Source organism: the organism of the source record quoted next, unplaced genomic scaffold (assembly GCF_019419815.1).
Source record: "Pyrus x bretschneideri cultivar Hongxiangsu unplaced genomic scaffold, Pyrus_bretschneideri_v1 Contig9, whole genome shotgun sequence".
Classification (NCBI taxonomy): Eukaryota; Viridiplantae; Streptophyta; class Magnoliopsida; order Rosales; family Rosaceae; genus Pyrus; species Pyrus x bretschneideri.
The window spans coordinates 1,639,994-1,707,738 of record NW_025999831.1 but is presented as its reverse complement, the minus strand read 5'-3'; the positions used below and the strand labels follow the sequence as shown (position 1 = coordinate 1,707,738).

General features: G+C 37.0%; 11 protein-coding genes, 1 non-coding gene and 1 pseudogene across 21 annotated transcripts in view; 7 read left to right on the top strand and 6 right to left on the bottom strand.

The window, feature by feature from the left end:
* LOC103966424 (kinesin-like protein KIN-5C) overlaps positions 1–2,685 on the bottom strand; it is a 6,634-nt gene extending 3,949 nt beyond the window's left edge. The window contains exons 1-9 of the mRNA XM_009379590.3: positions 2,441–2,685; positions 2,166–2,295; positions 1,889–2,047; positions 1,448–1,797; positions 1,231–1,369; positions 1,048–1,145; positions 806–962; positions 332–401; positions 171–247 (exon numbers count right to left, since the gene is read on the bottom strand). Coding sequence (XP_009377865.1) covers positions 171–247; positions 332–401; positions 806–962; positions 1,048–1,145; positions 1,231–1,369; positions 1,448–1,797; positions 1,889–2,047; positions 2,166–2,295; positions 2,441–2,499 — 1,239 coding nt within the window. The 5' untranslated portion in view covers positions 2,500–2,685. The remainder of the gene's footprint in view (positions 1–170; positions 248–331; positions 402–805; positions 963–1,047; positions 1,146–1,230; positions 1,370–1,447; positions 1,798–1,888; positions 2,048–2,165; positions 2,296–2,440) is intronic.
* A 7,133-nt stretch (positions 2,686–9,818) lies between these two features.
* LOC103956457 lies at positions 9,819–11,318 on the top strand. 4 transcript variants are annotated; one of them, XM_048576565.1, is made up of 2 exons: positions 9,819–10,751; positions 11,011–11,318. In XM_048576565.1, the coding sequence occupies exons 1-2, from the start codon at positions 10,003–10,005 to the stop codon at positions 11,051–11,053; spliced, it is 792 nt and encodes a 263-aa protein (XP_048432522.1). In that variant the 5' UTR covers positions 9,819–10,002; the 3' UTR covers positions 11,054–11,318. The 4 variants fall into 4 exon arrangements, with proteins under 4 accessions (XP_048432522.1, XP_048432521.1, XP_048432520.1 ...); XM_048576564.1 differs by having other exon boundaries at positions 10,966–11,318; XM_048576563.1 differs by having other exon boundaries at positions 10,933–11,318.
* Positions 11,319–15,351: 4,033 nt separating this feature from the next.
* LOC103966417 (auxin-responsive protein SAUR15) lies at positions 15,352–16,495 on the bottom strand. The gene has a single exon (XM_009379582.3). The coding sequence runs from the start codon at positions 16,048–16,050 to the stop codon at positions 15,664–15,666; it is 387 nt and encodes a 128-aa protein (XP_009377857.1). The 5' UTR covers positions 16,051–16,495; the 3' UTR covers positions 15,352–15,663.
* Positions 16,496–29,234: 12,739 nt separating this feature from the next.
* On the top strand, positions 29,235–29,306 carry TRNAP-CGG. Its single transcript has one exon. It is a non-coding gene; the product is annotated as a tRNA-Pro (tRNA).
* A 99-nt stretch (positions 29,307–29,405) lies between these two features.
* Positions 29,406–31,064, top strand: LOC103956456 (probable small nuclear ribonucleoprotein G). Of its 2 annotated transcripts, XM_048576384.1 has the most exons (5): positions 29,406–29,543; positions 29,699–29,721; positions 30,452–30,573; positions 30,685–30,772; positions 30,926–31,064. In XM_048576384.1, exons 1-4 carry the CDS (start codon positions 29,509–29,511, stop codon positions 30,745–30,747), a joined length of 243 nt encoding a protein of 80 aa, XP_048432341.1. In that variant the 5' UTR covers positions 29,406–29,508; the 3' UTR covers positions 30,748–30,772; positions 30,926–31,064. The 2 variants fall into 2 exon arrangements, with proteins under 2 accessions (XP_048432341.1, XP_018505213.1); XM_018649697.2 differs by lacking the exon at positions 30,926–31,064 and having other exon boundaries at positions 30,685–30,924.
* A 2,881-nt stretch (positions 31,065–33,945) lies between these two features.
* On the top strand, positions 33,946–38,067 carry LOC103956454 (rho GTPase-activating protein 5). Its single transcript, XM_009368450.3, has 5 exons — positions 33,946–34,951; positions 35,942–36,062; positions 36,207–36,326; positions 36,492–36,722; positions 37,240–38,067. Exons 1-5 carry the CDS (start codon positions 34,506–34,508, stop codon positions 37,870–37,872), a joined length of 1,551 nt encoding a protein of 516 aa, XP_009366725.2. The 5' UTR covers positions 33,946–34,505; the 3' UTR covers positions 37,873–38,067.
* Positions 38,068–39,251: 1,184 nt separating this feature from the next.
* Positions 39,252–41,508, top strand: LOC103966420 (4'-phosphopantetheinyl transferase-like). 4 transcript variants are annotated; one of them, XM_018652189.2, is made up of 9 exons: positions 39,252–39,501; positions 39,622–39,705; positions 39,808–39,985; positions 40,092–40,154; positions 40,304–40,426; positions 40,525–40,680; positions 40,767–40,886; positions 41,034–41,160; positions 41,268–41,508. In XM_018652189.2, exons 2-9 carry the CDS (start codon positions 39,641–39,643, stop codon positions 41,369–41,371), a joined length of 936 nt encoding a protein of 311 aa, XP_018507705.1. In that variant the 5' UTR covers positions 39,252–39,501; positions 39,622–39,640; the 3' UTR covers positions 41,372–41,508. The 4 variants fall into 4 exon arrangements, with proteins under 4 accessions (XP_018507705.1, XP_048432423.1, XP_048432422.1 ...); XM_048576466.1 differs by having other exon boundaries at positions 39,585–39,705; positions 40,304–40,405; XM_048576465.1 differs by having other exon boundaries at positions 39,253–39,501; positions 39,593–39,705.
* LOC103956453 (putative pentatricopeptide repeat-containing protein At3g11460, mitochondrial) lies at positions 41,298–43,643 on the bottom strand. The gene has a single exon (XM_009368448.3). The coding sequence runs from the start codon at positions 43,501–43,503 to the stop codon at positions 41,683–41,685; it is 1,821 nt and encodes a 606-aa protein (XP_009366723.2). The 5' UTR covers positions 43,504–43,643; the 3' UTR covers positions 41,298–41,682.
* A 19-nt stretch (positions 43,644–43,662) lies between these two features.
* LOC103966414 (signal recognition particle 54 kDa protein, chloroplastic) lies at positions 43,663–48,549 on the top strand. Its single transcript, XM_009379580.3, has 14 exons — positions 43,663–43,910; positions 44,040–44,175; positions 44,772–44,941; positions 45,180–45,332; positions 45,456–45,533; positions 45,646–45,771; positions 45,891–45,993; positions 46,495–46,595; positions 46,964–47,101; positions 47,183–47,326; positions 47,496–47,571; positions 47,681–47,766; positions 47,915–48,040; positions 48,223–48,549. The coding sequence occupies exons 1-14, from the start codon at positions 43,725–43,727 to the stop codon at positions 48,325–48,327; spliced, it is 1,728 nt and encodes a 575-aa protein (XP_009377855.1). The 5' UTR covers positions 43,663–43,724; the 3' UTR covers positions 48,328–48,549.
* Positions 48,550–49,576: 1,027 nt separating this feature from the next.
* Positions 49,577–50,998, top strand: LOC108868631 (A-kinase anchor protein 13-like). Its single transcript, XM_018652192.2, has 2 exons — positions 49,577–49,802; positions 50,561–50,998. Exons 1-2 carry the CDS (start codon positions 49,686–49,688, stop codon positions 50,729–50,731), a joined length of 288 nt encoding a protein of 95 aa, XP_018507708.1. The 5' UTR covers positions 49,577–49,685; the 3' UTR covers positions 50,732–50,998.
* A 559-nt stretch (positions 50,999–51,557) lies between these two features.
* LOC103956450 lies at positions 51,558–52,089 on the bottom strand (annotated as a pseudogene).
* Positions 52,090–63,552: 11,463 nt separating this feature from the next.
* Positions 63,553–66,886, bottom strand: LOC103966431 (FBD-associated F-box protein At1g66310-like). Of its 2 annotated transcripts, XM_018652185.2 has the most exons (3): positions 64,904–66,886; positions 64,301–64,486; positions 63,553–64,136 (listed from the first exon to the last, which is right to left on the bottom strand). In XM_018652185.2, exons 1-3 carry the CDS (start codon positions 65,885–65,887, stop codon positions 63,876–63,878), a joined length of 1,431 nt encoding a protein of 476 aa, XP_018507701.1. In that variant the 5' UTR covers positions 65,888–66,886; the 3' UTR covers positions 63,553–63,875. The 2 variants fall into 2 exon arrangements, with proteins under 2 accessions (XP_018507701.1, XP_048432582.1); XM_048576625.1 differs by lacking the exon at positions 64,301–64,486.
* A 257-nt stretch (positions 66,887–67,143) lies between these two features.
* The window catches only part of LOC103956448 (pentatricopeptide repeat-containing protein At1g08070, chloroplastic-like), a 2,985-nt gene continuing 2,383 nt past the window's right edge, over positions 67,144–67,745 (bottom strand). For both annotated transcript variants that reach the window (XM_048576623.1, XM_048576624.1), the window contains exon 3: positions 67,144–67,745. This exon is cut by the window's right edge. In XM_048576623.1, coding sequence (XP_048432580.1) covers positions 67,531–67,745 — 215 coding nt within the window. In that variant the 3' untranslated portion in view covers positions 67,144–67,530.

Genomic DNA, 67,745 nt, shown 5'->3' with positions numbered 1-67,745 from the left:
AAAGTTAAGTTTCTCAAAGCCAAAAGGTAATGAAGCGCGGCCTTCAAGAAAGCAGCAAACACATTGTATTCATAGAAATGGAATCAGAAGTACAACAATACCTCAAAAAAGCTATCAAACAGACACAGACACAAATAATATCACTAAGAAGCTAAGGGACAATATTATACCTTCCTTTCACTTTCTTCCTGATAGTATCGCTCCTTTGGGATATAAACACCATTCTTCTCACGTGCGGCATACACCTCTGAACCATATCAAAATATTAGAAACAAACACCAAATGAGGTTAGAGAGACAACTTTACTTAACTGGAATGCGAAGTGTCTAACCTGCCTTAAGCCGTTCAATTTCACCATAGAGATCCTTGATAAGAGTTGATTTCATCATTTTTTGATTCACCTACAATTGATTGAAAAAACGTTCATCATCATTTTATGAAACATTTAAAATACAAAAGGCTTCAACACTAACACAGATCACATACAACAATACCATTGTGCAATTAAACACAAAATAATGAAAATTACAAACATAAAATGTGAGGCTTGTAGGCCCGTCAAAACTATAGTCTTCACAGAAGAAGGGCAGATTACTTGTCAAACCAACAGTAATCACTCCTATTTGTAACTATGTACAAATTTACTGAGAAGACGAATTCATTATTGTATTTCTTCCAAAAACAAAAGAACCTATAGTCTTCTATGAGCCAACAACAAACTTCCCTTAGGCCATTGTTGTAGATTTGATGGAAGAAAAAAAAACACATTGTAAGATACTATTGGTATCAAAATAGAATAACAAACCTCAGGCTTATTTTTTATATTTTTCGCCCTGTGTGCATAATCCAGTGTACTCAAAGTTTCCTCAAGACAGTGCACAGCAGGCGAAACTGTAGCTATGATGCAGGTCTTTGTTCTTCCTCCAAGTGAATCCCGAAGTAACCGTGTTAGCTTACTATCCCTGATTTCAAATGACTCTATTATTAGAATTGGGAAGAACAAGGAGTATAGGCATAGAGATAACAGCAAACAAGCACTAAGCAAACCTGTATGGGATATGCCCAAGATGTTCCACCAGAGCATTGATTACTCGCCCTAAAGTCAGTAAACTTTTGTTGATTTCTCCGGCTTCCCTTGCGCGACCCTAATAATTGTGAGAGCGCAAAATTAATTTAAAAGAGCAATTCCTATCACTACAAACAAACTTGAACAGTCAAACTAAATTGCACCTCTCGTGCACCCGAACGGGAGATATTTTCTGAGCCGGCCAAATCAACCAGATTCAACTTTCCACATTTGATCAATTCTTCACCTTCTGGGGTTGCTTCCTTAATGTGTATGGTGATGGAAAAGAGAGAATGTGACCGACTGAAATTGACAAAGTAAAATACCATGAATAAAAGTTGTCACTGAACATGATGCCAGTCAAAGAAGTATTTGCATTACCTTGACTGCTTGTTCAATAAAGTTTCAGCAGTCCGACGTTTAGAAGACCCTCTTTCGAGTAGAGTGAAAATCTCATTCGCGCTCGTCACAATTTCCTCCTCCAAACCTCTTACAAGAACTCCACCTTTCCCATCCTCCATTAGAGGCAACTGCTTTTTCTGTTTATCTTCCAAAGAAGCTCTAGAAAGTTCCTCTGGAGCAAGAAGATCAGTAATCTCTTCGTTGTAAAGCTCTAAGAAAGTGACTTTCACACTGTACTCTGCATTCTGGCCCTCAAGGGTATCAAAAATCTGCTGGACAGCCCTTGGAATAACTCCAGCCCCGGGAGGCAATTCTCCATTAGGTCCAGTCTGTTTAAATATCCCATGACATCAACAGATTTAAATGACAAACACCTGGACAACATCACCACAAACTGATTACGAGACCGAAACACCATACCTTTGCCCTTTTGCATTCACCCTCCATTGTGTATGTCTTACCTGTACCCGTTTGCCCATACGCAAAAATGGTACAGTTGAAGCCTTCCAAAACTTCATGCACTATTGGAATCACAGCTTGCTCATAAAGATCTCTTTGCTCAGCATTAGGACCAAAAACCTACCAATAAAAGCCACAAAAATGAAAATTTTGAGCATATCATACCAATTTCAAAATCTCAAAAACCCGAAATGTATCAAGATTAAAAAAAAACAATACTTGGATTGAAGAAAAAGACCTTATCGAAAGTGAAAACCCTATCGATGTGCTTGCCGGCAATGTTCTGAGACACTGCAACTTCTCTCTGGTACTCATTGCAAGTAATAACCTGCGGGGCATTGCTCCGCAACTCATCCTCACTAAACGGCCTAAATCAACAATTTAATTAACAAATTAACAAAATCGCTAAGCAATTAAGGATTTCAAAAATTAAAAATGTTGCCGCATAACGCAGTAACAATTTTCAAAAACCCTAACCCTAGAGAGAAATGGAGTGCGGGAAATGGTAAATACCTGCAACGGAGAAGGACCTGGACGTTGACGCCCTTCTCTTTCTCGTGGCGGCCGGACATTCTGATGCGGTGGCGAGAAGGGGACGGAGACTCGCACGCACCTATGATGGGATCTCTTGTAGTAGATCGGGATCCCTAAATACTTCTCTCTCTCTCTCTCCCCTATCTCTCTCCCCTCTCTCTCTCTCTCTCTACTGGTCTCAAATGGGAGGAGAGCGGGATGAAAGTGAGATTTGAAATTTCGAGGGGCGGTCTCTCTCTCTAATTATATCTACGGCTCCACTTCAAAGTTCAGAGAATGTAATATCGGACGGTGACGAGTTGTTCGAATTCAATTTGAATTTCGGTCGGGCTGAGTGGACTGTATTACCCTTCCTATTTGCCTCAAATAACGGGTTGACCTGGCCTTTTCTGTTTTGTGGGCTCTGGAGGTGGCGCAGTTTTTCAGGTGGTTTGGGCCGTATGGGTGGTCGACCTTTGACATGGCAGAACATTCCAAGTTTTGCAGGAAGATTAACAACCATGATCTTCTTTTTTTGGTACAAATCTATGTGTGTTTTTTTGTTCTTAGAAAAATCAGTCATCAGAAGTGGCTGAATTGCCTCTGTGAGTCTTTCTGATCCTTGAAACAGTAGACTACCATAGCGAAACCATCAGCTATCCTCCTTTTCAAAAGAAAACAAAAAAAAAAAGCCCTATGTTTGCTTATGAAAAAAATACTTTTTCTTTAACTAAGGAATTGTAGATTTATTTTGAGTTGTACGATTACTTTTTTTATGGAAGCACTCTAGACCAATTGAGATCATAAAATTTGAGTAATTTGTATTTATACAAGCAATATTGCAAGAGAGGTAGTCGTACTTGGCACTTCAAGTGCAAGAAAGAATGTTAATATAACCAAATGAGTTATAAACTTGTTCAAATTTTATTGCTGATGAATTGGATCGTATGGGTTTATCATGCTATTTGAGTTCAATATTTTCAAAGTAAGTTCCTTCAACTCGTCGATGTCTTCTAGTTGCTGATATAGCAGGAGCTTGGCCTCATGACATCCTAATGTATTTTCTTTTTTGAGCCTTAAGCCCCTTTTCTTTTTTTTTCTTTTTTTTTAAGCAAACGATATTATCTACACTATGGAGGTGAAAAAGTGGGCTAAGCCTCACAATGAGCTAGCAATAATATGGTTCAAATTCGCCTTTCCCGAAAATCGAACCTAAAATCTCTCACTTGCAAGTGAAAATGAATACTAAGTGGCTTAAGCCCTTTTGTTAACCAAGAAATAGATAAATAACTCGCTGCTCTAATAAATTTCTTAAGGAGATAAGAGTTGGAGGATATGAACTGCCAAGTTCTGAAATTTCAAACTCGGGATGTGCTATTTCAACCATTATTGATGTCAATACGCGTACACCCTGGATTTTGAAGTATACATGTATCTAATTAAGACCAAACATCAACCCTTTAATTTGACTTTTGAATCATTCAACAAAACTTGTTCCAGATGAGATTTAAATGCAGTATGTGCATATTCAAAAGGGTTCATTTTAGCTCACTACTCTTAAGTAGTGGAGAAATTTTTTATTATGTTGGGAACACGATCTAGTATATTACGTATAATAATACAATTGGTTAGAAACTTGAAAAAATAAAAACAAATCCAACCAATTGTATATGACACTTGGTATACTGGATCGTGTTTCTGACACACTGAAAATTTTTTCTTAGAAGGGACTCCATATGTCATGTAATCACAATTTCAATTCCCAATACACTGATTAACCGACCATTTAGGTTGGAGTCGTCAACTTTCAGGAGGCCACCAAATTTTACTACAGTAGTGGGGTACATGAAGAGCAACTTATAAGAAACAGGATCATCGTAATCGTGACTTCTCAATGCATTTTCATGTAGAAAATAATTTGTATGACCATACATTATTGGACCGGTACATTATGTGACTAAATTTTATCTAGCACTCTTTTAATTATTAACAATCTAAGTGAAAATTGGTTACCACTAGAACAAATATTCATTGAGAAACATTAATTAACTGACACCAAATGAGCCCATCTCATTACTACATTTTGCGCATAGCTCAATCAATAGGAAATATTTTTATTCATCACCCTTAAGTGATGATAATATTCATCATCTTACTTATCATAGTTATATGAATTTGAATTTCAAGATTTATGAATAAACACAAATTTTAAAAGTTAAAGTCATACAATAACAATAAGTAGAGAATGAGCATTACCAACACTTGAAGAAAATTTTCAGTGCGCCAAAAACAACGGCCCGGTACAAATTGTCATAATATGCTAGTTGAATTTTTTTTTTTTTTTATCAATTCTCTAACCATTTGTATTATAATACTTGTGGTACCAAATTGTACTCTTGGCACATTAAAAAAATATATTCCTTATCCTATCAAAATGTTGAAAACTTCAAACCATGGAACTTTGACTCTGCGTCTGGTCACTAAGAGCAACTCCACCCCTATCCACTTTGCGCCAGCACCCAACCCATTTATCCACTTAATTGAACAGTAACAGACTCAATGAACAGTAATAGGCCAAAGCATCTCCACCCCAAAAAAAAATGTGCTGGCACCTAGTCTAAAAATGCGCTGGCACAAACGATCTCCACCCCTACAAAATGCGCTAGCACCCAGTCCATTTAAAATATTAAATAATTTTTTTATAAAATAATAAAAAAAATAGTTTTAATTTCGGATGGGATTTTTAACCAATCTCGTCACGCCACGTGTCATTATCCGAACGTACTATTTTTTTAATAGATTTCCGCTAAGATTTTCAACCAATCCCAACAATCCACGTGTCACTTCCTGTTTACAATAATTTAGGCAAGATTTCAATAAGATTTTTAACCAATCTCGTCACGCCACGTGTCATTATCCGAACGTACTATTTTTTGAATAGATTTCCGCTAAGATTTTCAACCAATCACGTAGTGCCACGTGGCATTGTCCAGAACCTCGTCTTCTTTTTTTTGTCCATATAAACCCTACATCCCTACATCCATCCTCACACTAAACTCAATCCTTTTTTTTAGCTCAGAATTCTTCTTTATCGTTTTCAAATCTTGAGTTCTTACAATGTCTTCTTCAAGGAGAGCATATAAACAGTTGCAAGAGCAGCAGAAAAGGTTGTTGGCACAACAGGAAGAATTGGTCAATCTTGACCAAGGTGGAGGTGGAGATGAGGCCTTCGCAATGGAGGAGGATGAGGATGATCACCATAGAAGGCGGATGGCCTCACATTCCAGCCGTATCATGGAAGCTATGGGTCAGATAGCCAAACCTGGACGTGCGGCAAACATCGATAGAAGAAGGGAAAGACGAGGTAAAGATCTCTTGGAAGATTATTTTATTCCCAACAGCGTTTACCCTGATCATGTTTTTAGACGTCGTTTTAGAATGCAACAAAGTTTGTTCGCTAAAATCATGAGTGATGTTTGCAACCATGATCCATATTTTGTGCAAAAAGATGATGCTTTTCATGTTCTAGGTCTTCTTCCTGAGCAAAAAATTACGGCTGCCTTGCTAATGCTTGCATATGAAGCATCTGCAGATCAAGTGGATGAGATCGCAAGGATGGGAAAAACAACAGTTCTGGGGTCCCTGATGCGGTTTCGCTCTGCAATTGAAGCCCTCTACACCAATGAGTACCTTCGGCAACCCACAACAAGGGACATGCGAAGGCTTCTGAGGAATGGTGAGATGCGAGGCTTCCCTGGCATGATTGGAAGCATCGACTGCATGCACTGGACATGGAAAAACTGTCCAAGTGCATGGCAAGGAGCTTATGGCGACAGAAAAGGAGCCAAAAGCATCATTCTGGAAGCGGTGGCTTCTTTTGATACATGGATTTGGCATGCTTTTTTTGGTGTTCCAGGAGCTCAGAATGACCTAAATGTCCTTGCCCAATCTCCAGTGTTTGACGAACTGCTACAAGGGCGTGGGCCGAGATGCACATATTGGGTTAATGGTAATAAATACGAGGGACCATACTACCTTGCAGATGGTATTTACCCAAGGTGGTCAACATTTGTCAAAACAGTGCCACACCCGCAGAGTGAAAAAGAGAAACACTTCGCAAAGTGTCAAGAAGGGTGTAGGAAGGATGTCGAGCGTTGTTTTGGTATCCTGCAAGCTCGTTGGGCCATTGTCAGGGCTGCAGCTAGAATGTTTGATGTCGAGGCTCTTCAATCCATCATGATGACGTGTATTATTCTCCACAACATGATTGTTGAAGACGAGTATGATTATGATGTCGTCGATGAATACGAGCCGGATTCGATGAACAACTCAAGAACACAAATCTACTATGCTCATGACCGGACCGAAGATCCCGTGCAACACGAGCCGTTGGAACGGGATGGACGTTACAATGAATTGATCGTTCAACGATACACTTCATTGCAATAGCCATACTGGCACATAGCCCGCCAGAATGACTTGATTGAGCATCAGTGGAGCTTGCACGAAGGCGAAGATAATTAAAATAAGGCTTGTGGTTGAAGAATAAAGTGTATTGTTTTTTAAGTAATCTTATTTAGTGTGTTTGCTTTTTTTTTTTAAGTTTAAATGGTGAGGTTATGTAATTTTATTTGGTGTTTTAAGTTTAAATGGTGAGGTTATGTAATTTTAAGTTTAAATGGTGTTTTATGTAATTTTATTTGGTGTTTTAAGTTTACATAAGAAATTAAATAAAGTTCTAAAACTAAATAAGAAATTACATAAGAAATTAAATAAAGTTCTAAAAACAAATAAGAAATTACATAAGAAATTAAATAAAGTTCTAAAACTAAATAAGAAATTACATAAGAAATTAAATAAAGTCTGTGGAGTAAGGATATGTGGTGCTAGGATCTTTGTTGCTAGGATTTCTGTAGCTGGAACCCCCTTGACTTGTTTCGGCATCTCTTGCACGCCTCCTCTGCACGACATCTCTTTTTTCTGATGTCCAAAAATATTTTGAATTCGGAGACAGTCCTACTAAAGACTTGTTCATATTGTCACGATCTGTTTGAGCCATCCTTTCTTCTCTAAGCATCTCATTCTCTCGATGAAGTGCTTCTCTAATCATCTCGTTCTCTCGATTAACTATTTCTCTTTGTCTCTCAGTCGCCTCATCACGAGCCTCAGTAGCTGCAATAATTGCTGCCAGGGCAGCAGCTTTTTCCTCATCTCTAGTCTTTTCCCATGCCATGTTCAGTTCACCTTGACGAGTAAGTTCCTCCATATATTTAGTGTAGTCATTTTTGGAAGAACTACCTTTTTTCTTTGATGCCTTTTTACCTTGAGGTCTGAGGGACTGACGAGTCGGTTGGGTCTCTGGCACTTGTTCAGGCATCCCTTCCGTGTCTTCAAATGTGTTGGCTTCTTGTTCGGCTGTGTCTGCTTCTAGCGAACTGTGTAGACCCATACCGTGCATGACAACTTCTGGACCGGTTGCCACAATTTTGTATCTAGGGCAATCTTTGACAATTTGCCAACATTCCCATTTGTTGAATGATTTGTTATGGTTCTTTGCATTGTAGAATGCTTGTGCTTGTAGTGTCTATAAAAATTACATAAATTTTACATAAGAATTGTGGAATGCATAAAAATTATATAAAAATTACATAAAAATTACATAAGTATTGTGGAATGCATATTACATAAAAATTACATAAGAAATTAAATAAATTAAAATATTGATGTGGGTGGAATGCATATAAATAAATAAAAATATTGTTACCTCATCCGCTAAACTTGTCCCACTACACAAATTACCAGAAGTATGAGAGAATGCGTTTTTCCAACAAGTAAAGGATGCGTTGAGTTTTTTCCAACGACCTTGAAGACCTTGACTAGATCTGGCATCTTTTCCATGTACATCTTTTCCATGTACATCGTTGAACGATTTCATAATTTTACTCCACATTTCTCACTTATTCATCTCATTACCCGTAATCGGGTCATGAGTAGTGCGAACCTAACATTCACACAACGTAACATCTTCACTGAGCTTCCACGAAGTCATTTTTTTCTCTCAAAGTGTACAAAATATTCAAATGTAGAAAGTGTAGAAAGTGTAGAAAATATTGAAATGTGGTGTAAGGTGGAAGATGAGGGTTAGGTATTTATAGAAAAAAAAGTAATTTTTTAAAATTTTTCTGTATTTTTTAAAAAAAATTTGACATTTTTTAATTAATTTTTAATAAATTTTAATGTTGTAATTAATCTGGACCGTTGGATTTGAAAAATAATCAAATCCAACAGCCAACATGATGCCACGTGGCCAACGGTCAAATTTCTGACCGTTGGGCCTTTTTTTTTAAAAAAATTTTTTGGTGAAATAAACGTGGACCGTTGATCTGTGATCGGACGGTCCAATTTTAAATTTAAATTTAAATTTTTTTTACCGTTGGAAATCCAACGGCCTACAAAAACTAGCCGTTGGAAATCCAACGGCTCTGAGGAGGGCCACGTAGACCTCACCTGGATGACTGCAAGTGGACCTGTGCGCTGGCCCCAGCGCCTGCAAAGTCTGTCGGCTACTCGCCTGGGCACCCGCGTGTGTTGCACGCGCCAACAAACAGACCGGCTCCTGGGTCTGTCCATTTTGGGCTGGGCTGTTGACTGGCACGGGCTGGGTGCCAGTCAATTGTGCGGGCTAGAGCTCATCCCTTGCAGGCCGGGCTATTTTCTTCACTGGGTGCCAGTCAAACCCGCTGGGCTGGAGTTGCTCTAACAAGTCGAAGTCCATACTCAATTTCATCATTCCAATCCGTCACCGTGATTGATGCATGCAATCAGCTAACTTTATTTCATTTTAGTGTAATTTTAAAGAGAAGTAATGATATGGAAACTAAATTTGCAGACTATATTTTGAAAATTATAAGATATAAAAATTGATGATTGGTTTATTATTTAAACGTTGATAAACGTGCTTATTTCTATTGGTGACACATCATTTAGTTTGCAAATTTTATCTTTTTAACATTACTCTTTAAAAGGATAATGATAGTGAGATTAAATCTGTAGACTTAATTTGCAAACTAAAGGATGTGTCACATATAGGAATGAGCACGTTTATCAACGTTTAAATAATAATCATATCATTAACTTGTATGTTATTTAGTTTACACAATTTTATCTACAAACTTTGTTTTCCTAGCATACCCAACTTAAAAATAATAATACCACATATACTAGTATCACTTATAATAATAATAAAAATATTATTATTTTGTCACGGACAAAGAAAAGTGGTTGTACGTCGTCATCCCGTGACAAAGCGAAAAATAGGGACTTTCGAAGTTAGTCAAGTTTCTCTATGAAAGAATTCAAAAACTCAGAAAGACAAATGTGGAAAATTTGGGGAAGAATTAGATTATTCACTTGACTCCCCCATCTAAGACGGCAATGACTTGAGTGCTTCCTATATACGACACTCTTACGAAGAAAATGACAATGTCCAAATCTTCCCATGATATTGTATACTTGTAAACCAATTCTTCTAGCTATCCTACTACTTCCCCCCTCTTCAAACCATGTTTCATCTTGATCAGTGTCAAAACAGCCCTAAAAATCACCTCTATCGAACCCACCATGTTCGTAGCAGCGCCAATCGTGATGGCGTAGAAGAAAACGATTTTGATTTTTGGAAACAAGCACATACCGATGAAGACTTTGGCTGTTACTCACCGGTAACATGGGAAACTAAAACGTTGAGATCAAACATGAAAGACGACGAGTCTTCTCCTTTGCTCCCATACAACCATCATTATAGCATTCCTTGTCCAACACCGTCAAGAGAAGCAATAATTCTTCAAAGTAGGAAGGACCTTATGGAAATGATCGAAGACATACCCGAGTCATGTTACGAAATTTCTCTAAAAGATTTTGTCGATGACCAACAAAGTTCGCAGGGAGTTGAAGAAGAAAACGATGTCCAAGAGACGAGTTTCGATTTTCACGTTGAAGCCCAAGTCAGGAAGCAAAAGAGAAAAACGCAGAAAAGCTATAACACGACGCGCCAGATATCAAGGACTTCAAGCATGGAGAGTGAAATTTTCTTGATTAAGGTGTTCTTTCCAACTTTTCTAGGTTCAAAGAAGAAGAAAAAAGCACCTGAGAATCGCTCGATAGTTTCCCCAAGGCCGTCGGCTGGGGGACCTGAGAACCACAATGATTGGTCTAAGATCCGTAAGTTTTTCCTAAATAAAAAGAGTGGCACAAGTTGCAGTAGCGGGAGCAGTAGCGGGAGTACTAGTAGTAGCAGCAACGGCAGCTCAAGAAGGTATCTAATTATTTTTTTTATGAACTTCCATCATTACATTTTATTGTCCATTTGCACACCATGTTTGTTTTTGTCTGTTGATTTCCCTTACCCCATACGATCTAAAAGTAAAAAAATAAGCGGAGGTTGTGCACAACTCGGAGTTCAGTGTTTTATTCATTCAATCTGATCAACAAAATAGGGATTCTGTTACATGCAGGTCTGTGACATGCAGGTCTTCCGGTAGCAATATCTTAACTGGTTGCTGGTTCTTCTGCAGCAAGAAAAGCAAAAGCAAGAGACAAAGGGGATTAGTTATGTGAAGATTAATTATGCTAGCTAGAAAAATCTACTAAGTTCACCTACTAAAGTTTCGTAGTGTTAGAATAATATTGTAAATTTTACAAGAAGTCAAAATCATGTGGCTGAGAAGTGAGTTCAAGTCATTGAATTCTCGAACAATTCAATTAAGATGTATAAATATAAGTTGTGTACTCGTATGATAGTGTGTATTCAAGTTAAAAAAACCAGTTTCATTTTAATTATATTTTATTGCAAGTTATTCAAAGCTATATATCTTCCAACATTCACTTTGAGATTTACATTTTTTTTCGCAAGTAATTTAGAGCTTACACTTATTAATTTTTCGTCTCTTCAGAATATCGGATAAAATTTAAATGATACTTCTTAACTTTTCAAATATAATTTCTTTTGAACTATGTGCACAAGCCTACTCGGATAAAACTTTTGTCACGTCCATTAATGTCAAGTATTTTATCGCCAAATGCGCCGAAGCTGGAAACCTGAGGGACATTTCTGGTATGACATGCACTACACCAAATCTTTTGCACATGAGAGACATCATATCAACACAGCAGCAGAAGGAGGCTACCCACAATATCTAAATGACCCGGTCCCATTCTTGTCAAGTCGTTATTTTGGTAGAAGATTTTTTTATCCAAAAACTAAATTACATTGTCAAATGTTTTGGGCTAAAGAACGATGAGCCATACGTTGTACGCACCATGCCTTACGTGTGTCGTATATATCAAGGCGAAGATCTTGAAAAAGATTGGTGTGGACCAACCCATAAGTTTAGGGTTGTTTTGATATTGTTGTACTTTGAAAAAAGTCTACTTCTGTTATACTGTAAGAATAAGCAGCTGTGAAATAAAGCAGCAGAATGTTTGATAAACTTTTTTGTAAAAGTGCTTTTGAAAAAAAAAAAACAGTATTATAGTGTTTGATAAACTTTTATATAAAACAGATGTGAAAAAAAAAAACCAGTTTTTCAAAGCTGGGTTTTGCAGCTTCTTGTTTTGGCTTTTTTTCACCCAAAATTGTGAAAAAAAAGCTGAAACTGAATGTTTACTAAACACAAAAACAGCTCCCAACTTTTTTTATACTGACTTTTTTCAGAATTATCTCAATATCAAATCACGTCTTAATCATTCACTTCTGTAGGGATGGGCATTTGGGCAAAATATGTGGGTTCGGAACAACCATACCCATTAAATAATACATAACATTTTGTAATTCATTGTGCTAAATGGGTACCCACAACTCAGTGGGTTGGATTTGGTTCACCTATCTAATGAGAGGGGATGGATGCCCATTAACCATGATAATGATGTAGAGTAACATTTACCTGCAAAACGTAGACCCCTCTATGCAACATGGAATGATATGAAAATTCTTTTGAATCGGGATGACTCGGCGTCGTATCATTGTCATGGGATGATACAGTGACAATGTACTTGTGATATTTAAGTTGTTATCTTAAGTTTTGATTGTATAACCTATATAATTTGAGGTGTGCTATTCACACACTCTCAACTACTTTTCTCACACCCTTTTTATTTTTTAATACTTAATTGGTATTCTACAATTTAATCTTTCATACATACCCTTTCTACTTTTTAACCTTTGGAATTTTAGAATACTTTTGTTATTTTATTTTAAACATTTTTTTTTTTTAAAACACACAAGCATATATGCCCATTTGTAACTCTTTAAGTTCCACTGCCTAACCTGAGAGATCCCAAAACAAGTATAAAACGCCTATTATAAAAATAAAAATAAAGTTTCAGCAATATATAAATAAAAATAAAACGATTACCTAATGATACAACATATATCCATAAGTTACATGAATTGTACAAAATACTAGTAAGCAATCCACATACACTTTAATTCCCATAATAGTAGCCTCGTGCCCCAAAAAATATATCAGATATCATTACAAGCTTTCACATCCTGCCTACACTATGTTTGGCCTTTAATCTTGTGTTCAAAAGGAGATGTCGATGTTACCAAAAAGATATGAAACTCATGCACTCCAATACAGGAAAATAAAAACATGTCAACAAAAGGAAGAAAATTACAAACTTGATTAGTATTTTTATGGGGAAAAGTCAACAAAAATATATGTACTTTCATGTATTCTTTGCACATCTGAGCTATTATTAACAAAAAGTTTCTTTGGCAAATCATTATGCTCCTCACACCTATAAATAATGAACATTAAGTTATACGTATATATAAATAATCATGACCATAGTAGACAATCTTAAAAGATAAATATAAAAAAATGACATACCTATCGAGCATGTTTCTGAGCCTTCTCCACTATTTCAAACTTTGAAGGACCATGCTTTGTAGAGCTTGATTCTTTTCTATTTTTAGACCCCATTGGACGACCTTTGTGAGGTTTAACATTAGGCTCAAGAGTAAATGGAAGAGCATTTTATCAGGCTCGTCAAGTGTTGGTTGACTTCCTATATATCACAAACAAACACATTTATATATGTAAAATATATACTTTGGTTTTATCAATTGGCTAGACATTTAAGTATCAAATTTATACCAAAGCATTCTATGCATTATATCAAGTTTACACCAAAACATTGTATGTATCAAACTTAACTCTAACATTTTAGGTATTTACTAGCAGCAGACTCGAAATTTAAGCTGCAAAGCAGCTCTATAAATCGATTTTTGCACATTGAGATTAGGCACCCAATAATTCCATATGGTCATGGAGCCTAGGTAAAACCATTTAAACCTAATACCAATTTACCATTAAGTTAAAGTGTATTGGGGACCAATACAAACAGCATTCTAATAGAAAATTAATTTCCCCAAAACCAACACAAATCAATTTTTAATTTTCTGATCCATGATTTGAAAATCTTCTTTAAACTTTAAAACTACACCAGTATTCATTCATTCGATTGACATTTGAACCACAAATTAGGGAAAGAAAAAAATAGCCCTAAAAAACAAATTGAGATAAAAACCTTACGCAAGAGGAGAACAAAAACCCTAAATTCCAAAATCAATCTTAATAATTTGAGAAAATACTTTAGAAACTTACCATCAAAAGTGTTAAGAGGAGGAATGCATTTTGAAATTTCCTCCATGCCATCCTCCTTGCATGCCTTATCTAATATGTTCTGCAACTCAATTTCCATATGGAGCTCTTCATCTGTTATTATTAGGTCATCCATTGTGGTTTTTCACAAGAAGTAATAAATAAGGGTAATAGATTGGCTTTTCGTGGAAAGTATGAATGGAAGCAAAGAGGACAGGGGAATGGAGGCACAGAGGAAGGGGAGAAGTCTGGGAGTTTATCTTGAGTGTTGGTTTTTTCTAAGTGAAAAAAACAAAAATAAAAAGCAACTTTCAAAAGTAAAAAAATTAGGAAGAGTATATGTGGAAGATTAAATTGTAGGATACCAATTAAGTATTAAAAAATAGTAAGGGTGTGGGAAAAGTAGTTAGGGGTGTGTGAATATCACACCCCTATAATTTAAGTTATGTGTGCAGATAAAAGCGAATGATTTTTTTAACTTCAGTCGATTGCAAGGTATTAAACATGACGGAAACTTATCTCTTCTGAACCTACCATTTTGGGATTGGAATGGAGAAGTTTCTTCATGGGTATTTCATCTTTTACCTTTAAATTGGAAATTTGGTACTATACATTTTACCATTTATTCTATTATTTTCGTTAAAACTCAAAGTTTTCAAACCCTTTTCATTAGTTTTCCCCTTTAACAAAGCAATGTTGCCTTGTCACCAAAGCCGTTGAGGCAAATTGTCTTAGACCATCTCCAAATAAGATGTTAAATCCTAAGTGGAATGTCATGTAATCAAATTTGAAGGTAGGAGCAAGTTCCGACCGATATATCAATCCTATATGGATTAATATATGACAAAAGGTGATGCCATATCATTTTTTTAATTATTTTATTGTGTGGATCTCATTAATGCATCAATTATAGATCTTGAAAATTCATTTTAATTGAATTTTTTTTTAAATAGATCCTACAAATATAATTTATAACAAAAAAATATATTGGTCGGAAAAAAAGAAAATTTGATATTGTTACATTAACTATAAAATTTATATTTGACATTTATTTTTTAACATCTCTATTGGATATGCTCTTGATCGCTGCATTTATCCAATGGAATGACGTGGGAGGAAAATTACGTTTGCCGCGTCAGTTGCCTTGTCCCGTGAAGACCACTATTTGAAGGTCAAATTGCAGAAGCTGAACTAAAAATTTCAATTTAATTGTACTACAAAAGAATATTGGAATCTAGAGAACCAAACTGACCAAAAGTAGCTTCACCTTTTTTGAAGAGCTGAGCAATATTTTAATATGAAATATGAACATGTTCTAGTACATACATGGAATTATAAACCCATAATCACCGAGCTAAACACTTTCGCTAATCAAAAACATCTAAACACAACATTCTACTTGAAGGATCGTAGCTCAATTTGGTTAAGAGTCAAAGCCTTTCTGTCTCGGCCTCACCAGTCACCCAATGCGACTAACGCTTGAGGTCCAGATTTCGATTCATCTCTCTCTCTCTCTCTCTCTCTCTGTTGCTTGCACAAAAAGAAAATATATCTGGTGACTCAGGAAATAAACTCCTCAACAAGTTCACCAAAATCAAACTTACCATTGCTGCATTCCACAGCATTCAAAACCTCTTCAAAAGCTGAGACGCTGCAGGGCACCACAAGGCCATTTCTCTGCTGAAAGCCGTACTCATTGTAAGCCTTCTCCAGCAACATCTTGAAGAGTGGATGAGAAAGGGAGCTTGTTGGCACCACAAATCTCTGGAGCTCCTCCCCTACATACAAGGCCAGAAACCCGATCGGGGTTTTCGACGACGGAGAGCCTCCTTGCTCTGAATCTCTGATCAGCAGACACTCATGGTATGATGGCTCCCTCTCAGCTCCTCCCATAACCTTCACTTTCTTTGCTAGCTTTTTGAAGCTCACCATCCTTTTTCCCAGCATTTTGGTTTGGTTTTTTGAGGTTTAGAGAGAAAAAGAGAGGAGAGGAGAGAGAGAGGTGGGTGGAGATTGAAGGTGGTGGACGTTAAGAAAGGCTAAGGAGGAGGGAGTGGCTTGATGATTTTGGTTAGTGGAGATTGGGAAATGGTGGTGGGTGGGGAGGGGATTTTATTTGAGATTTTTGGAAGTGGGGGGAATGTCTCAGAAAGGGTCTCCTCTGACTTTTTAAATTGTTAATCTATGGCCATAATAATGACTCTCTTTGTCCCCATTTGTTTCTGACTTCTTAACAGTTTAGAGCAATTAATTGATCCAAACATAACAGTTTAGAACAATTAATCTCAAAGCAAGATGTTGTAAAGTTATGGCAAATGTGAGTTAGGTCAGTTAGTCAAAGTAGTGTGCTTGTTCTTTTGTATCCAAGTCTAAATTCCTTCCCCGTTTATTATAGTGTGAAATGTATTCTCCTCTTGGTATGATACGTACACTGAAAATGACCATTACATAACTAATTTCAATGTGGGATGCACTTACATGTTCTTTCTTTGTGTATTAGTAAGTGCATGAAATTTCAACTCAAAATGATACTCATATTTTGCATATTCATTTTCTGGTAAGTAGCATTAGAGGTTTTATCATTATTATCCTTGCGAACATGTTCCTCTAATGACATGTTTACTTTCTTAGAAAGAGAGAAATTATGAATCCGAAAAGAGAAAAAGAATGGAGATGGGATCAACTACTCTACTCTAGTTGACCTAGACTTGTTTTTCCGGTAACAAATTATAGATTTCAATGTAGAACCCACACTTTTTTCAATTATGTATGCATTAATAAACATACGAGAAGCAAAAAAAAAAAATTGAAACGATTCTAATACTTATATTTTAATAAACGCGTGAAGTAAGAATTTCCTTAATTCAACAAAAGTGGGAACATCTAATGAGCCACTTTGGCATTTGACAAAAATTGTTAGAGGGTTTAGCACCACATTTGTTGGTGCACAATGCTTGTTGTATAATTTGGAATTTGAGTCAACCCAAGGGTTCCATAAATGAGACAAAAAGTATTTGATGGTGGTAAAGAGAAAACAAATTGAAGTGTAATTATTGGGCATGTAAAATGTTCAATTCCCATAAACAATGATGGAATGGCACTAACTAAATATACTTTAAAATCCCTAACCACCATGGAATCATTTGTCAGTTTGAACCAAATTGCATGCCAACCACAATTTTTCTTTTTTGGTAAATAATACCAACCACATTTTATCATTACAATTTTTATAGTGCCTTGATCAACTTTATGGGGAACGAGTGGAATCTCAATTCATTAGCTGGAAAGTTAAAAAAACAAATAGTTGGTTTGTTATTATATTTCTATACAAGAATCAACCACCATATATAGTATAGGGCTTGCCTAATCAAACTTGAAAAAAGAACTAAGAACTACCTATGCACCAAACAAACAAACACACTCTTGCATGCCCTCTTTAGTTTTCCATTGGATAAGAAGAGTTTGGCTTCCTTAACATGTCTATTCCTACATAGTTCTCGATCATTAAAGTCGACCCCTTATCGTAAATACAAAGATAAGTGATATATTTAAGTACTTGTTCTCAATCGTCCATTGATAGTTTTCAATGATTATAATCGAATTCTTCTTGTAAATACATAGATAACTTCTCTAAGTCTATTCTTGAGTAGTCCTCAATCATTAGAGACGAACTCTTATCTATTGAATTTTTGTGAGGCTTAGCCCACTCCCCTACTTCTTTAGTGTAAATAATATCGTTTGTTCAAAATCAAAATCCAATACTAATGAACTTTTAAGTGGTCTACAATTCAATCAAATGAAATAATAGACATTAATACTAAGATTGTTCTTTGACCCCTTTATATCAGCCTTATGAATGTGTGCTTTGGAATCTAAATAAGATAATTGAATCCTTGATAAACATGTAATTATAATACCTAACTGGTAGGTTAAGAAAGTGGGATTTGAGATTCTCTTATGGATGGAACCGTAATGCCTTAGCCAATATAAATACTAAGGTCTCTGCAAACTCTAGAAAAACAACATGAACTTCTCATTAAGTAGTTGTATTTGGTTAGATGCTCAGTAGAAGACTTTAGTATTGCTACAGCCTTCATCCTCTCATGTTTGATTTTCATGGCTACCGCTTCAATCATGTTAGCCACTCCTACAAAGAAGTGGTGAATGGAAGTGTTGCTAGAAACTATTGAACTTGACATTGACATTTGTCGTAATGAAGAGAGGGATGCCCTAACTATTACAATTGTCAAATTTGATTGAAACGTGTGAGGAGCAAAGAATAAAGAAAGTCTTAAGTTATAGGCAAACAAAAAATAAGAAAGCATGGCCGGCATTGCCTCTAAGAAAAGGAAGGCGCAGTTGACATGGAAGTTATGGTGCAACTCCACTCACTAGGAGACATGACAAATGGGACATAGGGTGGGCCGGACAATATATGGAACAAGATCCTTTGACTAGGCCTAAGAGTCATACGTCAAGACTTTGAATTGTTTATTTGGGCCATGAGATCCATTTGTACCTAAAATGTGTACTCCATTGACGAATATCAACCAAAGAAATTTAGTAATCCACAAGTGTTTGTGTCGAATAACTGAGAAATTCTTGTGTCTGACAGCAAAATAATATGAACTATTTAACTCACTTACAAAGAAATGAGTTTTAATGTATTTAGGTATAATTTGGACCAATACAAATATGACCTCCGAATACAAGAATTTCTCTAAGTCGTGGAGAGATGCTTGATGCTTGCAGATGATTGGATAAATCACTTTTTCTTAGTCACAAGTGATATAAGAAGATGAATATATCTATGCGGACAACTAGCCTTTCAAAGCTATGGTATTCAATTTTGATTTTTTTGAAAGTCTTAGTTCAATTATCACAATTGACAAATAGTGAATAGAATAAAAGTGCTCGTTCGTGTCAAGATCAATTTTTTATTTTTTATTTATTTTTTGGGTGGGGACAAAAATGTAGGGTAAACACGGTTGTTGATTTGCTTTCACCCCCAGTCTTCTAGTTCAAATAGGCTTATCGGAGACCTAGGCTTGTTGATTTGCTTTCACCCATTTGCATTGATATTGAAAGTAACGGAACAACTGTTGGGTTCAGAATCCTTCATTTGATCCTCAACTCAAAATATTAAGGGAAACTTTGCCTACATAAGTTTATCATATGGAGTTGGTTTCAAGCCCGGATAAAAGAGAAAGATGGTACAACGGCTACGAGGGGGACTGGCCACCCCAATCTCTCTTTTGATCTCGTAAATGGCATATACGTAGAGGATTGGATCGACAGCCGACACGACGACTATGAGATTGAGGGATGGGCAAGATGAGTAGATACAAGGGGCAATACAAGCAAGGACTGAGGCATGGTTATGGGGTTTGTGGAGTGAGAGATTCAGAGCGCAGACTTGCTCCAATGGCAGTTGCTTTGTTGGGTAGTTGAAGACGATAGAAGAGATGAAAATGAAGAAGGCAGAGAAAATGAAAAAAAATGAAGGCGGAGAAAATAAGGGAGAGAAACGTCTAGAGGGAGATTATTAATCTATCTATATATAAAGCCATTTGAAAAGTGAATAGTGATTTTGATGTCACCAAGCTTCAACAAAAATATTTGGACAAAAATGCCCCCAAGACAAAAAACTTCAAAGGCATCCCAAAATAATGTATCAAATAAGGAATTGGCATTTTCGTCATTTAACAGTGCTTTTTTTTTAAAACTAATTTTTTGTTACATTTTTTTTAGTTAGTGCCTTACAATAGGCACAAAAATATTTGGACAAAAATGCCCCTAAGACAAAAAAACTTCAAAGGCATCCCAAAATAATGCATCAAATAAGGTAGGGGCATTTTCGTCAGTTTAATAGTATTTTTTTAATAATTAATTTTTTTGTGGTTTTTTTTTTTTTAAAATTAGTACCTCACAATAGGCCAGCAATAATGTGATTCAATTTCTCCATTTTTAAACACGTTCAAAACATCTTAAGAGGCGTGTTATACCGGTTATAAAGAAGTTTCTTCATTGGTATTTCATCTTTTACTTTTAAGTTGGACATAATTTCTTCAATTTTCCTCCAACATAATTTGTATATACTTCCTCCAACTCCAATCCAATCCCAAGCACCAAACGAGGCTATTATATTTGAAAAGATAATGCTAGAGAGATCAAATTTTGAAATCATATGAGGTAGATGTTGATGATTGAATTATTACTGAAGTGTCGATTAACGTGTTCATTTCCTATTAGTCACACATTATTTAATTTGCAAATTTAATTTAAAATTTGGCCATTGTAACATTGTTTTATTTGAAAACATGTGCAGTGGGGGAAAGTTCCCCACCAAGTCAAACAACTTACTTCGGCATTTAAACGTGGGGCCTTTATATTCAATGTGATAAAAAAATCCGCAGTCAATTATGCATTGGATTCCGTATAACATGAATTATCAATAATATTCTTTTTTCTTCTGCATGACTTGTATTTCATCCCAGCCTTATTAAGAACTGATTTGGTTTGTTCGGTTGGATTGGAATAGATACCTCTCTAATTTCAAGGCATATTGAAGGTAGAAGTGAATGATTTTTCATCAAGAGGAAATTAGAAGATAATTCGACATGAAGAAACTCATCTTTTCTAATCCTACCAGGTTGAAGAGGATTGGAATAGATAAGTCTCATTTATGAGTAATCAATCTTTTACCCTCAAATTGGACATAATTTGCTCATATCTCCCCTCAATATATCTTTCAATTAGAAAGTTATTCATTCCAATTTAGTCTTACATACCAAACGAGGCCCAAGGCCCAAGTGATCTTTGTGCATCTCGAAGGGACAAGGTAAAGTTTTGAGGCACACGTACTTTGATGATTTATGTTATGTTTCGCATTTACTATTCTACTAACCTCATGAAAAATTTGTCACTCTAAGCGATGAGACAACTAAGGAAGCAAAAGGAAATTATTTCCTCAACTCCTTTCTATTTCTTACATTTTTGTTCTTACTTAGCCACATGATTGAATAAATCAATGCACAAAAACAAATGAAGAATGCATGAAGATGAAATGAAAGTGTGAAAATCATTTCCCTTGAGCAAATACCCTGACAACATCACTTTATGATATACATATAAATCATGTTCCAAATAAATTTATAAAAAAAAAAAAAAAAAAAAAAAAGAAGGAACTTTAACGAAAAGCTTCCAGTACTGTTCACTTTAACGAAAAACCACATTTTTACACTTAAAAGTCAATCATGATACTATTTTCTTTACCCTTTATTTTGTCCTTATCGTTAAATCTCAAAGTTTTCAAGCCATTTTCATTAGTTTTCCTTAAAAAAATTGGGGCCTAATTTGCCTTCACCTTTTCAACAAGAGAACTTTAACAAAAAGCTCCAGGTACTGTTCATTTTAACAAAAAACCACATTTTTACACTAAAAAATCAATCCTAGTACTATACATTTTACCATTTATTTTATTATTTTCGTTAAAACTCAAAGTTTTCAAATATTTTTCATTAGTTTTCCCTTTCAACAAAGCAATGTTGCCTTGTCACCAAAGTCGTTGAGGCAAATTGTCTTAGACCATCTCTAAATAAAATGTCAAATCCTAAGTGGAATGTCATGTAATCAAATTTGAAGGTAGGAGCGATATATCAATCCTATACAGATTGACATATGACAAAAGGTGATGCCATATCATTTTTAATTATTTTATTATGTGGATCCCATTAATGCACAAATTATAGATCTTGAAAATTCATTTTAATTGATTTTTTTTTAATAGATCATACAAATATAATTTATAACAAAAAAACATATCGGTTGGAAAAAGAGAAAATTTGATATTGTCACGTTAGTTATAAAATTAACATTTGATATTTATCTTTTAACATCTATATTGAAGATGCTCTTGAACGCTACATTCATCCAATGGAATGACGTGGAAGGAAAATTAGGTTTGCCACTTCAATTGCCTTGTCCCGTGAAGACCACTATTTGAAGGTCAAATTGCAGAAGTTGAACTGAAAATTTCAATTTAATTGTACTACAAAAGAATATTGGAATCTAGAGAACCAAATTGACCAAAAGTAGCTTGACCTTTTTTGAAGAGCTGAGCAATATTTTAATCTGAAATATGAACATGTTCTAGTACATACATGGAATTTTAAACCCATAATCACTAAGCTAAACGCTTTCACTAATCAAAAACATCTAAACACAACATTCTACTTGAAGTGGTGAATGGGAGTGTTGCTAGAAACTATTGAACTTGACATTGACATTTGTCGTAATGAAGAGAGGGATGCCCTAACTATTACAATTGTCAAATTTGATTGAAACGTGTGAGGAGCAAAGAATAAAGAAAGTCTTAAGTTATAGGCAATCAAAAAATAAGAAAGCATGGCTGGCGTTGCCTCTAAGAAAAGAAAGGCGTAGTTGACATGGAAGTTATGGTGCAACTTCACTCACTAGGAGACATGAGAAATGGGACATAGGGTGGGCCGGACAATATATGGAACAAGATCCAAGATCCTTTGACTAGGCCTAAGAGTCATACGTCAAGACTTTAAGTTGTTTGTTTGGGCCATGAGATCCATTTGTACCTAAAATGTGTACTCCATTGACGAATATTTTCTAGAAATTTAAATTCAACCAAAGGAATTTATTAATCCACAAGTGTCTGTATCGAATAATTGAGAAATTTTTGTGTCCAACAGCAAAATAATATGAACTATTTAACTCACAAAGAAATGAGTTTTAATGTATTTAGGTATAATTTGGACTAATACAAATATGACCTCCGAATACAAGAATTTCTCTAAGTCATGGAGAGATGCTTGATGCTTACAGATGATTGGATAAATCACTTTTTCTTAGTCACAAGTGATATAAGAAGATGAATATATCTATGTGGACAACTACGAAACTTTCAAAGCTATGGTATTCAATTTTGACTTTTTTGTAAGTCTTTAAGTTCAATTATCACAATTGACAATTAGTGAATAGAATAAGAGTGCTCGTTCGTGTCAAGATCAATTTTTTTTTTTTTTTGGTGGGGACAAAAATGTAGGGTAAGCGGTTGTTGATTTGCTTTCACCCCAAGTCTTCTAGTTCAAATAGGCTTATCAGAGACCTAGGCTTGTCGATTTGCTTTCACCCATTTGCATTGATATTGAAAGTAATGCAACAATTGTTGTGTTCAGAATCCTTCATTTGATCCTCAACTCAAAATATTAAGGGAAACTTTGCCTACGTAAGTTTATCCAACGAAGTTGGTTTCAAGCCCAGATAAAAGAGAAAGATAGTACATCGGCTACGAGGGGGACTGGCCACCCCACTCTTTTAATTTCGTAAATGGCATACACGTGGGGGATTGGATCGATGACCGACAGGATGACTATGAGATTGAGGGATGGGCAAGAGGAGCAGATACAAAGGGCAATACAAGCAAGGACTGAGGCATGGTTATGGGGTTTGCGGAGCGAGAGATTCGTATGCAAGGTAGTAGTGCAATGGGCAGAGCCATGACGTCAGAGCGCAGACTTCCTCCAATGGCAGTTGGTTTGTTGGGTAGTTGAAAACGATAGAGGAGATGAAAATGAAGAAGGCAGAGAAAATGAAAAAGATGAAGGTGGAGAAAATGAGGGAGGGAAACGTCCAGAGGGAGATTATTAATCTATCTAAATGTAAAGACATTTGAAAAGTGAATAGTGATTTTGATGTGCTTCAACAAAAATATTTGGATAAAAATGCTCCCAAGACAAAAAACTTCAAAAGCATCCCAAAATAATGCATCAAATAAGGAATTGGCATTTTCGTCTTTTAACCGTGCTTTTTTTAATAATTAATTTTTTTGTTACATTTTTTTAAGTTAGTGCCTCACAATATTTGGACAAAAATGCCCCCAAGACAAAAAAACTTCTAAGGCATCTCAAAATAATGCATCAAATAAGGTAGGGGCATTTTCATCATTTTAATAGTATTTTTTTAATAATTCATTTTTTTGTGGTTTTTTTTTAATTAGTACCTCACAATAGGCTAGCAATAATGTGATTCAATTTCTCCATTTTTAAACACGTTCAAAACATTTTAAGAGGCGTGTAATACCGATTATAAAAAAGGTCTTTCGCACTCAGATAATAATGTGTTTAAATTAATTATCAAATGATTATTATTTTTTTTTAACAAACGATATTATTTATACTAAAAAAGAGAGGGTGGGCTTAGCCTCATAATAGGCTAGCAATAATGTGATTCAATCAATTATTTTTTAAATATTATTTTTTATATTCTTAATGTAAATTCTATAGAGATCAATTTTATTATGTGAATTCAGCTACTTAATTGGTTTATGAGGAGTTTCTTCTAGAATGATCTAAAGTTATTCATTTACTTCAAATATTTGACTTTCCTTTTATCAATTTACACATATAAATACATTTAAAACATATAAGTCGCGCGTAGCACATGTGATTCAATCAGTTATTTATTAAATATTATTTTCTCTATTCTTAATGTAATTTTCATAGAGATCGTTTTTATTCAGCTACTTTAATTGGTTTATGCGGGGTTTCTTCTAGCATGATCTAAAATTATTCATTTACTTCAAATATTTGACTTTCATTTTGTTAATTTATGCATATAAATACATTTAAAATATGTAAGTCCCGCATAGCATATGTGATCCAATCAGTTGTTTATTAAATATTATTTTCTCTATTCTTCTAGCATGATCTAAGATTATTCATTTACTTTGTCAATTTATGCATGTAAATACATTTAAAACGTGTAAGTCGACTCTAGCACACCGTGATTCAAAAAATACCTTTTGTACGCACGTGAGCATGTGCATAAAGGCTAGTAAAGTATAAATAACAAATAAAAATTATTATTACTTTACAGCTAACATGATAACAATTTTTAGTCTTTTAACATAGTCATAACATATTTATATAAAAGTTTACCAAACACTCGCAACCTTTTTTATTTTTATTTTATTTTTTTTAAAGCCCTTTTACAAAATCTGTAAAAGTTCCACATGCGACTTGGAACTCTACGCAATTGTTCAACATTGAAGTATTGAAGGCATTATCTGATCTATAAAGAGCTTGTTATGTGCTTCGATCATGACTTTTTGAAGCATATAAACAGCCATGAATTTTTTTTCAGCGAGGCATGCTAAGTGGGCAGCATACTTGCAAGAATTTACATTGGTCTTAAAAGCACAAAGTCAACATGCAAAATCAAGTTGCAGATGCCTCGAGTCGGAGCACAATAAATTAAAAGATGCACTTGGCATGGAGCACAATAAATTATTGGAAGATGAAGCTTCCATAGGATCCTCTGAAGCTTCCTTTTTATTTTTTTGGGCTTGTATACCATAAAAATGTTGAAATGGAAGCCGTGTTTATGCACCCGTAATCGGAATGAAAATAAGGAATCCGATGACGGTTACATATCATTCTTTTGTTTACTAAAAGGAATCAAGAATATTCGGGCCCATATAAAAATGGAATTCAACTCCTATTTTTGGAGGAATTGGATTCCTTGGTGCAATGTGGAATTGAATTCTGGTGCAATCAGGAATTCATGATTTTGACTCATTATACCTCACAAATTTTATAACATATGAAGTTTGCCTAGGGTGTATTTATAGCAGAGAAACGATTAATTGCATATTGATATTGCAACGAAATATGTCTTTTTTTGAAAGGTAAAAAAAAGAGGTTTTAAAGAGGTGAGAAAGAGGGAAAAATTATGGATTATTTTATCAAGAGGTAGAAAGTTTCTATATTTTATAAATATATATTGATATGGAAATTAAAGTTAAAACCTAGCACATAAATTAATTATTTAGAACATAGACGGTTTGGTGATTACAATGGTTTTAATTCCGATTCAGAGGTATTTGGTAAATAATTTTATGGAATCAACATCATTCTTTCTCTAATTTCAGATAGTTTAGTAAACAACTTTCATAAGAATTCAATTCTAATTCCTCTTCAATTCAATTCTTTTCAATCTGAATATGAATTAGTAAACGTGACAGGGTAACAATAAGTTTTCCTTTAAACTAGGTTATGCGTTTTGGTTGGGGAGGGGACTCCTCACGCCGTGTCTATAGTTTGGACACAGATGGAGCATGACTCCATGATGGGTTAGACTTACCCTTTGGTAAACCCTAAACCCAACCAGGAAATGGTTTGAACGTATAAAAGAGAGACAAGAAATAAAAGGCAGGACTTAGGGTTGCAGCGATCAAATTACGAAAGTGAATCAGGACGACAGCGACGGCATCAAAATTGGCAACAGTAATCGTAAAGAGACAGAAACAGAGACAGAGGGACCCGCCGATCTTACTGCAGGTGGGTTTGGCTCGACCAAATTTCAATAGCTCTAGTAGCAGCCCATTGAGGACTTTGTGGTACGTTATTGAAGAGAAACCATGGGCAGAAGAAGTAGACAATGGGTGTTAGACAAATAAGGAATATGGTTGGAGTTCTTGTGTAATTGTATATAATATTATTATTGGAAGAATAAGCTGTCCTACAGCCGTCAAGCCGTCCTACAGCCGTCCTGCCTTGTCCTACCTACACACTAGGACGGCTACCTTGTCCTCTACAGCCGTCCTACCTTGTCCTACCTACACACTAGGACGGCTACCTTGTCCTACCTACACATTTGTATCATGTATATATATCCTTGTAATCTTGTAGAGAAAGATAATGAAAAAATAAGCATTCTCTTCCATTTGCATTCTTTTCCATAAGCATTCTCTTCCATTTGCATTCTCTTCCATTTTTCCACATTCATGTATCAATAACAAATATAATTTTTAGCCTACATACCTTTTTCTACAATGGGGTCAGAAGAATGGCTCTTCCCACATCAACTTCAGGCAGAGGAAGGGAATTTTCACGTGCGTGATACTATCCGACGATCTCCACCTATACTTCGTGGGTGGAGACTTCAAAGAGTTGCTAAAATTTGGTTACTAACGACCCAAATCGGGTGTATTCAGATTTAGGCAGTTAGACTTGGAAGCCCAATGGGAAAAGCAGTGGCGGCGGCAGGACGGTAATGGTTACTATTTGGTTGACCGGATATCGTCACAGCCGCTCGCGACGACGGTTGGTTTTATGTGGCGACAGATGAACACTTTCTGCTCGTCCATCCTCCCACCGGGTGGTACGAGGAGTTGCCTTCCATACCAAAGAGGTTTTTCTCTGCTTTCCCTAGTCTTTTGGTCGTCGCTCAAAACAAGCTTTTTGCCTATGTTGGTCATAACATTCTTTGTTATGAATTTGTTCTAAAAATCTCCATTGGGTGTCGTCTAGGCTCCACCTAAGCGCTAGGTGATTGGTTACCGTATCGATTAATACTTATGTATTTGAAAAGTAAGAAAAGACGCCTAGACCTGTTGAGGCATCTGCCTAGACCGCCTAGGCACCCACCTAGGTTGTGACTCACTTGGGAGAAAATAGATAATTTTCATTTGCATTTTATTTTTTTCAATAAATTGTAAGAAACTTGTTGAATACTTAAATAAACACACATTATATGCTTGTTCCTCATGTATTCATTATGTTTTAATACTTCATAATATATATGTCATTCTATTTATTAGTTTTTAATGAAATTACATATATTTTAAGTATGAACAGACACTTATTTACATGAAATATAGTAGATTTACTTAAATTCATTTAGGTATTAGGCCCCAACCTGCCGCCCGACTAGCACCTAGCGTATTTTAGAACTTGATCCGGAATCTCGCACGTGGGAGGCTGGTGAGGGCGGCCGCAGGATATGTAGTGTGTGGTCCTGGAGCGGCGTGGTCCTTCACAAAGACCGCTACTTTTTTGTAGATTCGAGTTGTAATCCCACAAACGAGGACGAGGACGAGGATGTTCCTGGGATTTATGTTTTTGACATTGAGGGTGGCGAATGGTTGCCAAGCCGAGTTTAGGGGCTTGATGAGAATGATGAGTATGCGATCGGAACCGACGACGGTAACAATCCCAAGCTGGCTTTGGTTTGGCAACCTTCGGTGCCTGGGGCTTCTTTTGGACCAACAGTTCGCTGGTCCAAATTCACAATTCACCCCATTGTTAACACCTATCCCTCTGGTTCTGGGCAACTCTAGGCTTCCGGGCTCAATTGGTGTCAAATGGAGAGCATAAACTTTCCAAGAAGTAGTAGCAGAAAAGAATATGTGAATCAGGTAGTTGTTTCTTTCGACGTGATTTTCTTGGCATGCATGTCTTAACAATTTCTAAAGTGACCCTTTTCCTTAAAATTGAATTGGATGTTGCATCTTTGGATTTTCGTGTACGAAGATACAATCACTGTTAGATTTGATCCACTGCGATAATAGTGCCATCACAAGAGCAAAGACTAAAGAAAGTCCCAAGTTATAGGCAAACAAACAAAAAAAAAGAAAGCATGGCCGGCATTTGCCTCTAAGAAAAGAAAGGCATAGTTGACATGGAAGTTATGGTGAAAGTCCACTCACTAGGAGACATGATAAAGGGACATAGGGTGGTCAAGACTTCGAGTTTATTTGGGCTCATTTGTACCTAAAAAGTGTACTCCCTTGATAGACACCTTCTAAAAATTCAAATTCGACCAAAGGAATTATTAATACACAAGTGTCAGTATCGAGTAATAGAGAAATTCTTGTGTTCGACGATGACATAATGTAGATCATTTGACCCACTCATAAATAAATGAGTTTCAAGGTATTTACGAATTATTTGGATCAGAACAAGCACAATCAGCATACATAAATATTTCTCAAAGTAGTGAAAATATGCTTGATGACTGCAGATAATTGGATAAATCACTTTTTTCTTAGTTACATGGTCAGTGAGATAAGAAGTGAATAAATGAATAAAAGTGCTCATTCGTGTCAGATCCAATTTTTTTTTGTGAAGACAAAAATGTAAGGTAAACGCGATTGTGGTTTTACTTTCACCCAAGTCTTGTAGTTCAAATAGGCTTTTCGGAGACCTAGGCTTGCCAATTGGAAAAAAAAAAAAAAAAAAAAAAAGGGTTAAATTTGTACAATGGTTCATCGGTTGTCTTACGTACAAGAATCTGTTTCCCGGTCCAATATCATCAACGGGTGTTTGGTCTAGTGGTATGATTCTCGCTTCGGGTGCGAGAGGTCGTGAGTTCGATTCTCGCAACACCCCCTTTAATTTTTTTGTATATTTCAGTTATTGGGCTTGATTGGGCCAAGTGTCTGCTACTGAGCATTTTATGGGCCCACCTCTCAAGCAAAACCCGTTTCCATTTCTATAGAAACCAGAGAGATCAGAAATTTCCCTCGCTAGGGTTTTTGCAGTAGTCGACTTCGTCTCCCAAAACCTTACTCTCTCTCTCTAGTTCCTCGCCATGAGCAGATCAGGCCAGCCTCCGGATCTGAAAAAGTAATTTTTTTTTTCTGTCTCAAATGCTCGATTTCGTCGTTCCGATTCTCTGCTCTATTATTTTTATTTTTGTGGGATTTTTTTTTTATTTTTTATGAATTAGGATGCTAATTAATTGGAATTTGTTGCTTTTTTTTTTTTTTTTTTCTCAATAGGTACATGGACAAAAAGCTCCAAAGTAAGTTTTGGATGCAGTTTCTCCCCTATTGTTTTCTCTTTACTGCTGGATTTGTATTCTTGTTCTGTTTGGTTCCTGCGAAAATTAGCTGAATTCAACTGTTAAAGTTGGTATTATGTTTAGATAATCCCATCTCTTTTAGAGAGTGCAGGTTTAGATTTTTTCTTTGGCAGTAATTTGTTACTGAATGTCATGATTTCGGACTGTTAAGTGTTAAACATAATTTCGGATTCAATGTTTTTGCCCGCTTAATATGCGGTGATTTTATCATGCGTGGGATGAATATGTAATTCTAAATGTGAACATCAACTTTAACTTAGTTACATTGCATACATTCAAGCATTGGAATCGGAATCTGTTTATTCTTGTACATATTTAGTGACGTAGGGACACTTTTTGCTGCATATGCAGAGTCCATCTGAGTGAGCACATAAAGATGTATTTGTATTAGTTAGAAAGGATCTGCCCTTTTTTTAACTCTGGATGTTCTGGAATTGTTGTGTGAAAATCAAGTTATAACTTGCCCCCGCTAACTTCGCTAAATTTTTCCTATTTAGGAGTGGTTTGTAGAGAAGTAGTTGAAATTTGGGGGGAAATGGTAGAAGTCAAAACTTTATGTCTAACATGTGCAGAAACAATTTTCCTGATACTATTGGAATCTGTAATTTTCTTTTCTTTAACGTTATGAGAAACTTTAAAGGGCTGAAGTAACTGATGTCTTCGATTGCAGTCAAGCTGAATGCTAATCGCATGGTTGTTGGTACCCTCCGTGGATTTGACCAGTTCATGAACCTGGTTGTGGACAACACCGTAGAAGTGAATGGCAATGAAAAGAATGAAATTGGCATGGTGGTAGGTCCTAGTTTTCTCCTCTTTTGTGTGTTAGTTTTATAGTTGCAATGCCATTTGCCACATGTTCCAGTAATTAAGTTGGTTGCTTAATTCTTACTTTTGTTTCTGCAGGTGATCCGAGGCAATAGTGTGGTTACAGTTGAAGCACTCGAACCAGTGGCTAAAATGCAGTGATGATTCCGGCTTTGCATTCTTTGAGTTAGATGTTTTTTCTTTCGGTAATATGTACTTGTTTTGGTTTTTATGGAATACCAGTTAGTTGCCTTGTGATAATATACAATGTACTTGTCGCCTGGATGTCGATTGTATGACTCACTTTGACTTATTCTCTTTGCTAATTTCTACTTTCTAGACTTGTGTAAATGAGCTACTACAGCTGCGTGCTTCCCGCCTCCCCTGCAGTTGAATTGGGACGAGGTCTTACTTGTTTACGAGCTACTGAGTTAGCTCATATTTTGCAGATATATCAGTCTAGTTGGATGGTGTCTTGATATGCATGTCGAACGTCGGAAGTAGGCAACAGGGTCTATTTTGATCCCGGAGTGACTTTTGAATGAGAAAACTTTACTTTTGTTGTAAACAGCTTTTACTAAATGCATTTTGTGACGAGGTTTGAACACATAAATTTGGTCTCGTTGTAGGCCAAAAAACCGCAAACCTCCCAAAGCTGAACCGGACTGGTTAGGCTTGGTTTGGGTGATGCGATTTTGGCTCATTAATTCGATCTGAATTGGACTGGACCAGTTTCATGTGTCCGTGTCTTAGTGTTTGGACTATGATGGTCGGATTTTAAAAAAATCCGATTATTAAACGTCACATCATGTCGTATACAAAATATGTTCATATAGATGGTTTTTTAGCATCATCCAAAAAGAAAATGTTGGCCTATGTCGGCTTCTTTTATATGCTGCGTAAAACTCAAGAAAAGAAATCAAATTAGCTCAAACGAAAACGAACCAACCCAAATGAATCTTTTGATCAAAACCTAACCGAATGAAATTGGTCATATTCTACGGTGCGGTTTGTGATTTCATTAGGGTAATTAGACCAAACCGAAACATGTCCACCCCTGAGATTAACTAGAATCCGTGTGTATTGAATCAATACAATAGTGATAACGGTAGGGGAGAGGCTCAACAAAATTTGGGTCCTGACGATGACCTGGAAAATCCCCTCTTTGTAGAAGCAAAAGCTATTGCGAGCATGAAAGAAACCACTAACGGTTGTTATTTTTGAATTTGAAAGAGGCAACGGCTAGCTGTTTTGCTCCTTCCTGCAAGTTTTAAAGCTTTTAAAGCTTCTTTTGCAGTCTGATAAAAACGGCTCGACAGCCTCGACAGCAACTAGCTAGCTCTGCTTTTCCTTCCTCACTTTTTCTTCTGTGTTTCCAACTTTTGGCATTTGCATATTCTTTCACAAAGCCAACGGCAACGGCAACTAAAATGTCGATCGAGCTTGGATTGAAAGCAGAAAATTATACCAGTAGTCAATTTTCCCTTTATCCACGTGTGCTTTGTGCTTGCTTTTCCTACATCCTTAATGCAGTTTTGGCCCTTGCTACATTTGATGCCTCTTTGGTCACCATTTTGGTTTTCGTTTTTAGTAAAAGACGAGAGGAAACGCAAGTGAAAGTAGATGGAGAATTATTCACGAGTTTAACCATGTCGGTTAAAATGTAGATGCAGAAAGAAATATGAGTTTAACCAAGTTGATCTCTTCGTAACCGAAAAGAATTTATTATAATTATCTTATAGTTTGTATTAAAAAAGAAAATCCCCCTAACTTTGATGTTAACTGCCCTTCATTTGCCTTTCACATTCATTTGAGCATAAGCTTAGTTTAGCAAATATTTTTTATTTTATCAACATGGTTTAGCAGAAAAAAAAAAAAACAAGTTTTATTAACTTTCATTCCACCTTAAACTACAAAACAAAAGTCGTTAGATGCTCCCAAAAAGTCCCAACAAACAAATGTGCATGTTAATTGCCTTATTTTTTTTTTATTTCACGTAAGACTTATGGCCTCCATTTTCATAACTACCTTAAATAGGATCATGTTGGTAAGAATGTGATTTTACCTCCATAAACTAGTAGGATACCATTTCTTTAAACTTTTATTTCATAAGAGAATGTATGAGGGTCGAATTCTCGTCGTGAAATTGATTAGAGAAATTTAAAAAACAAATAGTTTTAAGTACGTTAAACACTTTTAATCAATTTTATATTCTTTAACTTAAGAACATATAGCTATTCAAGTCTTCTCAAATAAATGCTTAAATCCATCCAGAGTAACGACAAACCAAAAGCTCTGCCCTCCTTTTATCCATTTAGGGAATGGAAGGGCAGAGGCCTTTGGTATCCCCTCCAATTAAGAATTTGGACCTCACAATCACTAGCCAATATGTTTTTCTTTCGTGCCTTTCTTCATTCATGGTTCGATATTTTGATGTTCTAGGCATAAAGGAACCATACCAATCCATCCTGAACTTAGTGGTTAAATTCTACTACCGCGACGATACTATAGGAGAGGTCGGCAAAATGAAAAGTTTTCACTCTATTTTTTTTCCTCCGCACTCTTCATTTTGTTTCTAGCTTTTCCCTTCCCCATTGTTCATTTTTTTTTCCTACCTTCTAGACTAAATAAAAAAATGAAGAGATATAAAACAAGTGAAAAAGTGCAGAAGAGAGAAAGAGAAAAAAAAAAAAAAAAACCAGGCGTGAAAATCACAATCTGCTGAAGACTCCATAATCTGAAGGTTAGTATAGTGCTCCCTTTAATTGTTACAAGAGAAGTTTGGTTCCAAGATTGATAATGAGTTATTCCTGAAGATACTTTGTGATCAATTTATAAAACTTTGTATTTATGATCAGAATTATTTATATTATCAATTATTCTATACAGATCTTGTATGCTAATAATCAATTAAAACTAATTTTTTTAATCAATCATTTGCAAATAGATGGATGGTTCGTAATATTTTTATCGAATTTGTTCATATATTTTTATACAGTTCGATGACTAAACGATCTCATATTATTTTGATTTTTTGCACAAATGATCGCAACAGTGATTCAGAATACGAACGGGTCTAATCATAAAAATAAAATTCTATAAATTAACAACAAGGTATCTTGAGAGGAGCCAAGTTTTTTCCTTGTATATATAAGGAGGAGATGAAGAGAAGCACAAACCTGTCATCATAACGATATTTCAAATCAATCACGAAGTTTTAATTCTCCATACATTAATGCACTATTAATTTGGAATACCCACATCAAATGTTGCATAAAATTCCCGAGGAAAATATAAAAGCTAAAAGTTGATTGGCTACCAGAAAACAATGGAAAGATCAAATCACTGTTATGAGAGAAACTCAAAGCCTTTCATATTGCCGATAAAACTTTAGCTACAGCAACAGCAACAAAATCCAGAAAATATATATTTGGATGACTTTGCTGTGAAGTGGGAACACCACCACCACCCCACCTCCTACTCCTTTCTTTTTCCTTCTATTCCTGCAAATCTGTACCTCCATAACAGTAAACAATTCAATATCCTCTCTCTCTCTCTCCCTCCTCTGTTTCTCTCTCTACTCATCTCCATCCACATCTCTCAACCTACCACTCAATCTCCCCTTTTCTCTCCTCCTACTCTCTCTCTCTCTCTCTCTCTCTCTCTCTCTCTCTCTCTAAACTCGTCCCATCCTTGAGTTAACATCAAAGACAGTTATTATAAGAAAGGAGAAAAATCATGAAAAGTGATGACAGTCACGTCTCACCCGCCTCCTCCAGAACCTTTCCTTGAATCCAACTCCAACTCCAAACATTTCACAATCCAATTATGGGTCTTCCCAGAGTCTCAGATTTAGTCAAAAACCCCAATTAATTAACCCTCAATCATCACCAAAAGACTACTTCTTTTTCCTCCAAAACATGACCGAGGTCCTCCAAACGCCGTCCCCATCTCACTTCCCTTCCTCTTCAAGCTCCTCCACTCCATGTGCTACTGCTTCACCTACACCCAATGACTCACCATACCCACATGCCTTTTTAGAGGACACCCTCCATGGGTATTTGGCTTCGGGGGAAGAAGAAGACGACGAAAGCGAAGACGAAGAGGAAGAAGAGAGGAATAGGAAGGAGAGGGACAGAGAGGGGGATCAACTTTCGCTTCTGACCCTTTTGGTCACTGCTTTCAGGAGGTCTTTGATTGGTTGCAGTAGTACTAATAGTGCAAGAGGGAAGCTTTCTTCCATGGAGATTGGGTGGCCTTCGAATGTCAGGCATGTTGCCCATGTCACCTTTGATCGATTCAATGGGTTTCTTGGTTTGCCTGTTGAGCTTGAACCTGAGGTCCCCAGGAGGGCTCCAAGTGCCAGGTTCATTGCAAATTTTCAATCTTTTTCTTGGGGTTCATGTATATTTCTGTTTTGATTGATGGGTTTTTGAAGTTATGGGTTTCTGCTAATTGGGATTCTTGAAAGTTTTTATCTTGATAAAGTTGGTTTGTTGAATTTGTATTGGGAATCCCTGTGTTAGGTTTTCATTTGGTCAGATTGGGGATAAAAGATTTCTAAGGTGTTTTCTGGGTGGGTTTTGAAGATGCATTCTTTTGTTCGGATATGCCTTGCTGGAAATTTTCCGTATTATGTCCTCGTTTTGTTTTAGTTTCTGTGTTGGCACATGGCATTATTTTGCTTTGCTTGCTGGTATTTGGTGCACTGATTCTGCTCTGTAGAATTTTTTTTTTTTTTTTATTTCTTCACAAAAGACTCACCAATTATTGTAGCTTGTTCCATCAATTATATCCTTCAACATGTGTCAACCAGGAAACGATGGATGCCAATTTTCTATTTACCTTATAATATGTCTGTTGTACTAGAATTTCATCACGATTCAACTCTACGGTGATGATGTGCTGTCAAATTTGAGTACTGTTTTGATTCTAAATGTTCTTTGTTTTGCTCTTATTTTGGTTTTTTTTCTTGAATTTCAAATACTTGGAAAATGATTGGCGGTGTTCATGTTTTACACCCATGTTTTGTTTTGAGTTAAGGAGTTGGTGCTTTGTCAGGGTCAAGTAAGATGAGAAATATGTTTGTGCTGCCAACTGTGGTTTGCAATTTATATCTAAATGTAATATACAGAATAAGCACTGGATTTGGCACGTTGACTTCAATGAAGAAAAAATGGGACTGGGCACGCCTATGTTCTTTATATATACTTATAGTCTGTTGTATATTTGTGTTTTTTTTTTTTGTTGTTGTTGGACAAATGTTGTATATTTATGTTTAGTTTTCTTTTTTGTTCTTCACTTTAACAGCATCAATAAAGTTTAAGTATTATACTGACATTGATTTCATCTGCAGCGCAAATGTTTTTGGGGTCTCAACGGAGTCTATGCAGCTTTCATTTGATGCCAGAGGGAACAGTGTCCCAACAATACTCATTTTGATGCAAAGACATTTGTATGCACAAGGGGGTCTGCAGGTATATCACTCTTTTGCTTATGTTCCTTTCTTCCAGCACGTCCAGGGTAGAATGTAATTAGAAGATATACTTTCGGACACTTTGTTATAATTCAAAGTTTTAAACTACCTTCAATAAAAAACTGAAGTTCAGTCATACATGCAGGCTGAAGGAATCTTCAGAATTAATGGTGAGAACAGTCAAGAGGAGTACGTCAGGGACCAATTAAATCGAGGAGTGATACCAGAGGGCATTGACGTGCACTGTTTGGCCGGTCTTATTAAGGTAAGGCTTTACCATGTGTTAATGACTAGTTTTCTTATTTGTTCCATCTTATTGTCATTGCTCCCTGTCCCCTCCCCCAATCAACCAAAGGTGAATTCATCGTTGAGCCCTTTCAGTTCATGTAATGACATTTGATGTTAAAATTCATGTTTTGTTGCTTCTCAGGCTTGGTTCCGAGAACTTCCAACTGCTGTGTTAGACTCTCTAACACCAGAGCAGGTAATGCAGTCCCAGTCGGAAGAAGAGTGTGCCGAACTTGTTAGGCTCCTACCTCCAACAGAAGCTGCATTATTGGATTGGGCAGTAAACCTAATGGCTGATGTTGCACAAATGGAACACTTCAACAAGATGAATGCGCGCAATATTGCCATGGTGTTTGCACCAAACATGACTCACGTGAGTGAAAACTTTATGCTCTAAAGTTTGTAGAAAAGAAGAAAAACAATAAAACTGAATAAACCCCGATTTCATGCATAATCTTCGTTATTAGCAACATCCACACCTACACGTTCTATATACTACAGTGGGAGCCAATGTGTTAACTCAAATATCAGACTATCATAATCAATGGATTTGGCAAGTTTTGTTTGAAGCTTGAAGATATACAGAATGAATTAGAATGGGATAAGAAAGAGGTATAGTTTTTGGTGGGACTTTTTATTGCAATGCTGGGTTATTTTGTAAGCTTAATATGTTCAAAGACCAGAAATCAGTCTTGTTACGAATCACCTAGGAAAAACCATTACAAATCTGATAGCTGCGTGGTGTGATTAATTTCTTCATCCAGTATCTTTTTTTCAGTTTCCAATTAGGGTTAGATGTGATAGTCTTCCTTCAGCATGTTTTCATATGTTTAAGCCACCCGTCATCAAATTACTTTTATTAACAAGTGTGTAACTTTCATTGTTCACAGATGGTAGATCCTTTGACTGCATTGATGTATGCCGTCCAAGTGATGAATTTCCTCAAGACTCTTATTGTCAAGACACTAAAAGAACGAGAAGAATCTTTGGTGGAAACAGCCCCTGTACCCCGCCTAGAGCCTTCTGACGAGGATGAGCACCAAAGCACTCTTCAACCATATCACAAAGAGGCCAAAGAGGAGGCTAACGAGGAAAATGAAGAGGAGGGCGTATTTGTTGGCGAAGAACCTGATTCAGAGAGCCCCCTTCATTCTACACAAAATGATCCCACAAGGGCAACAACAGAAAGTGGATCTCAAACTTTCCTATCTTCCATCAAGAATATCATTCCAGGAGGAAACTGGTTTCTGGCAGATAATTGTCCTTGTGAGGTTGTATCCCAAGTTAGCCCTTTGGCAAACAGGACCCAAGAAGATGGTGTAACGAGTTCAGGTAGAGAGGCTCAACCAAACATTTGGAAGAGCAAAAGTGGTCAATCAAGCGGTCCGAGTCTGAAAAAGGGCCCCAAGAAGGTAAACGAGCAGCTGCTGATTCAAACTGCTGTGACGGCTGACAAGAGCAAAAGAAGTGGAATTCTTAGCCACATAAATTCGAGGACAGAGCTGGCTGAAGGTTGGCGTTGAAGAGTGTTTCGGAGGTGTTTCCGGTGTTAGGGAGATTTGGCTTTACGTTTGTGTTTCCTCTGTGGAAATGATGTGTATGTCCGTGTCTGTATGATGTAATGTGTATGTTTACATTTGTTTGTGGATGAAGCTTCTTAACCTTTTGTCCCATGTACACATTTCCCTAACCCGATCTAACATTTTCTGCATTTTCAAGTGGAGGTTGGAAAGTGGTTGAAAATTCCTTGTTTCACTGGCAATGAAATTAGAAATATGCATTTCATTGAAATGTTTAATTCAGTTCGATAAATTAATAATCATAAAAGAAAGAGTGTATCTCGATGTCTTAGTACACCGATATATTTTTATTAAAGAATGAGAGGAATAAATTGGTTACGAACTTGCCATTCAAAATTTGAACATAAGGTTTTTCGTTTACAAATAAAAAGAAATAAACTAGATTGTAGTATTAAGTAGCATGTGTATACGATATTTAATCAAAGTGCATTACTAATTTGGTTAGGTTAGGCACTTGGGGCCTAGAAAGTTAAAATTAATTAGAGTTCATTAATTTTAATTTCGGATTAAGTTTTTAATTAAATTAATTAAAAACCATTTTGATTACTGGACACAACTATTTTCAAAGAGTTGCGTTGTTTCAAATATATTCAAAATGCATTTGAAAATGTATGAAATAGCCTATATAACTGAAGACTTAGTTCCATCGTAGATCATCTTTTTCCTTTATATCTCTCCCATTCAAAACCTTACAGAGAGTAAACACACAAAGCAATTCGTCAGAATTCTATAATCCAGTGCGTGTTGTAGAATTAGATAGTTGTATCCTAGTCGAATAGACGTAGTAAAACCACAAGCATAAGAGTGGGACAAAAATACTGTTCGAAAGACATAACTTTTGCGCTAGCCTCTATCTATTATTACCATTTTAATTCATGTATTTATTTCTGTTATTTCATTCTGTATTGCAAGTATTTTTCATTAATAAAGATTTAGAATTTCAAGTTCTGTTATTTTTTATTTATTTCAGAATTGTTCTCCAACAGAAATACTGATTTTTCTTTTACAAACAATATTCTACAATGATATATATATTTTATATTTTTTTTGGAAAAAAGCTCACAATGGGATATCAATAATAGTTCAAATTTCAAATTCATCTTTATTGAAAATTAAACTTAAGACATTTCACTTACAAATAAAAAACAATATCATTAAATCGTAATATTAAGTGGTTATTCTACCCTGATATTGAATTCATAAGAAAATCAGTTGTATATGGGTTGACATACAAACCGAGTTTTATCGACTCGGTCCAATTATTTTCGTGGAATAGCCGGTCTGGATGGGTGGGGAGGGGAAATAAACAAACTAAAGTGAGTGGGAGCCGGGACTAGTGATCGGGTCAAGAAATCCCCGCTCCATATTTTGTCAAAAAACCCGCCGAGCCCAAAACCCAAACCTCCACAAGTTTCCACCTTTCCCCGTCTTTGCTTTCATCGTCGGAGCAAAATCGATGTTTCTTAGCAGCCTCACATCACCTTCAACGAATTCTCAAAGCAAATTTTCTTTTCTTGGTGTTGGTACTTGGTAGACGCCAGCAGCAGCAAAGTTAGATTGCTTTCTTCAGAGGTAACCCCAACTTTTTGATTTGTTTTGTTTTCATTACCTTCGTATTCAAATCGTGAGTTGTCGATTACCCTCTTATGTTACAGTGTCACAGATTGTTGAATTGCGCATGATTTTATTCAGACGCAGACCATTTCACAGAATGAACATTCATGCCCTCCATAGCAATTTCTGCTCTCTGCTCCCTGTTCAACTTCCGTCTCGAATGTACGTGTGTTTGCCACCAAACCCACATTTTTCAATGACATTTGATTGCTTTTCGAAATCGGAATCTCAATTTTTGCGTCTTAAAAATGATGGGTTTTGCAGGGAAAGTCATTTGTGGTATGTTTTGCCTGGTGAGGTGAAGAGTGAGGGCCTTTTGAATCGGTATTTCGAGCTTCTGTCACCGTCTGAGAGAGATAATGTTTTGGGCATGCGTGGGATTGAGCTCCAGAAAAGAGCATTGCTTGCCCGGGCATTGGTTCGGACTACGATTTCTAGATATGTAGGTCACTCTCCTTTGCTTTTACAAGTTAGAGAACATGACTGTTTGTGTTGTTTGTATGGTTAATGTGGATATCTAAACGTTCTTTTGTTTAATACTAGATCAGACAAACCATCGAGTTGATCCGAGATCCTTAAACTTTAAAAAGAACAGTCATGGGAAGCCTGAGGTATGCTTCTTTTTCTTACCAAGTCTAGTGAAAATTGTTGTCATCTATTCTCCCATTTACTTGGCTTGGTTTTTCTTACAGTCTTGTTCTTTGAGCTCTTTAATTTTTCCGGTGCAAATTCTGATTGTTCTTGTAGCTTACTCGAGTAGGTAGAGTGGAAAAATGCGGATGGCTGGCAGCCACCACCGTTGCATTTCAACCTCTCGCACACTTCTTCCTTGATAGCTTGTGGAGTAACGGTGGATTCACCAATAAGTATTCGGAGTATTCAAGTATGTGTGTGTATATATATATAAAATTATGTATGCATAAATATTGTTGTTGATGAAGTTATAATTTGGAACTTATGTGATTGCATTTCTGATTTTAGATCGGTATAGATGTGGAAAATAAGAAACGGAAGTTGAAGAACGAAATTTTAGCTTTTGCTCGATGGTACTTTTCTTCTCATGAAGTGGAACATTTATCTTCTGTTTCGGACATTGAAATTCAGCGTCAACAGTTTATAAAATTATGGACTCTCAAGGTCAGTGAGACTGATCGAATAAGGGTTTAGGGTTATGTTTTCTCAAGCTTTTTCTTATTGCCATGGATCTCCTTTCTCCTTTCCAGGAGGCATATGTGAAAGCATTGGGAAAGGGCTTCTCTGCTTCACCGTTTAAGACCTTCACCATTCGATTCAGGGATGCAGCTAAGGGAGGCGTCAATTCATCTGGGGATGTAGATTCTGAGGTTTGTCAGAGACTCGTAAACAAAAATTATTGCAACATCTTCCATGGGTATCAAACTGAATACGTTTTATTGAGTCCGGGGATTGTATGCATTTTACATATCTTGAAGAAGTTTTGGCCTCCCTTTGATTATTCTCTTTGTTGTTAGATGTCCGAAATCAGCGTCGAACCTTTTGGCCCCGTGAACCTCACGAGAAATTGGCAATTTTCGCTTCTAGAGTTGGCCGGCTCTCATTATGCTGCGATTTGCATGGAAAGACATAAAACCATTGGAGGTGAGATCTTCCGTTTTCCTTTTCGTTAATAATTTTTATAATTATTTTGGATCAATCAAACAATTGAGAAACAAGTTCTACAAAGTATAAATTTTAACAACTTCCAGGTAAAGAAAACGCTCCGATAGAATTGACAGTGTGGAGAAGTATTCCGTTTGTTGAAGAAGAATGTGTTACAGGAACTGATGCGGCTGTACCAATTGGCGGATAGAATTGTCTTCGTCGTCTTGCTCAACTAGTATAAAGTTTTCTAGCCAGTGATTCTGTTGAACAGTTGGTACTTCAAACCCATGTATTGTTACAGAGAAGTTCCTCGAACCCACTAAATCGTAACTGAGTTTGTCCGAATTAATTTGCCCATCACTTGCAGGAAACTTGTCCTCTGGCATTGTGTTTGTGTGTTCAATAGCCAAAAGCCGATAAGTAATAAAAATTCAAGCAAAGATAGCGACCTTCACCTCAACTTTTCTCATGATTTTGAAGCCAAAACCCAAGCTGATTTGAGACGTCTGCGAAGAGATATCACCAGTAGTCTTTACAAGAACAGACACCATTCCTAAAATGGTGAAAACGAGTTGCATCTCTGACAACAAACTGGCGATCGACAATCCTGCTTACCAACTTTATGAACAAATGACAGTCTCCGCATACCCTCAGGTTCTTTATCACTACGATTTCGGTCCCTGGTGCAGTATTTAAGAGCGCGAATGCAATTGCCAATTTTTCACTGTGAACTAATTGCTCTTCGTTTCTTCCTTGATCATTCTCATCGGACACGCCAGGTTCCGTCATTAAATTTTCTAATTCATCCAGCATCCTATATATTTCTTCAGTCTGACGATGGGTTCTATCGCCAGCCAAGAAAACATGAACTGTTCCTTTGCATTCGACATAGCTAAACCCTGGCTCCTTTTTGAGCTTCCTTTCCCTCATCATAACTCGAACCTTCAAAACCCCCTCTAGATTCTTCGCATCGGAGTATATATTCGACAACAACACATAGTAACCGATATTGGTTGGCTCAAGCTCGACGACGTGCTCGAATGCTAACTCTGCCAGCCCTACGTTTTTATAAATTTTACAGGCACCCAAGAGGGCACCCCATACTGCACCATCAGGATTTACCGGCATGGACTCAATTAGCTCCTTGGCTTCCTTGAGTCGACCTGCGCGACCTAAAAGATCTACCATGCAAGAGTAATGCTCTGGACCAGGCTGCAATCCATATATTTTCTCCATTGCAGCAAAATACTCCAACCCCTTATCAGTCAATCCCGCATGGCTACACGCAGACAAAACAGTCACGAATACAGTTTTGTCAGGTCTAATTCCGGTCATAACCATTTTTTCAAAGAGCTCCAAGGCAACCTCTCCTTGTCCATGCAACCCATACCCACCTACAATCGCTGTCCAGGAAACCAAGCTTTTCTGAGGCATGGCATCGAAAATAGCCTGAGCCTTCACCAAATTACCACACCTAGCGTACATATTAACCAGGGCATTATTCAAATACGGATTAGAACCAAATCCGCAGGACTCTATCCGCCGCTCTACCTCACGTCCAATGCCCTGTGCACCGAGGTGAGTGCAAGACGAAAGAACACCAACTAGTGTCACAGGATCAGGACAAACACCACAAGACTCCATCTCTTTATACAAGCTCAAAACATGAGTAGCGAGCCCGTTTTGCGCGTACCCGGAAATCATCGCATTCCAAGTAATCAAACCCTTCTCAGGCATTGCATCAAACAGCTTCCTTGCATGATCAAGCGACCCACACTTCACATACATAGTCAGCAAACAATTCGTCACGGACGAATCAATGTCGAAGCCGCACTTAACACCAGAGCCATGAAGACACATCCCAAACCCCAAATGCAGCGGAGCAGCGCATCCGGGAACCAAACCCAGCATTGTAACTGAATTAACCGCCACGCCCGCCTCCCTCATCCGACGAAACAACAAAACCGCGTCAGAAAATCTCGAATTCGAAGTGTGCCCACCTATCAACGCATTGTAGCAAACAGTCAGCATCCTCGAGTGGGGATTTTCATCGAACACCTTCCGTGCATCGTCAACCAAGCAACACTTACAGTACATCGAAACGAGAGCAGTTTGCACAAAGGGTTCGGGTTCGCAGCCGGTTTTGAGCACATGGCAGTGGAGGAGCGAGCCGGTCAAAGGAAGCGAGAGCGCGGCACAGGATTTGAGAGCGAAGGGGAAAGTGAAGGCGTTGGGCGAGTGGCCACGGCGGAGCATTTGGCGGTAAACAGTGAGAGCTTCGAAGAAGAGACATTGCTTCGATAGCTCTCGTAATCGAGCGTTCCATGAAGACTCCCACATCGGATAACACTCGGAGCTTACACTGCAAAATATGTGTAATCCAATTCACAACGTTGCTGCACGTGATCGATTTGAGAGGGCACGTGATGTTGAAGGGTCCATGGTAATTGCGGTGGTCCGTGAAGCATTTTATCACCCAAACGAACTAGATAACAGGCTTGGATTGGATAGAGTGATCAGCTTTGGCCCGAGAAACCGGAAAAAGAAAAATCTCAACGGCGATGGAAGCCGTACATTTCTCGACCGTTGCTTCCCGCCACTTGTCTACGACGTCGCATTCCGTGTCCACCAACAGAGGCTTCTCCGGTTCCAAGTACGCGGCGGCGAGGAGTCCGGCGGTCAAGCTGGGATCCTCCTGGACTGCTTCGGGCAACCCCGCTTGGCTCACTTCTAGAAACTTGTTCACTGTATGTCCTCAAATCTTGTTTGGTTTCCGAGAAGACGCAGGAAAATAATTTGGAATTTGAAGTCGGCACTGAAAGTTTCGTACTTTTTTTATTTTTGCTGATAAATTTGTGTTGGTGAATTGTTGTTAGAGGGAGATATGGGGTTGGGTGAATTCGAATCAAGTTACGATTGCTCGGAAGGAGTTGCGGGGGATTGTGAGGGCTGAAATGTTTGGCCAGTTGACGAGTGGGCTCGAATCGGCTTGGAGCAAGCTCAAAGGCGAAGGTTTGCTTCTTCTAAACATCTTTTTTCCTTCTACGATTTAAAATTTTGAATCAAATTTTCTAGGGTCAAGTGAGTTCTATTAAAAAGCACTTGTTTGGAATTGCTTCCGGAAGGGTTAAAAGTGTTTTTTAACAGCCAAAAGCGGTACTAGAATGTTGAAGTGCTTTCTGGAGAAGCACGTGCTATGTGCTTCTTTGAAAGCACTTCCAAGTTCCAAATGTTTTTCCAGGAAGCACTTGGATTTATAATGAAGTTTTTCTGCATGTTTATAATAAAAGCACCCTTAGAAGAAGCACTTATGAGAAGAAGTGCTTCCTACAAAAGCAGTCCCAAATGAGCCCTTACAGAGTTAAATTGGAGAGGAGAAAAACCCTTCAACGAGTCACTTTTCATTTTCTAATTGATTCTTAGTGGTGGACAAATTTCATTGGTGCGCTTCTCGAATTGAAGAGTCGGCATGATTTATTTTTACTTTCTAAAGTATTGGCCTTGAAGTGTTTTTCTCTAAAGTCTAATTTTATCAAGGGCTTCTATGTAAAAAACCCTTTAAAATTCCATAGCATGATCGCACTGATCACTTGGCTTTTGTACTGCAGAGGTTTTGACTAAGGAGAACATAGCGGAGCCTATGAGAGATATAAGGAGGGCTCTTTTGGAAGCTGATGTGAGCCTTCCTGTTGTAAGAAGGTTTGTGCAAGCTGTCAGTGACCAGGCTGTTGGTGTTGGAGTTATTCGAGGAGTGAAGCCGGATCAGCAATTGGTCAAGGTAACTTCACACGCTGTATATGTTGAGAGTGAGTCCCACATTGATGGGAGGGGGGACCTTGCATGGGCTTATAAGAGGTTGGGCTACTCCCCCTATTGCCAATTGGTTTTATGGTGGAATCTCAACTTTCTTCAGTATAACGATACAGGATTCTCTTGCTTTTCAAGGAAAAGCTAGGTAGTCTATTTTAAGCATCGATTCCTAATGAATTATGATAGTCAATTGTGGCTTCTTTCAGATTGTGAATGACGAGCTAGTGAAACTGATGGGTGGAGAGGTGTCTGAACTTACCTTTGCAAAATCTGGTCCCACTGTTATTTTATTGGCTGGCTTACAAGGAGTTGGGAAGACGACTGTATGCGCAAAATTGGCTAATTACCTTAAGAAACTGGTGCATTTCCACGAGCATATCCCTCTTCCATACCATTATTATATGCATTGGAGCTATGCAAAATTTACTTTTTGGCTTTTCTTTTTTTCCGTTTTCTGACCCCTTGACATACACCACTCACAGGGGAAGACTTCTATGCTTGTTGCTGGTGATGTATACAGACCTGCTGCTATTGACCAACTTGTAATTTTAGGTGAACAGGTATGCGGTTTGCATTGCCAATAAAGTGAACGACTTTAAATTTCCAGCGACTCTTATGTTCTAAGTTTTTGGTCTGCGTTCATTCTTACGTGAAAGTTGAAGCTTGAAACAGGTAAAAGTGCCTGTATATACAGCAGGGACTGACACTAAACCTTCAGAAATAGCTAGGCAAGGTTTAGCGGAGGCCAAAAAGAAGAACATAGATGTAGTAATAATGGATACTGCTGGAAGGCTTCAGGTAATTCTTTTACGAATGTCATTTTTGTGTAATTCTGTGATGATATTTTGAGAACGTATGCTGGTTATATTAACTTTGTCTTGAGTTTCTTTATGATTTTGTTTTCTTCTGTTTATCAGATAGACAAAGGAATGATGGATGAGCTAAAAGAAGTTAAGCGGGTTTTGAATCCCACAGAAGTTTTGCTTGTTGTGGATGCAATGACTGGCCAAGAAGCTGCAGGTATTCAGATTTCAGGCTGATAGTTCAATTTTTTGATGTATTTTCAAGTTTAATCACCCAAATATACAGATTCTATTTTCTTTCCCTTTCTTCGGTTATTGCTGCAAAACTAGACAGAGAAGCAAAACAAGCATGGTTTTTTACTGTAATCTTTGTTTTGGTAGTTTTTGTGGATCATATCTCTGTACCCACTTAGGAAAAGAAATATGATCTATCTGCAATTTCATGTACACATAAGAGTTAGGAAATTGGTTGCTCTACTTAATGTTCGAGATAAAAAACCAAATTCATACCATCTGAACTGAATTATGAGATTCGTAGACTCAATTGTTAATTTGTGTCATATGTCATCAATTTGCATGTCATTGGATGTTCTTAGTGTGTGAATACACATTGACGCAATTCAAGTGATCATTGTTTCAAAAATGTAATGTTACCATGCCACAAACCAAATTATGAATACTTGTAGAAGTAAGCTGACAATGTTCTTTGAGTTTGCAGCTTTAGTCACAACATTCAACGTAGAGATTGGGATTACTGGAGCTATTTTAACAAAGCTAGATGGGGATTCTAGAGGTGGAGCAGCTTTGAGTGTTAAAGAGGTTTGCTTCTTGTTGCCTTACTTGTTTTGTCATAGTAATCTCATTTGTTCTGCCCCATTTATTATTCATCATTAAATTTCAAGTGAGTGCGAAGATAAAAATAAACGTGTATGGTAGAAACCATGATTTGAAAACCTCAAGGGAATAGATAATTAACTCTTTGTAGAGGAAGAATCACTTATGATATTGAAGTTTGTATAATTTATCAAGAATTTTGTTTTCAATAGTATTCAATATTATTCATGTTTGCATTTCTCTATAGCATTCAGATGACGTAGTTGCGTTTTGAAGCATCTCTTCTCGCTAAAATAGTTAAGCTACTCAAATACTTTTCTGTAATTGTCTTCCTAATAATGAGTTAATGGCAGGTATCAGGAAAGCCAATCAAACTTGTTGGGCGAGGAGAGAGGATGGAGGACCTTGAACCTTTTTATCCAGACCGTATGGCGGGACGCATATTAGGAATGGGAGATGTTCTCTCATTTGTGGAAAAGGCGCAAGAAGTTGTGAGTGGGGTTTTAATCCTCTCTGTAAATTCCACAACCAGATTCCCTGAATATTTATTTCTAATTGAGTTGTCAATATAGATGAAACAAGAAGATGCTGAAGACTTGCAAAAGAAGATAATGAGTGCAAAGTTTGATTTCAACGATTTCCTAAAACAAACTCGTGCTGTTGCACGCATGGGTTCCATGACTCGTGTTCTTGGAATGATCCCTGGCATGGGCAAGGTATGAAAGCCTGTTTGGTTCCATTCTGTGTATTTACTTTTAGGAGGTTGTATTTGATTCGGTACACATACACTTATGACCTGAAATTTGATAGTTGCTGAGATCCAGCGGGTTCCTTATTTTGGTTGTATTTAATTCTTAGAACTTTCCAATTTGCCTGACTGAACAGGTTACTCCTGCACAAATTCGAGAAGCAGAGAAGAGTTTGAAGATAATGGAAGCAATGATTGAAGTGATGACCCCCGGTATCTTATTCCTTTTGATTTATTGAAACTACCATTTAATGAAAATACTGCCGCTTCATGGTGCGCTGCGGGTTATATATGGCTTTCTGATTCTCATCTTTGATTACAGAGGAAAAGGAGAAGCCAGAGTTGTTGGCAGAATCTTCAACCAGGAGAAAAAGAGTTGCTCAAGAGTCCGGGAAAACAGAGCAGCAGGTCTGTGCAATGGCTACCTACAGTTTAAGTGTCCTCATATCAGCTTCCCCGTAAAAAGGGCTTGCGGATGTTGAATGTATATTTGATTTTCACAATCAGCTGCTGCTTCTACATATAACTGCAATGTTCTTAATGATGTCAATATCAGGTGAGCCAACTTGTTGCTCAACTCTTCCAAATGCGAGTTCGTATGAAGAATCTAATGGGTGTAATGGAAGGCGGCTCTATTCCTGCGCTGAACAATCTTGAAGAATCTCTCAAAACTGAACAAAAGGTGCTTCACTTTCCATTACTTTTGTTCGCTCTCGGTAGTTTATATGCCATGCTAACGAACTGTATAAAATGTCTCCGCCATCTAGTTTTGCCGTGCGCACTTAGCAGCTTTTATTCATTAATCATAGACAGTTGTTGCATGGTGGATACATCTTTTACGGTTTGGGATTCCTCCTTTTTCAGGCTCCTCCTGGCACTGCAAGACGGAAGCGACGATCTGATTCAAGGAGGCAGTTTGTTGGCTCGGCATCTCGGCCCGGTCCTCGTGGTTTCGGAGGGGGAAACTGAAGGAGCATAGCTAGCGGGAGTTCATGTCAATGAGATTCGTGTTCTCAGTATTTTACACTCTCAGAGATATGTTTGCGTACAACTCCACAAGCATATTACATATTCTCCATGATTGCTGTAGGCCATGTATCAAGCTCATTGTATATTCACTTTTTTTGTACGCGATCTGTTTTTTGTATTAATGGGAAATTCTTGCATGTTGCGTTACAACACTCTTTATGACGTCACTCGTCCACGTCCGTGTGCGATTCATGACCATTGATATCGATGATGTTAGTGGAGTCCACAATGCATCAACAGTCAGATTTCGCCCACTTGCCTGGGCAATTCCGGTAGCAAATATCTAAATCTTAAATAATTGATTTTACATATCGTCTCCTTATAGTTGTAGTGATATAAAAAGCCCCATTTATTGTTCAATTCATATCAAAGTGATAAAATGTTGGAAAAAATTAGTTACAAGTAACAATTTAGCTAAATTCTAGAATGAATCGGTCATTATGGTTCAAAAATTTTAGCCATTGAACAAGGATTCAACGACTGAGATTCTAGAAAATGACATGAGCCGATTTATTCTTAGAAAACTCCATAACTTAGGTTTTTGAATGGAAAGAGGATCCTCTTCACTTTAGGATTCTCACATTTTAGCCATTTATCGTACATCGTGCGATCATAAATCATTTGACTTTTTTTTATTTAAAATTAAATACAAATAGTATTTGACGAAAACTAACCGTACGATGGACAATGAATAGCTAAGATGTGAGGATCCTAAAGTGGATCCGGACAGAACCCTTTTTCCATTCAAAAACCTAAATTGTGGGGTTTTCTAAGAATAAATCGGCTCATGTCATGTTCTAGAATCTCAGTAGTTGAATCCTTGTTCAATGGCTAAGATTACTCATTGGCTCTAGATGAACACAAGAGGAACCAAATGTCTGAATTTATTTGTCTTGGATGACTAGTGAGCAGGGGCTTTCCTCTACCCAACAATCTCTCGTCCCTTCACCCTCCAAATGCGGATAGGCCTAGAACGAGTCACGGGTGGATTTGTAGGATGGTTTACGACAAAACAAGAAAGTACGCTAGTTAAAGTTAAAAGAATCAGAAAAACATGACAAACCGTTGCACCTCAACCTAAGAGATCAACACGTGTGTTCCAAGAAAAAAGCTACTGACACGTGTCTCTGCCTCACATCTTCTCTCTCTTTCTGCTTCTGATATCTCTCTAGTCTCTGCTCCCTTCCCTTCGTACCGCCGTAGAAAGAAAGAAAGAAAGAAAGAAAGAAAGAAAGAAAGAAAGAAAGAAAGAAAGAAAGAAAGAAAGAACACACAGGAAGAAAGAAATTGCAAAGAAAATGGCGGATTCGACATTTCCAGCAGCTAATGTGGATGCAGAATTGAATCCAGGAACTAACAAGAACTTTGAGGAAGACAGTGGATCGTCTCTAGTAACTACCTCCAAGGAAATCAAGGTGATTTTTTACAACGCTCAAATTTTTGTATTCTCAAATACTCGTACGGAACCACAAACTTTTAATAAAACATAGAACTCGAGAATACTAGGACTTAATTGAGGGAGGACAAAATGTGGTTTATATATATCCCGCTTATTGTTTATTTCTTTTGGTTTCCGTAGTTTTTTTTTTTTTTTTTTAATTAAAAGTTTGTAATCAATCTTATTAGCGTTGTGTTTATACAATCATATTGGATAAATAGTGATTTCCGCAATCATATTTTGTCGGCTTGCACTCCTCACCTTACTGTGATGCTATTGCTAATTGAATACAAAAGTGCACTTCGCGGTTATTGCTTTAGCCAATTTTGGGGTCATCAGTCCTCTGATTGTATTTGGTTAGATGTAGTTTTTGAATGTATCTTGTTTTTCTTTTGTAAAAGAAAAGCATGAAAATAAGTGGAGGAATGCAAGTTTACAAAGTGGAATGTGAAAATCGTTTTGTCGAAAAGTGATAAGTACGCGATGGGTTTGAAGGTTGGTCCCACTATCTTAAGTAACCAAATCTCTAATACCATGCTAGACAGCCATTGACACTTACATGTGAAGCTATTAGTGAACCTCATAACCCTTTAACAGCTTATTTCTAGCTAACACGAACACTTTTACCAACAAAGTTTCGTAAAAAAAAAGTCTGGAAATCTTGGTATTCTTTTTGTGCCTCTCTTCTGTATGCAGTGCAGTCTTGCTAATAATGTTGCGCTGTTTATTTTCAAGGACAAATTAGAGGCTGAAGAGAGAAAGCAGCAGAAGGAGAAGGAGAAGGAGAGGGAGAAGGAGAAGAAAGATGCAGCGCAGACGCTCAAGAAAAGCATTATTATCTCAGCGGTGGTCGTGGCTGTAGTTGGCGCGATATTTGCCCTAACCAAGAAATTGAGAGAGAAGTGAACTTCGACGCCGAACCAAATAGAAGCAATATGGCAAAATTTTGCATCCTTCTTCCCTCCATTTGCTTCTCTTTCTTCTACCGTTGTTATTTTGAAATGAACATGCATGATATCCATTTGGACACCCTGCGTATGTACTTTCAGTTAATTTGACGTAGATTAATTTGGTAATTCTCTGTCAAGTGTCAACTATATATATACATTATGAAATTGTGTAAGGAAACATATGCAATCTATTACAATGTTCCTTTTGTTGTTTTCCCAAGAATATTGAATAAAATTCAGTTCAAATATGGCTGGGGGAGGAGTTGCATGGAGAACTAATGCACTAGCAAAAGAGTTTGGGGGAGGCGCTTGAAACGCGCCGTCGCAGTTTTGCAGACTTGAGCTCGATAAAGCGATATTGAGAGTTGGATTTGGAATACACCATGCAATAAGTTGGTCATAATTAGGTATACTTCATGTTATTTAGCTAAGACAATTTGGAATACACCATGCAATCAGTCGGTCATAATTGGGTATACTTCATGGTTATTTAGCTAAGACGAACATATGACTGCTCACATACAATTTAGTAATAAATTCATATAAGTTGCCATAAACAAGTATATAGTACATGTTTGTTAGTTTTTATGTTTTATATTTATTTTAATGTAAATCATAGGCTGTTTTGATTATTTGATGCTAGAATATCGATGTTCGTATGGTAGAGACACCTTGAACAAGTATCCATCTACGCATTCATAACACTAAAAATGAAGATATATAGGTTGTTTGTAGTCTAATCAAACTTTACACATCGATCTTTTATGCTCTGATAATTTTCTTCATCTGCAAACACGTTTTATTTTCTGGATGCCAAACCATACACTTCCTGCTGTCCTTGATACTGAAGAAGATTCGAACAAATTCTTGACGTCTTTCTCTCTTTTAATAGGTAATGTCACAGGACCATATCTCTACACAACCTTCCCTTCTTTGTTACCCAAAAACTTATTAAAGTTCCATTGGATGCCACTCCCAAATATCCCACCTTGCTGCCCCTTTAAGAGTCTGTAAAGGGGTACCTCGTTCTTCCCATTCACCTCAATCTTGTCAAAGAGTGGAAATTCAGCTTTAAATCTCCTCATTGTTTCCTGGCTCTTGTCCTGCAAACTGGTTGCAAGGAAACGCCAAAATCTGAAAATCTTTGTTTTTGTACTTTCCATACGAAACACTTAATTCCTTGAAGTTTGATTGTGTTAAATATTTTGAAGCAACATTCGCTATAACAACCACCTTCCCACTGTATTCACTCAGATTTACGTCGTTACCATGAATATCCTTGACAGTGAATGATTTGGAACTTTCTTCAGCCATAATTCGAGGAGAAGAGAATTGGGAAGTGTAAAAGTAGCGGAAGAAAGCAAAACCCAGAAAGAAGAGAGAGACCCAGTTGGTGAATTTCAACGAACACATGCCAACATGTTACTTTGATTCTCACTCAAAAACTCTATTTTTCTTTTTTAATGAGGTGACATCTCATAAAAATTGTATGAAAAGCCCAAGAAACAATTCAAGTTTGCAAGTGTTCACCACATTGCCAAAGATTTTAGTAACAATAATTTATAAGCTAATTGTACATTGCATAAGCATATATAGTATCCATCTATTATTTTAGTGGAAATTCTATTATTAGATACACCGTTATGTAATGGTACTATATATTTCATTCCATATCTATCTTTACCCAAAGTAGATCAAATATTTCATTCTATATCCCAAAAATACTTTAGAACATATCTATCTTTATCTTTCCCTTGTGTTCCAGTTTTGTGTATTTTTTGCAATTGTAAGAGATGCTGGTTTCAAATTACCAACTGAAATTGTAACAAATACTCAAAACAGTAAAAAAACACAAATTGAATTTAGAGAAATGCATACACTGAATCAAAACCAATAAATTAAGAAATGAAGTCAAATTCCAGTGAAGTATATTCTCTCACCTCTGTCACCTCACTTCTCAGTTTGTTTTTTTTTATTTTTTATTTTTATAAATCTCAAAACCACTTTGTTTCTCAACCATTTGCTTGAACTTCTTGAACACAACAAACGCATCATACTTGTGTCTCAGCACATAAGCCCAACATATTTGACTTTTAACATTGAAATTTCATCCCTAGTGCTTTGTATCACGTTCAACATAAAAAAAAAATTAAATTGAATTAATATAAGTATATTAATTCAATAAATAATGTTTTTCATAAAAAAGAATGATTAAATCGTAATGGTCCCTTGACTGAAGATGGACAAAAGGATGCCGATAATGTGTTGTAGAGAGGGTGCGGCAAAGTGTAGAAAGAATTGGGTGAATTTTGAGGTGATATTGCTCACTCTATTGTGTCTTTATTTAAAGTAGCATAGTAGGTAAATTCCTTATCCTAATATGATTAACTCCATTGTGCATTTTTTCTTATCACCCTCAAATGGCAATAATGCCCTCCATGTTAGTTATCATTATTATAGTGTTTAAATTTAAGATTTGTAATTTCAACAATAGAAGATGATTATATTGATTTCACTATTATGTAACGCTATTAAATATTTCATTGAACACATATTTTTACCATAAATAAATAAATATTTCATTCTTTATGACCCGAAAATACTTTAGAACAAATCAAATAAACTAGCTCAAAATACAATTTCATGGTAAATTATGAAGTGGTGTGTTGGCCAACATGGGAACTCCAAAGTAAAGATGTCTATCTCATATGAGTCAAACCAAGAACAAGAAGCAGCAGATAGATCACTCTTCGTACAACCCTTTCTTCCCATCTTTAATGTTCTTGTGCGGATGTTGCAGGTCACAATATGATGTAGCATATCTAGGTACACGATTTCCTCATTATTTCGGTCTAAACCTAGCACTGTAATAAACTCACAATTCCTCATATATTCTTACGCGTTGGTTAGCAATCAGTGGATCTTCTGAAACCATTTGGTCCGTAGAAGCACTCTCTATCAAACACCATTTATCTCTGCCGTGAGCAGCTGTCTCTTCTTCTTTCAACTCCCAAATACACAGAATATATTTTGTTGGACAGCAATAAGGAACAAACAGCTCGCACATCCGCAGACGCCCTTGCCACCCGCCTAAGTGGTAGTCTCTAATAATAATGCCTAAGCTGTAGTCTCTATTGTTAATTCGATCATCTACACACTTACCAAATTCAGTGAAATGAAAATTATCAGTAGTGATATCATCAACACCAGTACAAGTACTGTTCTTGTTGAACGGATCCATCCGAACAACCAATCCATGAAAACCAGACCAATACAACATTCCTTTGTAAGTAACTAAGCGTCCATGAAACCAATACCTTCCATAATCTTTAGTTTCCGAGTACGATAAAACTGACTTTCTCCATTCACCAGTTTCAGAAGAGAATATCTCCACCTTGAAGTGGCCGGGGTCGTAAGTGTGTGTAATTTTCTCAACAACATACCTATAGTAAGCATCACACAAGAATCCTACTTGTCCAAGGCCGCGGCATTGAGGTGCTGGAGGAAGACCAACCCATCGCTTTGTGTGTGGATTGCAGAGGTAGTACTCGCGTTGACAGTATCTGGTTGCACAACACAAAAAAGTCATTATGTGTTCCCTACCACAATCGGACCTCCGTTATTAATTCTTATTGGCTCCACAACCGGAAGGCTCCACAGACATGGTAAAACTTTCCCTTTCGTCTTCAAATTTGGAGTGGTAAAACAAAGTATCTCTTGTCAGATTAACAAAAGAAGGATCAGAGATAAGAGCGAGCCAACGCTTCGACACGGACTTGAATCTAGTAACGGATTCGCAAGGAAGTCGACAAAGGATTTCAGTCAACAGACCATCATCAATACTCATTGTTTTGATGATAAGAGATTGAAAGAGCTTTGCAACAGATCCTGCATATGGCATGGACATATACCCACACACGTCTGTGCATATATAAAGCCGACATCAATTTTTAGGGTTTTTCAGGGTTGAACTAGGAATCCTTTGACGAAAAAACAAACTAGGAATCATAATCCGATAAAGTTGGATAGGAGACTTACTTCTTAGTCACGTCTCTAGTGGATTACATCGCTTCCTTGGCATACACGTCCACAACAACAACAACAACAACAAAGTCTTTTCTCAATAAGTGGGGTCAGCTATATGAATCTGTTGACTCTAAAAATTACAAAACCTACGTGGCGCGTAGGCCGAGTAACCAATAAGCTAACTACGTCCTTCGGTTGAATGCAGGGCGTGCCAACTCGTCGGCCGAGCTTGGCCGAGGAGTAAAATTCGTTGATGTCGCGTTGAGCGCGTCGTTGACTTCTCTATCTTGCGATTGCGACCGAGGAAGGAACACTCTCGGTCTCTGGGTTCTATAGCCTGAAGACAAGGCTACTAATTCTGCGGAGTTCACAAATCGTCGGAGCCCGATTCGGTCACTGTGATTCTATTCGTAAGAGTATAAGCACGTCGAATCGAGACCAAACTATATGGGCACAGGTACTCAAATGTGATGTACGTCTTGATGGTAAATGTAGTTCGGCCATTGGAATGCCGAACCCTGAAACTTACTTGCGAGTATCCAATCATAAAATCACTCGGCGTCCAGTACGCAGAGTAACACAATTCGTAACACCTAACTATACCTTGTTTGTATTGTTTGAAATTGAAACCAAAAATGTTTGAAACCGAATCAAATCACACCTAAATGGTTTGGTTACATTTCGGTTCAAGCTTCGAAACCACACCAAACCAAACCGCAAAAAAATTAGGTTTCAATTTTACCTAAAACCGCACTGAACCAAACCGTGCCTACCCTTGTTTATGGCAAGTGGCCAATCAACACTACTCTCAAAATGTTGCCTGATATACCTTGTGAAAAACAATTTGAGATTCATTTCCACCCCCGCAGGAAATATTAAGCCACAACATGAGTTAACCATAATAATTAGGTACCAAATTCATCCTCCAAGACAAATTTGAGATCTCTCACTTTATAAACAAAAGAGAACTACCACTAAAATGTAGTGCTGGGGGCACTTCTAAAGAAAATTAAAGAAGGAAAACTATTTGTATCTTGGAATTTTTTTTTTTTAATCAAGGATACAATGTTCATCAAACTTCAATGATGAACAGTCTGACAGAACAAGTTCCATTCAGCATTGAGCAATTGACCAAAACAACTGCATCACTGGAATCGCTCTTTCTTTCATTTAAATACCTTATACCATTGCATTGCTGGGGCGAACGAACAATCTCTATTTTCCCCAAGTAGCGACTCCTGAGCATGCTCGAGGTCTACGATACATCTAAAATCATTTCATCAAAACACATAAGCCCTACGATTATCAAACATGTCAAAAGTTGAAAATTATACAACTCAAACAAAACAAGCAAGTCAAGAAAATCCTAGTATATAATTAATTAGAACAAGAAAAACAAATCAAGGATTACAACGTTCATCAAAATTCAATGATGAATAGATCGAGCCACAACCAAGCGGCCAGGTGGGGAGGGGCGGCCCTTGTTTTCTTGTCCCTCTTTCTTAATCTTCCTGAAAGACAACTGCAGCATTGGAAATGCTCTTGATTTCATTTAGCTTCCTTATAAAATTAGATATTTCGGACGAACGAACAATCACTGTTTCTCCAAGTCCTGAGCAGTCACGGCCTTTTTCAATTTCCTTGTAGCCTTAGATTGCCGAGGAAAATAAACTACAACCATTTTCTCCAAATTCTGAGCATACTTCAGCATATACCGTGCTAACTCAAATCCATTAGATCCACCAGAAAGCTCTATGGTCACATCCTTAAGATAATCGATAAAGGCAAGAACACAAGAAGAAAATCATTTGAAAGTTCAAAAACACGCACACAGAGTTTGGGCTTTCATGTGAGATTTTTTGGCCCTAATAATTACTATTTGAAAATTTTAAATTTTAATATTTATGTTTATCTAATATATAAATCTTGAAATTTAAATTCATCCGACGGTAATAAATTGATTGATAAGTATCACCATCACTTGAGGGTGCTGAGCAAAAATATTTCCTATTTATTTATTTAGGAAGAGCAAGAATCAATCTTAAAATGCCTCAAATCATTTTATCAAACGCAAATTATCAAACAACAAAACTAGCAAATGAACACACAACACATTTTACCCAAAACTACTAGTTCAGTTCAGTTAAATATACACAGTACACAAAACAGATTTAAGGATTACAATGTCCTTCAATATTCATTGACGAATCGAGTCAATAGAACAAGGGCCCCGCAGCATTTGGGCAAACGACCAAAATGCAGGGGTACCTTGTTTTCTTGTCCCTCTTTGTCGATCTTCCTCAAAGACAAATGCGGCGTTGGAAACCCTCTTGCTTTCATTTAACTCCCTTATAGCATTAGATTGCTCAGCGGAATGAATGATTTCCAGTTTCTTCAAGTTCTGAGCATGCTCGAGGATATACCTTGCTAGCTCTAATCCATTGGACCCATTGCAAAGCTCAATGGACACCACCTTAACCTGATTAATAAAAGCAAGGTTTTGCGATTTCCAGTATGCCATATCAAACCCAGATGACTGAAAAAGGCAACACAGCGCGTGACAAAAACATCAGCTAAAAAGTTGTTGAAAATTAAGAAAACATAGATGGAAAAATGCATTGAGAGTGCGGACCTATGACTTACTTTATATTCAGGGGAGAAGGAGAATTGGTCAGTCTTCAGGTACAAAGTGTTCAGTTTAGGCATTCCACTTAAAAGAGAGACCATTGCCGGAACCAGATTATCGAACAAGCACTCTATATGCATTTGCAGATAACGAATTTCGCTACCAAATAGTGCTGCTAGTGCTATGGAACCTTCCTTTAACAGTGCCTGCAATGTTATAAAGGCAAAAACCAAACAGAAAGAATGAAGAGAACCCAAAATTATGTAAGAAACAGTTATCTAGTTTTTGCAAAAATAGAAAACAAATAAATCATAAGTTTGAAGGGTGTTGTGTCTTCACCATGGTGATCTTTTTGTGTAGAATGAGAACTTTAACGCCACGCATGCTGTGAAGAACCTTATGTATGATGCCGAAATCTATTCCAGATTCAGGCTGTAAAGAAAGCTCAGCTTTCTCTAAACACATCAACTTCCCAAGATTTTGGTGAGAAAACATAGTCCCCCACCAAGTTAAAGATTTAAGATTTGGAGCAGAAATATTTAGCGACGATTTTTGGTCAAAGAAGAGATTTCCCCAACGGATGTGTAAGCATTCAAGTTTCTGTCCTGATATGTTGAGATTGCAGCCAGCACTCAAACCGGGACACTCAAAAACAAATGATTCCAGAGAAGAGCTTTCGATGGTGATATTTGCTACCCCGTAAATATCTTGAAGACGGAATTCCTTAATGCATTTGCAGCAACATGTGATCCATGTGAAAAACTTCTCGTCCACGATACAGACTTCTCTCAGACTCAGGTATTTCAGGTTAGAGGACGAATCAAGGGGAGGCCCTTTAAGAACACACTTCATGCTCACTGATAGAGACGTCAAAGATTTACAAAGAAACATGAAAGATGATAATGCTAAAGGTGTCTCCCTGGGTAGTGAAACATCAAGATCAAGTTCTTCAACATTACACCTTATTGCATTGTAGACCCACGCTATGATACGGAATCTCTCATCACATGCACAGTCTTTAGTGAAGCGGTTGTGAGTAACCCAACGAATATGAAAGCGTTTTATCTTATTATCTCCACGACGAAATAAATACCTATCCAAGGAATATATCAACTGTAACCGCATATTGCAGGAGCATTTCTTCATCTTCTGGTTAGGGATTTCATTAATATTAATTTCCAACGACGGAGATGACAGATGAAATTTTCTGTATCTTTTGGACATGCATCCGAGTCGTGCCATGTCTTTCAAATCAAGGAAGGAAAAAATGTGCTGGGCAATTTCATCTGGAAGATTACTCAATCTGTCGATCATTTTACTCTCAATCGCACAAACTCGTTGACCTCGAGAACTTGCTGTAGCCACTAACTTATGCTTATGTTCCATAGCAAGACCTAGTGTGTTTTTGCGTCTTACTTGTACGGAATCGGAATTGGTTTCCAATTTATAGTACAAGAGCCTACAAGGAAAGAGGAATTAAACAAAGCTAAAGCATCAATTATATATATATATATATATATATATTCATTTATACACAAACCCAAAACGTAAGTGAGTTTTATGCAAATCCCTGTTTATTTATGGCCTTTGGATTGAACAAATAAAAGGATAATTGAGGAAATAAATAAATAGGTGTGCGCTAAAGGAAAAAAATGTGTGCATGCAAATCATTTCTACACCAGAGTAGTACTCTTGATACTAGAACTTACCACCTTTAGCTACGCATACTCTAGTAGGGGGATGTGCACTCATTGGATCCTATATTCCTTGGTCTTCCAGATTTTGGATCGAATTGACTGATTCAAAGAAAAGCACAGAGAACCCTAATTTTTTGTTGGTTTAGAGTTCTTGACTCGAGATCGGTGTTTGTATATGTGAGAGAAAAGCATCTGCAATCGATTTATGTCACTCCTCTCCCATAACATGTATTAGCACCTGGTTTCAGTGCCTTCTTATTGTTTCTTGATTTCTTGAAGCGTGGGAAAGAAACGTACCTACAACTGATTTACGTCACCCTCTCATCAAGTGTATTTTCACTGACTTTTTGTGCGTGGTTCTCCATGTTTCTCTTACACTCTGTTTAGATGAGGAAATTTAAGATTACTAATAAATTTTAAAATAATGAAATTTTATTTTTTAGAATTTGTGAATTTTCTTGTTTGGCAATGTAATTTAATATGGTATTTGTTATTTTTAAACTCTCACTCATAGAAATTGAAAAATGATACCTCTTTATGTGGAATTTAAACTTGGGAATTGGAGGTTCCAAATCCCAAGTTTTTTTTTTCCACGCTAAAATTCTAAAATTCTATATTTATGAATCCAAACAAGAAAATTGATGCATGTCAATTTATAAATTCTGACTTTTGTCAAAATTCTAAGTTTAATTCCCTCATTCAAACATAGTGTTACTCTTTTCTCGAAGTGTGGGAGTGAAACTTACTAGCAACCAATTCACGTCACCCCTCTCACATCACGTGTATTTGCACTGCTTTTTATGCGTGTTTCTCTTTGTTTCCTTCACTATTTTCTCGAACTGTGGGAGTGAAACGTACCTAAACCGATTACGCCACCCCTATCTCATCACGAGAATAGACATTTAGTTTTTGTGTGTGGTTCTGATTTCATTTTACTGTTTTCTTGAAGTGTGGGCGTGAAACGTACCTACAACATATTTATGTCATCTCTCTCATCACGTTGTTTTTTATGCATGGTTGTCGTTGTTTCCTTTATTGTTTTCTTGAAGTATGGGGGTGAAACCTAAGAAATGCGTTGAATACTTCGTTACTTTATTCATCATCTAGAGTTTACAATATATAGGCACACATGCCTATTCTACAAGGAAAGTAATCTGCATTACAAGAAAGGTAATCTGCAAAAGATAGGGACACTAAATCTTAATCCTACCAAATATAAGACTCCTATAATCTTTATAGTAAATTCAACACTCCCTCTCAAGTTGGCTCGTAGATATCGCACATGCCCAACTTGATAAGTGAGTCCTGAAACACTTCACTAAATACTCTATGAGTAAGAACATCAGTCAGTTGCTTCTCTGAATTCACAAACAGTATAGACAAAATATTCCCTTGGAGATTCTCCTTAACAAAGTGTTATCAACCTCCACATGCTTTGTTTTATCATGTTGTACCAGATCATCTGTTATTTCTCAAGATTCTAAAAGACGATAGGCACTAGTCGGGCGGCGGGCTGGGGCCTAGCGCCTATACGGCTAGGCGAGGCCTAGGCGAACTAGGTGAATTTAAGTAAATCTATTATATTTCGTGTAAATAAGTGGTTGCTTATACTTAAAATATATATAATTTTATCATAAACTACAAAATAGAAGACATATATATTATGAAGTATTGAAACATAATGAAAACAGGGGGAAAATGATATAATGTGTGTTCATTTAAGTATGAAACAAGTATCTTACAATTTATTAAAAAAAATAAAATGAAAAATTAATGTCATATATTGTCTATCTAATTGAGTCGCGACCTAGGTGGGTCTAGGTGGGTCTAGGCGTGTGCCTCAGCTAGTTTAAGTGTCATTTCTTAATTTTCAAAAGCTTAGGCATTAATCGGGACGGTGGCCAACCGTTTAGCGCCTAGGCGGCGCTAGGTGGGAATTTTTAGAACAGTGTTATTTCCCTTACTGACAAATTGTCCCAATATAACTTCAGAGCTTCCTTTGGTTCGAAACGAATACACATTAAAAGTTTGCATAACTAAAGAAGTTCACATATTCCTTGTGTCATACCTTATACTCAGCCTCGGCAGAAGACTTTGACACCACCTTCTGTTTCTTACTACGCCATGTAACAAGAGACCTCCAACAAACGTAAACTATCCATGTGTACCTGTCAGTAACTTTGCAAGACCAATCTGCATCTGTAAATTCTTCAACTTTTAAGTGACCATGTCTTCCATACAAAATTCCTTTACCAAGTGCATACTTCAGATAGGCCAAGATTCGCACTACAGCATCCATGTGATTGTGTGAGTGCATAAATTGGCTCACAACACGTACAACATGTGCAATATCATGACGAGTATGAGCTAGATAAATTAATCTCCCCACCAATCTTTAATACCTACCTTTATCAACAAGAACCTGATCAGCGTAAGTACCCAAGTAATGACTCTCTACCATAGAAGTATCACCATTTTTACAGCATAACTTATCAGCTTCTTTCAACAAATCCACAACATGTTTCTGCTGAGAGAAGAAACCTTTGGTTGAATAGGCGACCTCAATTCCAAGGAAAGACTTCAACTCTCCCAAATTTTTCTCTCAAATTTGGATGCAAGATTTACCTGTAAATTATGGATTTCTTCTTAATAATGTCAGGTAATAATCATGTCATCCACACAAATAATTAAAGCATCAACTTCCCAAGCCTACACTTCAGGAACAAACTTTGATCAGAATTATTGTGGAGGTACCCATATTTTTTCATTGCTTGAGTAATCTGTCAAACCAAGCAGAGGCGATTGTCGTATTACCCATAAAGAGACTTACACAATCAACACACCAAAGTATTACCACTTACACCATATCTTGGTGAAAAGACCATATACACATACTCTTCCAAGTTCCCATGAAGGAATGCATTCTTCAATCAAGCAGTTTAATAGGCATCAAAACACGTACCCCTTAGCCACTATCATTGCTTTGTACCTATCCATAGATTCATCGGCATTGTACTTGATTATAAACACTCAACGGCACCCAATCGGTTTATTCCCTATTGGTAGCTGCACTATCTCTCAGGTTTTATTGTTCTTGAAAAGCGGACATCTATTCATCCATAGCTTGTATCCACTTAGGGTCTCTTATGACTTCTTTGATCTGAGTGGAACTTTATTTGATTCAATGTGATTTACCAATGCCCTCCGTTATGGTGAACAGTTCTCACATGATATGTAATTAGCAATTGGATACTTCACCTTTCCTTTCAAGGAGAACATGTCAGGTGACAAATTGCAGTTTTGTCTTGCAATATTGGAATTAGTTGTATACTTACCTCTTGGATATTCAAAGGAGATGGAACATGCACTACATGATCAGAGACACCGACTAATAAGGATCAATATCAAACTCTTTCTTGGAAGGTTAAAATACTAATAAGGAACAATATCAAACTCTTTCTTGGAAGGTTAAAATACTTGGTTCACACAAGACCATGTATTGCATATGTTGAAGTGTTTTTAGTCATTTTATGCATGCACCTAGTATTGATCATAGGAATGCTATGGATCGCATATTGAGATCTTTGAAGTCTGCACCGGATAAAGGTCTTATGTTTGCCAAGTATGGACATCTAAATGTTACTAGGTATATACCAATTTTGATTGAGTCAGATGCATCACTGATAGATGTTCTACTTAGGTTATTTCACCTTCGGTAGGGGTTATCTAGTTGGTGAAGTAAGAAACAAAATGTTGTTGCAAGATCAAGTGCTGAAGCTAAGTATCGAAGTATATCACATGGCATTTGTGAGTTATTATGGATTCATAATGTCTCGTTAGATTTGGGAGTTAAACTTGGAATGGCTATGGCACTGCATTTTGATAATAAGGCTGGGACTGATACTGCTCACAATCCGGTTCAACATGATACAACTAAACATGTTGAAGTGGATATTTATTTTATCCAAGTAAAATTGGAAAAAAGATTGATCTGATACCTTTGTAAAATCTGAAGATCAATTGCCATATGTTCTCACTGAAGCTGTCTCAAGTCGAGTGTTTCATATAGTTCACTTAGAAAGTTGGGCATGAGTGATATCCATTCACCAACTTGAGGGACGTGTTGGAGTGACTAAACCTAGTGTACTCTAGTTCTGCACACTTCTATGGTGTATAGAGGCGGACTCCTATAGTGTAGTGGGGAAGCTTCGTGTAATTAATTTCTTAGGTTGTATAGTACACCAGTATGTTCATATAATCCTCCTTACCGAGAAGGCATGTAATCAGAATATTCATACATATTCTACCAAATGCTCACTATCCTATTAATTATCGTCAGATTAGGGTAAATTTCAAGATTTGTGTAAGAGATAAATTAAGTCAAACTCATCTAACGGTAATCAATTAATTGGGTAGTGACATTATCACTTTATGCGTTGAACAAAAATATTTCTAACAAGAAGAGCTATTGTACAGTGTATACCAAAATAAAGGCCGCTACAGCAACCACAAAAGCTAGGAAAGCAAAAATAAAAAAACTATATGCCTCGTGTAAGGAATTTATAGCTCAGTTTGTTAAGATCATCACCATAATTCCCCACACCCACCACAATATCACTTTGTATCAAAGGAAAACTAAACCTTCATATTTTAACATATTGCATTTGCATATTAAAGCTGGTGCTCTTGTTGGCTCTCCGGGAAAGAGTAGACAAAAAACCTCTTAACAAGCAGCCTTCTTCCTCTTTGCTTCATCTCCCTCTTGTTAGATCTTTCTGAAAGACAATTGTGGCATTGGAGATCCTCTTGCTTTTCTTTAATGTTCTTCGCACATGCGATTGTTGGGGTGAATGAACAATCACCATTTTCCTCAAGTTCTGAGCATGCTCTAGTATATACTTCGATAACTCGATTCCATTAGACCCACTGGGAAGTTCTATAGTCACCTCCTCAAGTTTAGAAACACAAGTAGGGTTTTCTAATTTCCAACGCTCTATATCAAACCCGGAGGACTGGAAAGGCAATGAACAACAGGCAGATTAATTGAGAATTTCTCTGAAACTGATATAACGAATGGAAAACTAATTCATTCTTTAACCATGATCAACAAGACCAGATTCCAGACAAGTCAAATGGAGAGGTGTATGGAGAGATACGCAGAACCTTGACTACTTACTTCAGTTTTCGAATGGAGGAAGATTCTGTCAGTATATATGTGCAAGGTGCTCAAATTTGGCATTGTTTTAAACAGACAGATCATTGCCAGGACTAGGTCATCAAGCAAGCTCCCAATATCAATACGTAAATAACGAACATTATCTAAAGGTCTTGGCATAGAACCTTCCTTGGTACAAGGAAAAACCTAAATGACAAAAAAGGAAGAGAACCTGTAAGAACAGTAATGAAAACTATATGCGATGGAATACCAAAACTGAGTGATGGAAATCATAAGTTGGCCAAAAGATAAACGCACCAAAACAGTGACAAAAATTGTATGCAATGGATTGAATAATCACCAATACAACATATGCAAGGTATTATCTTTAGACTGACTAGCAGTATTCAGAGAAATACGAATTTTCAATCTGGCTTATGTGATTAGTAACGCAAAAGCAATTACATCTTTCAATTGTCAACCAATTCCGATAAATTAATCTTTTTTTTCGAACGAGGAAAGATTACAATCGAATAATAGTGGATTGCAAAGTATCAAGTTTTCACGAAACAGAGAGACACAACGCAAATAGATCAATTCAGTTTTACTATAGTATCTCTTTACCTTGAGGCTCTCTGCATTTAGAATAAGAACTTTGACCCTGCATATACTGCAGAGAAACTCGGACACAATGCCAAAGTCATATGCTCCATTCTTCAGGAAAAAAAGGTCGGCTTTCTCTAAACGAATGAATTCCCCCAGATTTTGGTGGATCAACAATCTCCCTATCCATTTCATACTCGTAAGATTTGGTGCAAGAATATTTATCGATTTTCTGTGTGGAATAGATTTAATGTCAATAACTAGGTCTACAAGTTTCTCAGCTGCAATGCTAAGTTGGCACTGCTCCGTCAGAGAGTGATTGACAAAACTAAAGGATAACAAAGACGAGCTTACGATGGTAATATTTTGTACCCCAGACACTTGTTCGAGACATAATTCCTTAATGCAATTGCAGTAACATGAAAACCACTTGAAAAACCCCTCGTCTGCGATTTTAACATTTCTCAACTTCAAGCATTCAAGATTAGAGAAAGAAGTTGAGGAGGGCTCTTTAAAGACCATAAGCTTCATGTCCACCATTAGAGACCTCAAAGATCGACAAAGAAAGACGCAAGATGGAAATGGAGTCAGTGCCATCCTAAATGAACCACACTCAAGATCAAGTACTTCAACATTACACTTAACCGCATTGTGGATCCACGTAATCACTCGAAATTTCTCCTCTTCATAGGAAAATTCCTTCACCAAAAAGTATTCAATATCCCAAACCAAACGAAACTGTTGTAACTTTTCATCCCCACGACGAACCAAGAACCTATCCAAAGAACTCAACAACATTAACCGCTTACTGGACGTTGACAGATCCCTATGACAAAGTTCATCAAAATTCAACGACGGAGTTGACAGACAGAGTTCTTTGCATCTTTTGGATGCACTGCCAAAACAGGCTAGGTCTCTTATACTGAGGAAAGAGAGAATGTGATGAACAACTTCGTCCGAAAGATCGTTAAATCTGTCAACCCTAAGCCACTGCCTCCCATCCATCTTTTTCTATCTTTTTCTTCAGTATGATGCCAACTCGAACCCTAAACCCTAAACTACACGTTCTATCAGAAACCGCGAACAGAAACGAAGCCCACTTACGTCTTTCTTCTATTCCCACTTTCTAATCAAACTTCCTCTTCACACAAACCCTCTTCACAATCGATCATTCCTGGCACGACGGGATAGCAAAACAAAAGATCGATTTTTCTGAACCAAAATAAAGAAAAGTAGTAATAGTAGTCTTGATATTAAAACGTACCATTCACGCAACCCAAGAAAATTCGAGCATACCCTCCTCTTCCTGGCCAAACAAAGAACCCTAATTTTTGTTAATTCGGGGTATGACCAAAAACATCAGTGCGATTGTTTACGAAAGAAAAAACACAAAAATTTGTTAATTTGGGGATATTCTAAGGGTTTCAATTGGGTCACGTTTGAACCAAAAACAAATTGCCCTTGGGCCAACCCTCAAAGTCTCTCAACTTTTTCGGACCAAACCACAAGTACCGCAGGTCCAACACCAATCATGTCTATGTACCGTGTGCAAGTACGATTCCTCAAAAAAAAAAAAAGAACAAAAAAAAAAAAAAAACAATGGACACTGATAATTATAACAGCTGAAACATTTAATTGGAATCATTGATTTTATTTGGTGCATTGATCCATAAATTGCGGGTGCCAAAAGATCCAAAACCTAAAATGAAATGATGACTAAGGATCCGTTTGATAACCATGTTATAACCAAGACCAATCGGAGCCAAACAAATCGGGAGAGCTTGACAATGTCCACTTCTTACAAATAGATATACAATAGACAATAGAGCAATTGCAAATAGTTTTCTGATAAATTATTCTAACGCCCTTAGGAGGTATCAACTCTCCTTGACAAGAGCATTTAACCAGCTAATCACGTGATTAATTACATATGTGATATGATACATGGATACAATGTAAACCAGAGGAATTTTCTTTTAGTCTGGAGGTCAGGGAGGGGTTATGTGGCTTTAAGCACGAAAACGTTGATTGGAACTGATAACCTGTACTACACAATTGGAAACATAATTTTCAGGCTACTATCATCCAGCTAGATGAAAAAGACAGTGGATCAAAGATCATCTTTGGTACTAAAACCATAACAGAAGTAACAGAATAAGAAAGCCATGAATTTCAAGAAAAACGGAATTTTTCCATTTAACTTTTGAGAAACAAAAGCAATTACCATATCAATCGCCGTCACTTGTGTGGAAGAGAGGGAGAGAGAGCAACACATTATGCATTGAAGAATAATATCGATCGGATATAACTGATCTGTGTGACAACATTTTAACTTAAACAAAATAATTCCGTTGTAACAGCCATGCTTGCCTGAAAATGTTTCTGAGTTTCGACCCATCTTCCATGAAGCCATGTTTGCCTATACCTTTTCTCTTGCTTTGTCTCACGAGGTAGATGTCCTGCAGAATGTGTTTTTCTGAGATTATCTTTGAGTTTGAAGTACCCAGGACCCAAAGTACCTCATCACCCTTAGCAGGTTGGGATAGAAATGCTCAGGGACTTCATGGAAAACTACTGCTGATTTATCATTCCCTTCTTCCCGTAGCATCAGAATAGATGTGACCATAGGGCAAAAGACCGTCATATATTCATAATCCATTGGATACTGCTACCAAGTGTTCATTTAAACTACTTAAAACTCCATACAGTTCCTTTCTTTGCTCATGCCTTGTATCATAGGCTAGAAACTCATGGATCTTGTTACCCAATTGGATTGAGCTACAACCAGGAACTTTCTCTATTCCCTGCTGTCTCATTGCTAACCGATAGGTCAGCACATCTTTCCATTGTCCAATTGATGCAC

Excerpts from the sequence above, each read along its gene's own strand:
- LOC103966431 (XM_018652185.2), bottom strand. The coding sequence starts at position 65,887 with ATGGATGGGAGGCAGTGGCTTAGGGTTGACAGATTTAACGATCTTTCG. Across the intron at positions 64,487-64,903 it reads TAAATGCAGAGAGCCTCAAG|GTTTTTCCTTGTACCAAGGA; the intron begins GTAAAGAGATAC and ends TTTGTCATTTAG. Across the intron at positions 64,137-64,300 it reads TCCTCCATTCGAAAACTGAA|TCCTCCGGGTTTGATATAGA; the intron begins GTAAGTAGTCAA and ends TTGCCTTTCCAG.
- LOC103966417 (XM_009379582.3), bottom strand. The coding sequence starts at position 16,050 with ATGCTGGGAAAAAGGATGGTGAGCTTCAAAAAGCTAGCAAAGAAAGTG.
- LOC103956453 (XM_009368448.3), bottom strand. The coding sequence starts at position 43,503 with ATGTGGGAGTCTTCATGGAACGCTCGATTACGAGAGCTATCGAAGCAA.
- LOC103966420 (XM_048576465.1), top strand. The coding sequence starts at position 39,608 with ATGATTTTATTCAGACGCAGACCATTTCACAGAATGAACATTCATGCC. Across the intron at positions 40,155-40,303 it reads ACAGTCATGGGAAGCCTGAG|GTAGAGTGGAAAAATGCGGA; the intron begins GTATGCTTCTTT and ends TTACTCGAGTAG. Across the intron at positions 40,887-41,033 it reads CTGGGGATGTAGATTCTGAG|ATGTCCGAAATCAGCGTCGA; the intron begins GTTTGTCAGAGA and ends CTTTGTTGTTAG.
- LOC108868631 (XM_018652192.2), top strand. The coding sequence starts at position 49,686 with ATGGCGGATTCGACATTTCCAGCAGCTAATGTGGATGCAGAATTGAAT. Across the intron at positions 49,803-50,560 it reads CTACCTCCAAGGAAATCAAG|GACAAATTAGAGGCTGAAGA; the intron begins GTGATTTTTTAC and ends TTTATTTTCAAG.
- LOC103956454 (XM_009368450.3), top strand. The coding sequence starts at position 34,506 with ATGACCGAGGTCCTCCAAACGCCGTCCCCATCTCACTTCCCTTCCTCT. Across the intron at positions 34,952-35,941 it reads AGGAGGGCTCCAAGTGCCAG|CGCAAATGTTTTTGGGGTCT; the intron begins GTTCATTGCAAA and ends TTTCATCTGCAG. Across the intron at positions 36,723-37,239 it reads TTGCACCAAACATGACTCAC|ATGGTAGATCCTTTGACTGC; the intron begins GTGAGTGAAAAC and ends CATTGTTCACAG.
- LOC103956457 (XM_048576563.1), top strand. The coding sequence starts at position 10,003 with ATGTTTCATCTTGATCAGTGTCAAAACAGCCCTAAAAATCACCTCTAT. Across the intron at positions 10,752-10,932 it reads AGCAACGGCAGCTCAAGAAG|GGATTCTGTTACATGCAGGT; the intron begins GTATCTAATTAT and ends TCAACAAAATAG.
- LOC103956456 (XM_048576384.1), top strand. The coding sequence starts at position 29,509 with ATGAGCAGATCAGGCCAGCCTCCGGATCTGAAAAA. Across the intron at positions 29,722-30,451 it reads CATGGACAAAAAGCTCCAAA|TCAAGCTGAATGCTAATCGC; the intron begins GTAAGTTTTGGA and ends CTTCGATTGCAG. Across the intron at positions 30,574-30,684 it reads AGAATGAAATTGGCATGGTG|GTGATCCGAGGCAATAGTGT; the intron begins GTAGGTCCTAGT and ends TTGTTTCTGCAG.
- LOC103966414 (XM_009379580.3), top strand. The coding sequence starts at position 43,725 with ATGGAAGCCGTACATTTCTCGACCGTTGCTTCCCGCCACTTGTCTACG. Across the intron at positions 44,176-44,771 it reads GAGCAAGCTCAAAGGCGAAG|AGGTTTTGACTAAGGAGAAC; the intron begins GTTTGCTTCTTC and ends TTTGTACTGCAG. Across the intron at positions 48,041-48,222 it reads CTCTCAAAACTGAACAAAAG|GCTCCTCCTGGCACTGCAAG; the intron begins GTGCTTCACTTT and ends CTCCTTTTTCAG.